The sequence below is a fragment of the Cupressus sempervirens genome, chromosome 7 (genome assembly GCF_028749045.1).
Source record: "Cupressus sempervirens isolate cs-2001-9-10 chromosome 7, ASM2874904v1, whole genome shotgun sequence".
NCBI lineage: Eukaryota > Viridiplantae > Streptophyta > Pinopsida > Cupressales > Cupressaceae > Cupressus > Cupressus sempervirens.
Window position 1 is genome coordinate 648,747,252 of NC_143124.1, and position 72,089 is coordinate 648,819,340.

The following is a 72,089-nucleotide window of genomic DNA, read 5'->3' on the forward strand; positions in this document are numbered from 1 at the left end:
GGGTTGGTGTGACGGGCACCAAATTAACGAAACCACTCGTATCTTTACATTCTTTAAGACCAAAAATAACTCTCCCTCACGTAACTAGCATGAACCACAACCACTATAGAAAGGGCCCACTCTATATCAGTGCGTTGTCATTGTATGGATAATAAGTGTCCCTCATAACCACAATAAACATACCACATTTTACACATTTCATTGATAGTAAAGAGACTAATGCATATCTAGTGGGACCTACGAAGTGAAGTCTAACACGAATTATTGTAATATATATCTTTCTAGAGGCAAACACTTTGAATGAATATCTAGTGGGACTTGTAAAACTAATTCTAACGCTATATATGAAATGAAGTCTAACACTTATTATTGTAATTGATATTTCTATAATAATAGAAACTTTGAATTGATATCTAGTAGGACTAATGAAGTGAAGTCTAATACGTACTTTTTAAATTTCATTCGACAAGTTGTTCTCCACAATACCAAACAATTGTACTTGTGAGCATCCCCTTGTTTTTCAAGGACAATTAGAAATCCATCTTTTTTATAGTTCATAGAATATCTCGTTTTGGATTCACAAATGACTTGTAATATATTGAACTAAAGCACCTAATTCTACACTATAATGAGGTGTATATATTCCACATTGTAATCAAATATCTAGTGGGGCCTGCAAAGTGAAGTCTTAACAAGTATCATTTTTTATGTTTAGTATATGAGTTGCTTTCCACCCATATAGAATAAATATGGAAATATCAAACCTATGACCATCATTCATGTTTTAAAAAATGTCAAACCTACAACAATTTTTCATGTTTACCAACAACTTGACTATTCCTACTCATCCTACTACGGCAATGACTATGTACCATTGAATAAGATTTTTAATTAAATAAAAATTAAAAATGATTTGTTGGGGCTTATGAAGTGAAGTCTACATTTATTATTGTAATTTATATTTCTTTATTAATAACACTTGAATCGGTATCTAGTGGGACCAATGAACTAAAGTCTAAGACACACTATTGTAAATTTCGTTAGACAAGTTGTTCTCCACCACGAAGATTAAATATAAAACAATTGTACTTGTGATCATTCCATTATTTTTCAAGGATAAAAATATTCCATCTTTTCTATACTTCATGGATGATCTAGTTTTGGATCTACACATAACTTGTAATATATTGAACTAACTTGTGCTTCGCAGTGAAAGCACTTTACTCTAAGCTATAATGAGGTCGATATATTCCACTTCATAATCAAATATCTTGTGGGACCTGCAAAGTGAAGTCTTGGCAAGTATCATTTTTTTTTTCATCTTGTGAGTCTTCCACCCAAGTATGAATGATGGATATATGACCATCATTCATGTTTTACAAAAATGTCAAACTTATGACCACTTTTTATATTTTGCAACAACTTGATAGCACATACTCATCCTTTTATAGTTATGAGTGATCTATTTTTAGTTCCAAATTATAAAACAAAAGAGACACCTAACTATATCACAAATCAAAAATATATATATATATATACCTTATTCAAAATTAAAACTTGCACCTAAGAAAACACAAATTATCTTATGGTTAAAATTTTTCATAAATATTTAACTCTTTATTATAAAGAGAAAAATGAGCTCAACAATTGAGATGAACACCCATTATGCCTTATTTAATATAGTGTACAATAATACCACGCCACAGTAAATAGATGCCAAACTCCCAACATAAACTACCCAAAACAGGATGAGCTGAATACCGTCTGAATATTTCTCCTACAGCGGAATATATTGACTTCCAATGATGGATTTGACTTGGTAAGACAGCGTGATGTGATTGTCACACGCTTAAAAATACTGATTTTTTTGTTTTAGTTTTTCGTCCACAAAAAAGAGGTGAAGATTTACACGTTAAGCATTGCACTCGCCTAACGCGGTTTGGCGGTGGATGAATCTGCCAGCAGTACGTTTAGCGCCCTGGTCATATGATGGCCCAACAACCCCACAAATTATAAATGCATGCCTAGCACTTTAGATCTAAGACAATTCACATCTACATGTCAACATGAACACAAATAGTTGCTTCATTTATGAAATACAATCATAGAAGCTCGATTTGACGAATAAGTTAAATTTATCTCCAAGGGTTGGCAAACATATAGGGTTGGCAAATTTATCATTTGACTAATTATAGTAAGTCTTTGTTTCTTGTTTTGTTTCTATGTTATGTCTTTTTTATTCTTTCCAAGCTTGTTGGTGGTTTTATTTTTCTTCTATTTTTTAATCTAATGAAATGTTTACCAATTGTCTCTTGGTTGTTTCATTATAATGTGTTATGGAAACCAATTCAATCTTATTTTTATTAATAAAAAAAATAGTGCATTCTTAGAGAAGCTAAGGGTGCCTAATTTATATATTATAGTTTTAAAAGGAGAGAATGCCATCAAACCTACATGTTTTTGTTGAGAGAATCAAGTCTCTATATGCAATAGCTAGAACATAACATAGCGCATAGTGGTAAAGCATGTATGATCTAAAATAATTTCTATCAATATAAGAGTTGTATTTTTATATTGAACATTGAAATGTACTACATATTAATTCATTGGCCATTGTTAATAAAAACATTAATATGGCTATTGTTTGGTATAATATGAGCATTGTGTAGTGAGACTTAGGTCTTCGCCATCACAATAAAGCTATTATTTTACTTCATTCCAATTTCATAAGATAATGTATAGATCATCTAAATGTAAAAAATGAATGCACAAGATACACTTGAAAAATACATAAATACTCTTATATAGTTCATGACTTGCATATAGGTTACTTGTTGAAGATGTTTCTAGAATGCTTGGAGAGGCCTAAATGTCGCTTTGAAAAAAGAAATAAGTAGAGAAATAAGTTTCTCTACTAGAGAGAAAAGTGCATATTTTTGTAGAATATTTTATGTAACCAATGATAAAGGATATTTGGTTGTATCAAATATATTGTCTCTTGTACCTACGATCATGCATTTGCATGATTAAGGAAGGTTGTGTAACCTTCTCCTCGGAGTTTTCATACACCAATAAAAGTGAGGACAAACAAACATAAGATGTTTTAGAGATCTCAATATAACTCATGTTGTTGTAGATGTTTATATCATTGGTTATAGTCTCATCACACCTGTAGGTTTAGTAATTTGAAGCTCAGAGAAATTAAATTGCATCTATTGTAAATATTGTTCTTGATGTTTCAGAAGTCTAATAACTGCATGTGAAGAATTATTTTTCTAAAGAGAACGTGAAACATTACATTTCTTAGGAATACCTAGCTCCATATTTTTTTAATCAAATATACTAGAAACTATGTGAGTGTTAAGATTTTAAAGACCTCACTAATGTATCAAATGAAGAATGACATGGAGTGGACCTCTAAGATTCGATAGAAATTATACAATTCATGGTTTTGAATCAAAGGAAAAACTCCATTGACGATTGCATTGGTGGAATTGAGGAAGCACTACTCCTATTTTCATTGGTTTCCTACCTAATCTTTTCAATGATTTAACTCGTAGACATGTTGTCACCGTGGTTTATGCTTGTTAAGAATTTCCCTTTCAAATTATTTTCTTTAATCTCTGGTTACTTTATCTTTGTTATTTTCTTTGCTAACACTTGGTTAATATAGGAATTTGTATAGTTGCATTGATAAATTGCATTCATCATAAAATATAAAATACCAAAAAATATATCTCTTTTGTGGTTACTTTTCAAAATAGTAGATCAAATATCTTATCTGAAATTGGTCGAACTAGCAAAGTTCTCCTCGTGAACATACACATTTATCTTCAATTGAGTGGATTCTAGTAGGTCAAAAGATCGCCCAGAACCTTGGAGTTGATCCTAGATTAGCTTTTCAAGAGAGGATTTCAAAAGGATTCATGTCGTTAAGCATCATACAAAATAACAACTCAACAGAAGTGGTGCTAGAAGGAGGGCCTCAATAACTTTCAGAGAAAGAAAAGAAAATCACTATTTTGAAAATTTGCAATTTTCAGAAGTTAAAAAAAAAATCCGTCTGAAACTATCAGAAGGTGCATAGGTGCACTACTTTGAAAGAGTGCACTTTTACATTGATCATCCCAAAAGATATCCTTCTCTATGCAAAGGTTCCCCATTTTGTTGTAAATACAATCTTCAACTTATCTTCTTCATCTACCATCACTTGGTTGTATCTAAAGTATCCATCTAGAAAAGACATCATTTTAGACCCATTCACAATTTGTAATACTTCATCAAGTGAGGGCAATGGTTAATTATCTTTTTGGGAAGCCAAGTTCAAATTGCAAAAATCCACACAAAGGTGAATTTCTCCAGTTATTTTCCTTACCGGAACTATGTTAGCAACCCATGTAGAATGTCAGATTGGGAAAATAATTTTAGCATAAGGTAACTAATTTTGTACTTCTTTCATTATCAAAGGCTCAACTATGGGATTCACTAGTCTCTATCTTTGATAAAAGGGTTTGGCATTAATTTTCAATTAAATGTTGTGAGTGATGATCTCAGGATCGTACGTCTTGAGTTCTTCATAACTCTGTGCTATGATGTCTTTGTATTCTACAAGAAATTGAAGCATACTTTCTCGTTCTTGAGGGTTACATGCCTTGCCTATTCTTACTAACTTAGGATTTGATTTTGTGCCTAGATAATATGAATCACATTCTTCAATCCCCTTTTCTTCAACATTTCTTTTACTACGTCTTGATTCCTCTCAATTGAAGATGTATTCCAACTCTACCATCCCCTTAGGAATAGTATTGGTCTTCAAATTTATAATCCCATCTTTATCCTCTAGCTCATTGTCTTTAGGTTTGTTGTCGAGAGTATCATCAATCTCTTGTCCCTTGAAAAGGCCATTGCACATAACAAACTCAAGAATATGTTGGTCATCTTGGAAGACTTGGAAGTTCATAATGATATCTAGAATAAATGAGGTAGCAACCAATTCAACTAAAAATCTCTGTAGCTTTGTTCTTTCAACGGGCTACAACGCACTTGCGAAAATGGCAAGGGCATTAGACACCATGTTCTTCTTCCTTGGAATGGACCTTATGTTCAAGGCCTCAAAATATTCCAACAAGTCCCAAACTCTTTTTTGATGTGTAAGTAGTCTCCTATCATTGCAATAATAGATTGATTTCACATGTCTAATGACCAACTTAGAGTCTCCTTCAATCACGAGAGCTTTGACATTTTTCTCTAATGCATAGAGAAGTCCTTGAATCAAGGCTTCATACTCTACAACATTGTTAGTACATCTAAATTATAAGCGATACGCTACATAAAAAGACCTACCTTTGGGATTAATTAATTCAATACTTATGCTAGCTCCTAATTTGCATTTAGAGTCATCAAACCTGAGTGTCCAAATTGGTTGTTCTTTGCGCTTTTTGGACTTGTATTTATTTGTACGTAGCTTTTCCTTCACTTGAGTTTTAAAATATTATTTCTTTGGGATCCATTGCAATGTTCTATGTGGTGGACTTGGTGAGTTGCCATAGTTTATCTTTGATATAGGGGTAATTTTTTTTTCTTATTCACTTTGAATATCCCCAATTAATTCGATAATCTTATCCATTTGTGGTTTCATACGAACAACCACGGAGGTCTAACCTTGTCCTTTTACAAAACATATTCTCCTTAGGACTTTGATCATCTAGGTGGAGGATTAGATTAAATCCACACCATCTGAAGAAGTGTCACTATATGACGCAGTAAAATGTTTTTTTCTCTTCTTCATCAATCCCCATAGATTTAGATGTGCACATAGAACTTGAACTTTCCTTTTGTACCTTATTTGGAATTTGACCATTCTTGGATTGCATTATTTGAGTGCGTACCCTAGCAATTGCTTTGTGACAATGTGAGCATTCAAATTTTGAATGACTGACTTTGTGTAACCTACAGAATCCTAAAAGAAGTAAAGTATTTGGGTATGCTTCCTCGCCTAAGCATTATAAGTTTGCAACCATACTATCTACAAATTGAGTGATGAGTTCTTCTTTTGGGGTAGGGATCCTAGATTCTTTATTCAAATGGTCGGGTCTCTAAACTGCAATTATATCAACAGACATCACTTTGTAGGAGTCTAACTCGGCTTGGAAAAATGCTACCTCGTTTGGTGCATTGTATTCTGTGATCATTGTCTTCAGCTTTGGCTCATCATCAATCTTGATTTGACTATTCAGTTCCTTCCACGGTAGTCATAATTGAGTAAAATTAGTTGAGAACCATCCTCTTAAGCACTTTGTCCATTCTCTACTTAGTAATAATCTGTATGTTTCTAGGATTTCAACCACATGTATGTCTATAATGTCTTGAATTTGAGGGTCTACAATTAACTATATTTTCACATCTTTCAATAATCTGAAAACTTTCACTTCTGTTTTGTTGAGTTCTATCACTATCCGATTTCAAGGTTAAGGAGTGACTCCCAACCTTTGTGCTATTGAAAGTAGCATGACATTGCAAGAAGCTCTTGAATCTATAAGAGAATTGTGATAAAGAGACTAATCTAAGGCCTAACCAAGAGAATGTTAAATTGTTTTATGAAATTGATATTGATTTACAAAATTAAGTACAGAATGAGATACATGTTGTGGAGCAAAGAGAAGAACCAAGGACTAAACCTAGAACAGAACTCAGAGATGATCTTGTGATACCTAATAAGAATTTGATAAAGAAGCACCCTTCTGATCAAATAATTGGAATCAAATAAAAAGGTGTTATGACAAGGAACAAGGTAGATGAAAAACTATGTTTGATTTCACAAGTTGAACCTAAAAGTGCTAGTGAAGCTAGCAAACATGACTTTTAGATTAAGCTATGAGAGAAGACCTAGATTGGATTGAAAAGAATAACACTTGGGAATTGGTTCCTAGACCTAAGGATAAGAATGTTATTGGAACTAAGTGGGCTTTTAAAAATAAGATGAATGAAAAAGGTGAGGTTGTGAGAAAAAAAGAAATGGTATGTAAAGGTTATTCACAACGAGAAAGTATTAAATATGAAGAAACTTTTACATGTTTTTCTAGAATAGAAGCAATTAGAATATTTTTGGCACATGCAACTAACAAGAAATTCAAAGTGTATCAAATGGATGGAAAATCAGCATTTCTAAATAGAGAACTTGAAGAAGAAGTTTACATTGAGCATTCTAAAGGTTTTCCTTTGATAGAAGAAGGAGATATGGTTTGTAAATTGAAGAAAACATTGTATGGATTAAAACAAGTGCCTAGAGTATGGTAAGTGAGATTGGATAAGTATTTGGTAAAATTGGGATGTTCTAAACATACCAGTGACAATAATTTATATTTGAAGGAAATTGAAAATGGCTTACTAATTGTTGAAGTGTTTTTTCAAATGATATAATCTTTGGAGGCAATGATGAAGCAAGATAAGAATTTGTAGCAAAAATGAAGAAAGAGTTTGAGATGATCATGATTGGTGAGATGAAATATTTCTTTGGATTGCAGATTATGCGAAACAATGATGGCATTTTCATATTAAAAACTAAGTATTTGAAAGATTTTTTGAAAATATTTGATTTAGAGAGTTGTAAACCTATTGGAATACCTATGGTAATTGGTCACAAGTTATCTAGAAAAGATGAAACGCCTATTGTTAAACATAAGAAGTATAGGGTTATGATTGGAGAATTGCAATATCTAACACCCCAAACTAAATATAGATAATACAGTTGATATTTTCACGAGATTTCAAGTTGATCCTAAAGAATCACATTATGGAGAAGAGAAAAGAATTTTTAGATATTTGAAGGGAACACCTAATTTTGGTTTATGGTATGACAGATCAAATGACTTTACGTTATGTGCATACACTGATGTGGATTTGGCAAATAGTGTGGATGAAAAAAAAATGTACAAGTGGTGGAACATTATTCTTAGGAGACATATTGGTTTCTTGGCTAAGAAAGAAATAAGACTATATTTCACAGAGCATGAGAGAAGAAAAGTATGCAGTAGTATCAAATAATTAAAATTAGATCATTTAGATGAAACAAATGTTGAAGGACATTGGAATTGAGTTTACAGAGCCTATTATCATACATTTTTATAACACAGATACATTGAGTATATCAAAAAAACCCATTTTATATTCAAAGACAAAACACATATCTATTAAGTATAACTTTTTGAGAGAGAAAGTTTCAGAGAAGGAGATCAAATTGGAGTATATTAGTACAAAGGAGAAGATAGAAAATATATTTACATAGGCTTTTCCTAAGGATACTTAGGAGTACTTGAGAGGTATGCTCGGGGTTATGCCCTAGTCTACTTTTGATTAGTTGATGTAGAGATTGCATTAGTCTAGTGGTAGCAGAGCACTATTCTTTATCTAGACTGGACACTTGATTCTTCCTCTATGGGGGAGTATCTGCATTTGAGTTGAGTCATGAAGGGCTCTTGCTATTGGAAATTAAAAATGTCTTTGGACACTTGATTTTATTGTATATCTTATGTATTTGTATTAACATAATGATGTCTTTGTCATTGATGTCAATGGAGGGGAGTAGCACATGAAAAACATCCTTTGCATATAAGAGATATATATATTTGAGGGAGAGTAGAAGATATCTTATGGGAGAGAATATTGATATCAATGGGGAAATAATATCTATAAGGGAGATTGATGTTCTTGAGAGATTGGTTTTATTGATTTAGAAGATTTGAAAAGATGATTATAGTATAATGAACATTCATGGACAATATGAATGGGGGAGCAGTTATAACAAAGATGTTTGTATTCATGGAACTTTGATCTTTCTTCATGTCTGTTTCCATCAATGTCAAATGGAGATTGTTAGAATGAATATTGTCAGTATTCCTATGCAGGAGTATCCTAGCATTGTTGGAGAGATGATACATTGGTCATATGTTGCATTCATGGTAGTGCTTGTCATTGATGTCAACATACATGTTATTTTATAAGATCGACAGGGCAAAAAACAAAGATTGAGGTTGTGTCATTTGAGGATTGAAGCTGATGTGATGCACACTTAACAAGATATTCTATAGAGTGTTCTGAAGACAAGGCTATGAGTGCATATTGAAATATGAAGATAGTGAATATTTGAGATTTATTTAAGACAACATTTAGACATAGTTCATGTGTAGCAGTTACTGATGTTTTTATTATTACTCCTAATAGAGATAGAATCTAGTTAAGAGAGGTTGTAGAGAGGTAGAAGACATGGTAAAGATGACATGGTTGAGTTAGCAATGTTAGAGGTTACACGTGTGAAGAGTTATAAAGACCATGAGTTGACAATTTAGTTATAATTGTGAAAAGATGTAATATTGTAATGTAACGTGTAAATGTAATATCTTAAGATGGTCCTATATTATTAGTGTAAGTTGAAAAATCCCCAATACCAACTCAATAACTTGTTCTAGGACTTGGTATAAAGGAAAGATTATTTCCTTGTGGTAGAATGGGAATGGGCATGTGTAGGATCATGGTGTACCAAACTATGGCCTTAAGTGGCCGTGAATAATCAACAAATCAAGGTTATGTCAACTTGACACATAGTTTTGAAGTGGTTATGGACTTTATATCAAAAATTTGTAAGAAAATAATATGTAGGAAATTGAATGTAGTTTCTAAACTACTAGGCCTTATCAAGAGAAAAAAAATAATTGATTGGTCAAAAGTTTGAATTTTAATGCAGTACTACAAAAATTTCAAGGCAAAAATAAAAAGTAGGTGTATGTCTGACCACCTTAATCAAAATCAAATGATAATATTTTTTTAATATAATTATAGATATGAAAAGTAGACTCATGTCTGGATGTGACGCATATTTTTTGATATTTTTATTCCAAATAAATAATTAAATATGAATTTTCTACCAAAACAATTTTGGAAAAAAAAAAAAGTCTCGTGTCTGACCACCTTAACTAATAGAAAATTTTACCAAATTTGATTTAAATTTATTTTTTCTTATACTAGGCAAAGCATAGAATGTGACACAACTTTTAGATTTAAAAAATGTTATACCGTTTGAAAGTTATAGCTATTTTTCAATCAGTATGTCAATCAGCACTTTACAATAATCTTCATTAATAATTAACTAATAAATACTTATCAAACTCAGAATTTGACAAAAATTATATTGATGGAATCTCGAGAGTGATGTTAAAAAACCCTTTTCGTTTCATTCAATTTTGATCAAAATAGCATTGTTAGACAGCTACCCGAAGTCTGAGTATCACTAAAACCCTCTTCAAACATGTTTTTTGGGTTGACCGAGTAGGCTTGGTAAATACCAAGCCTAATTGGATATCCGATTTGAAATCGGATATCTGATATGCTTCGGCAGAATTTGGGTGGGAAATTTCAAATCCCAACCCATTTTGGAGGGAAAATTGCATTTAAAAGTTATAGCTTATGATTTATAAATTATTTCACTTATATTACTATGTATATATATATAATAACGTAATGTAAAGATATAAGATATAATCTATTAATATATAATCATATATTATGTTAATCTTATTACAATCTATAAATATAATTTATAAATATATAATCATATATTATGTTAATCTTATTACAATCTATAAATATAATTTATATTATTATTATTTTTACTAAATATAATAACGTCATATATATATAATATGTATTATATATTATTATATTAATATGTATATTAATATAATATATGTATAATAACGTAATATATTATATATAAATATATAATATGTATTATACTTTATTATATTAATATCTATGTTATTAATATATATATAATAACAAAATATTTTCATTAAATATAATAACGTAATACATATATATAATAACGTAATATTTTTATTAAATATAATAACATCATATATATATATATATGTTATTAATATATACGTATATTATTAATATATATGAGTCAAAGGGGGTCATAGGTCAACCATTGACCCCCTTTGACGCATTAAATGACGACATATGTCCCTAGGGGTCCTAGGACCCCTAGCGACATATTGCAATGGTTAATATGGGTCAAAGGGAGTCATAGGATGACCCCTTTTGACCCATTAAATGATGACATATGTCGCTAGGGGTTCCAAGACCCCTAGAGACATATTAAAATCATTCATATTGGTCAAAGGGGGTCATAGGGTAACCTATAACCCCCTTTAACCCATTAAATGATGACATATGTCCCTAGGGGTCCTAGGACCCCTAGGGACATATTAGAATCATTCGTATGGGTCAAAGGGGGTTATAGGGTGACCTATGACTCCCTTTGACCCATTAAATGATGACATATGTCCCTAGAGGTCCTAGGACCCCTAGGGACATATTAGAATAGTTCATATAGATCAAAGGAGGTCATAGGGTGACCTATGAACCCCTTTGACCCATTAAATGACGACATATGTCCCTAGGAATCCTAGGACCCCTAGGGACATATTAGAATGGTTAATATGTGTCAAAGGGGGTCATAGGTCACCTTTGACCCATTAAATGATGACATATGTCCCTAGGGTCCTAGAACACTTAGAATGGTTAATATGTGTGAAATGGGGTCATAGGCCACGACCCATTAAATGACGAAATATGTCCCTAGGGGTCCTAGGACCCCTAGGGACATATTAGAATGGTTAATATGGGTCAAAGGCGGTCATAGGGTGACCTGTGACCCCCTTTGACCGATTAAATCACGAGATATGTCCCTAGGATCCCTAGGGACATATTATAATCCTTCATTTGGGTCAAAGGGGGTCATAGGGTGACCTATGAGCCCCTTTGATCCATGAAATGATGACATATGTCCCTAGGGGTCTAAAGACACTTAGGGACATATTAGAATCGTTCATATGGGTCAAAGGGGGTCATAAGGTGACCTATGACCCCTTTTGACCCATGAAATGATGGCATATGTCCCTAGGGGTCGTAAGACCCCTAGGGACATATTAGAATGGTTAATATTGATCCATTAAATGACGAGATATGTCCCTAGGGGTCCTAGGACCCCTAGGGACATATTAGAATGGTTAATATGGATCAAAGGGGGTCATAGGTTGACCTATGACCCCCTTTGACGAATTAAATGATGATATTATAATGGTTAATATGTGTGAAAGGGGGTCATAGGTTGACCTATGACCCCCCACGACCCATTAAATGATGAGATATGTCCCTAGGGGTCCTAGGACCCCTAGTGACATATTAGAATGATATATATGGGTCAAAGGGGGTCATAGGGTGACCTATGACTCCCTTTGACCCATTAAATGACGACATATGTCCCTAGGGGTCCTAGGACCCCTAGGGACATGTTAGAATCATTCATATGAGTCAAAGGGGGTCATAGGGTGACCTATGACCCCCTTTGACCCATTAAATGACAACATATTCGAATGGTTAATATGTGTGCCCCACGACCCATTAAATGATGAGATATGTCCCCAGGGGTCCTAAGACCCCTAAGGACATATTAGAATGGTTAATATGGGTCAAACCCTATGACCCGCTTTGACCCATTAAATGACAACATATGTCCCTGGGGTCCTAGGACCCCTAGGGGCATATTAGAATGGTTAACATGTGTGAAAGGGGGTCATAGGTTCACCTATGACCCCCTTTGACCAATTAAATGATGAAATATGTCCCTAGGGGTCCGAGGACCCCTAGGGACATATTAGAGTGGTTAATATGTGTGAAAGGGGGTCATAGGTTGACCTATGACCCCACACGACCCATTAAATGACAAGATATGTCCCTAGGAGTCCTAGGACCCCTAGCGACATATTAGATTGGTTAATATGGGTCAAAGGGGGTCATAGGGTGACCTATGACCCGCTTTGACCAATTAAATGATGAGCTATGTCCTTAGGGGTCCTAGGACCCCTAGGGGCATATTAGAATGCTTAATATGTGTGAAAGGGGGTCATAGGTTGACCTATGGCCCCCCACGACCCATTAAATGATTAGATATGTCCATAGGGGTCCTAGGACCCCTAGTGACATATTAGAATGGTATATATGAGTCAAAGGGGGTCATAGGGTGACCTATGACCCCCTTTGACCCATTAAATGACAACATATGTCCCTACGAGTCCTAGGACCCCTAGGGACATATTAGAATCGTTCATATGGGTCAAAGGGGGTCATAGGGTGACCTATGACCCCTTTTGACCCATGAAATGATGACATATGTCTAGGACCCCTAGGGACATATTAGAATGGTTAATATGGGTCAAAGGCTTTGATCCATTAAATGACGAGATATGTCCCTAGGGGTCCTAGGACCCCTAAGGACATATTAGAATGGTTAATATGGGTCAAAGGGGGCCCCTTGACGCATTAAATGACGACATATGTCCCTAGGGGTCCTAGGACACCTAGGGACATATTAGAATGGTTAATATGTGTGGAAGGGGGTCATAGGGTGACCTCTAACCCCTCACGACCCATTAACTAATGACATATGTCCCTAGGGGTCATAGGACCCCTAGGGACATATTAGAATGGTATATATGGGTCAAAGGGGGTCATAGGGTGACCTATGACACCCTTTGACCCATTAAATGATGACATATGTCCCTAGGGGTCCTAGGACCCCTAGAGACATATTCGAATGGTTAATATGTGTGAAAGGGGGTCATAGGTTGACCTATGAGCCCCATGACTCATTAAATGATGAGATATGTCCCTAGGGGTCCTAGGACCCCTAGGGACATATTAGAATGGTTAATGTGGGTCAAAGGGGGTCATAGGGTGACCTATGAGCCGCTTTGACCCATTAAACGACGACATATGTTCCTAGGGGTTCTAGGACCCCTAGGGACATATTAGAATGGTTAATATGTGTGAAAGGGGGTCATAGGTTGACCTATGACCCCCTTTGACCCATTAAATGATGACATATGTCCCTAGGGGTCTTAGGACCCCTAGGGACATATTAGAATGATTAATATGTATGAAAGGGGGTCATAGGTTGACCTATGACCCCCCACGACCCATTAAATGAGAAGATATGTCCCTAGGGGTCCTAGGACCCCTAGGGACATATTAGAATGGTTAATATGGGTCAAAGGAGGTTGTTGGTGTAAATAAGTACTTTACTATTTACACTTACTTAAGTTTGCTTAGGTTAATGCATTATTTAATTATATTGCATTATTTTATTATTTTTATTTGTTAGACACTTAGGAGTTTGTGCAACCTTGTGAGTTGTCATGTTAACAACACAGGAGTATGCACCTCTATTTGAGCACATGGTGTCTACAACACTGCTTTGTGTGTCCCACCCTTGTAGGCTTATCCTCTCATCACCCCACTTACTTCTGTGCTTAATGGAGGATAATCCATATCTGGTGGACATGTGCTTGGTTGTATGACACATCATGATGCTAACTTCTATGCATTCTAGAAGCTCTCCTGGGGCCTTTATATTCAGGCACTCCTAGTGTACTCTTAGCATGAAGTATTGAATACATTGTTATTTTGATCATACTCTCTTCATTTTTGGTCTACAGTTGTGCTTGTGTTTGAGTTCTTGGTTCTTGGGTGAATTTTGCCCTTAGGAAAATTCTTACATGGTTTTAGAGCTTGGAGACTTTCTCTTCACAAGCCATTCGAGACCTCTTGCATGCTTCATCACCTCAGCTTGAATCCGGAGTCCTGCAGAAATTGGGAGCGTCCAGCACCAGATCTGACCTCTCCATTGCGTCTGGAACGCTGAACTGGTGAAAATCAACTATAAGCATGCCTACTTTGGGCCATAGTCGATCGTGAGGCAAATTTTTTTTGCAAATCAGAACTCGGAAGCCCCAATTTGTAGTATGGGTATGATCTTTTGCAGATTTTATTAATTATTTTTGGATCTATCATTTTTATTTTCTTTGTTGCTATTTTCGGAAGCATTTTCAAAATTACTCTATTTGTTAGAGAAATTTTTTTTTGCAGTACAGACTGTCAAATCCCGTACTGCACATTTGGTGGATATTATTTTTTTTGTAGGATTTTAATTTTTGGCTTAATCTCAGGTCGTACCTGCAACTTTAGTGTTCGGCAAGTCAAATTCAAACACCACCAATCGACAGACCCTTAACTAGCCGCATCAATTGTCGGTTTTCAGCACAATTCAAACCAACCGGCCTAGTCAACACATAACCGGCGGATACCATCACCTACCAAATTTAGCCAGGCCGCCCAACATAACCGACAATATCTTCCAGCCTGCACAGCGAATATTTTTTATTATTTCGTAGGGTTTATTTCCCACCATTTATTACAACACAACGGTAGAGATCGTACATCTTCAAATTCGCAACGGTAGTATCAGCAAATCTGCAAAGAACACCATATCCCCAGTAGGCATCATCGTCGGCCAACCTTTCCAATATCCGGCAACAGCTTTGGGATTTATTTATCGTATGTGACTCTTTCTTCATATATAGCGCAGACTGTGCTAACCCACGCAATGTGGGATTAAACACTTATCCTGGCATCCGTGTGAAGATTTATGGCGTTTGCATTTTTTCGACCGGCGTTATTCACTATTTTTCGACAACTGAAGACATTCCTACCACCAGATCTTTCCCGCCGGCAGCTGTCCCATTTTTGGCACTATTTTTTGCATTTTCGGCAATGCTATTTTTTAAAACGTTTGCCACTTGTTCCGCCACATGGACAGTACGTAGCCAACCCGACATTACCACGTAATCCTGTGGATAGATGATGCAATTTCTTGCCATGCTAGCCTTTTTCGTACATTTCGTACAGTACATATTCGTACTGCCACATCATCTGCCACGTCATCCAGTGGGCAAAATTTTTGCTGACGTCATGAGAACATTGTATTAAATTTGACCCCCATCTGGACGTCATTATAGGGCATTTTAGAACTACTTTGATTGTCATTTGACCATCAAATTTAGCATCACAGTTTCTCCTCTAGACCCCTCTCCAGATTGCTTTTCAATTTGGCAGCCTAACTTTGCGAGCTCGTAACTTGGACATCTGAACTCCGATTTAGGTTCAATTTTTTTTGAAATCAGGTAAAATTTCTTAAATTTTCTAGTAGTGGTGTTGTTTTTTGGTTTTGGTGCACAAATTTTGCAAAAATTGCATTTTTTGGTGATTTTACCTGCATAATCCTGCCTTTTGCAACTTCAGAAGCTCCGTACAGGCACATCTGGTCACTTTTTCAGGTTCTATTTTTTTTTAAGTGCATTTTTTTTGTCTACTTTCCAAATTTGAAGTCAAATTCTAGGGTTGTGTGGACAAATTTCTCACTTTCAAAATTAGGCCTTCTTTGGCATTGTAATGCTTTGATTCTTTTCAGAATTGTTGAAAAACTAAGCTACAGTGCTTAAGTGACAGATTTCAGCCTCATAAGGTAGTTGTAAAAGCCAAATTAGAAAGTCCACTTTGTTCATTTTGACAAGTGGCTCATTGTAAAAGCACTACTTATAAAGAGCCAAAGCATCTTTTTTTTGGGGGAGTCTTTTGATTGAATGAAAAGGGGGGGGTGTGTATTGTGTTCTTGTGTCTCTATTTTGTGCTCTTTCATTTCTGCATCATGGGTTTTAAATGTCCTCCTTTAACTTCACGCACCTATTCTACATGGAAAGATATTGCATGGAGTAGATTAATGGAAAAAGGATATAGTCTTTATGTTGATGGTACAATCACTAAACCTACTGATGCTAAAGAACTCATTGATTGGACAAGTCAAGATCGACAAGCTTTAGGTGTAATTAGGAGTTGTGTACATGGGGATCTTCTCTTTCACATTATAAATTGTTCAAAATCTAAGGAAGCTTGGGATAAACTTGAACAGTTGTATGGTAAAGTGGATGAAGAAAAGGGATTTTAGATTGAAGATGATCTACTTCTCTTAGATCCTAAAAATTATGACACAATTCAGGATTATATCATCAAAGTCAATGAGTATAGGGCACTTCTAAACGATTGTGGAAATCCCATGAAGGATGATAGGTTGATACATCACATCCTGAAAAAGCTACCTACTGAGTATGCCAACTTTGTTTCGAGCTTTAATACTCACAAGTTGACCATGGGATCTACTTACTAGAAGCCTTCCTTTGATGGATTTGTAGACATGTTGATTGTTGAACAATCTCACTTGGTGGATTTTGGTCTTCTCAAGTCATCTAAGACCAAAGCCTTAGTAGCTCGTGATGATCATACATCTAGTCAAGGGAAAAAAAACAACAACAAGAAGCAGTGGAAGCAGAAAACACAATCTGAGACACAACATGATTCCTCTCAACAAGGTGGTTCTTCTTCAAACAAGAAGGGAAGTAATGAAAAGAAGGACAAACTCTTTTGTGCATATTGCAAAAAGCCAAATCATGACGAGCATCATTGTAAGACAAAAAGAATCGATGAGTTAGAAAATCTACTCAAGAAGAATAAGATTCAAGTGCCAGGTACTTCCAAGAATTCTACTCCTAACTCTTCAAAGGGTAAAGGTCAAGCACTTATGGCCAACACAAATTCTTCTTTGAAATGGATACTTGACTCAGGTGCCTCCTACCACATGGGTTCTTCAAAGCAAGACTTTTCTTCATTGAAGCAGTCAAAGGCACCACACATCTTTGTGGGAGATGATGCAAAAATGGAAGTTGAAGGGAAAGGACATGTAGAAATGGAAGATGGGGAATTCAAAGATGTTCTCTATGTTCCAAATCTAAGCTCTAATCTCCTTTCAGTTTACCAAATCACTCACCTTGGAGATGGTCATAAGGTTGAGTTCCTTCCAGATTCAATGATGGTGCGAAGTCTCAAAGATGATTCATTGGTAGCAGTTGGGAAAGTCAATGATGACAGGAGGCTTTATTCCTTCTCCCATTTTGTGCCTAAGATTTCTTCTCAAGCCTTGTTAACTCACTCTAATTCAAACATCAACTTATGGCATGAGCGGTTTGGTCACCTTGACTTCTGCTCTCTTTAGAAACTTTGCTCAAAACGCATGGTCAAAGGTCTACCCAACATCAGCTTTTCTAAGGGGGAGTGTTCATCTTGTTAAGTGGATATGCATCTCAAGGAGAAGTATGATAAAGGGAAGTCTTCTCAAGCTCCAGTTGTTCTTCAGCTAGTTCACATGGTATTAGCAGGACTATTTGCAGTGACTTCAGTCAACCAAGGCCGCTACATACTCACATTTGTTGATGACTTTTCAAGATTCACTTGGGTCTTCTTCCTTCATCATAAGAATGAAGTAGTTCATAAACTTCAAGACTTCAAGACTCATGTTGAACACAAGTCAAGGAAAGCCATCAAAGTATTAGAGTGGACAATGAGAACAGATATGTAGATAGGAGACTTAAGACATTTTGCAAAATTGAGGGGATTGATCTTCAAAACTCATCGGCATTCAATCTGAACAAGATAGATGTTGCAGCTATGAGGATTAGGACTCTCAAGACCATGGCAAGTTGCATGATAAAGGCCAAGTCTCTCGATCCTGCACTTGAAGTTGAAGCCATTAGCAGTGCTACTCACATACTTAATAGGTCTCCTCATCCAACCTTAGATGGCAAGACTCCTTTTGAGGCATGGTGTGGTAGAAAACCGGTTGTGAGTCACCTTAGAGTCTTCGGTTGTCCTGCTTGGGCAAACAGATCTTCCAGGGGTCACAAGGCATAGACACCTAGGCCTTGTACCTTTATTGGTTATGAAGACAATATTAAGGCTTATAGACTTATGGATCCAAAGACACACAAAATTTTTGTGGAGAAGGATGTTCACTTTGAGGAAAGTTTTCCGACCTTATCCTCTACTCCTCTCTATACTTCATACACAGTGGAAACTGATAGTGACACCAGCGATAGTGCTTCAACAAGTTCAAATATGTGGGGTTCTGTCGATAGTTGCAGTGAGAGGTCACATCAGTCCAGTCCATGTGCATATATTGCCACAGTGAAAGGTCCATCTAGGCATGGTACATCTCGTCCTCTAGCCCCATCTTCATTTGACTTGGGAGACAGACTTGAGGACACACATCTTCTCATTGATGATGATACTTCTACAGTTGTTGTGAGGGCTCACTCTGACCCTCATGTCCATTCTCTACATTATCAATCTGAATAGGTTGGCATGACTGTGGATCCTTATGAACATCAATTAGTGGAGGATTCTTTGTCAGTAGAGGAGACAAATGGTTCAATGGAACAGGTTCAACAGATATCTTTGACAGATCTGCATTCATTCTTTTCAGCACAGTTGGAAGGGGTGAACTTCAATGTCAGTAAGGGATACTTGAGCAGGTTTCAGGGCCACCATACATCTTCAGGACCGTACCTTGGGCATTGTTTCTTCCTAAGGGGAGGAACACCATTCTGCATTCTTGGACTAGCTTCTTCATCGGAGTGGCTTTCACTTGTTGGCATTCTTCTTTTGGGAGGGGGAGCCTATTCTGTCTCTCTTCCTTCTTTCATTCTCTTTTCTATATACTGGATGTATGTCATAATGGGAGGGTCTTGATTACTCCATCCATCAATGCATCCTCTTCTATCTCTCTTTTTGGGGGAGGGTTTTTCTCATGAGGTTTTCGCTCTTTCCCCGCTTTATGGGAGATTGCATTTTCATTATGTACATGGGTACCTAACATGGCCTCGTAGCCGAGACCCATTATGCATCTTCATCCAAGTTCGTAAGCTTAAGGGCATTCTCCTAACTCGCACTTAAGGGGGGGTGTTGGTGTAAATAAGTACTTTACTATTTACACTTACTTAAGTTTACTTAGGTTAATACATTATTTAATTATATTGCATTATTTTATTATTTTTATTTGTGAGACACTTAGGAGTTTGTGCAACCTTGTGAGTTGTCATATTGACAACACAGGAGTACGCACATCTATTCGAGAACATGGTGTCTACAACACTGTTTTGCGTGTCCCATCCTTGTAGGCTTATCCTCTCATCATCACACTTACTTCTGTGCTTAATGGAGGATAATCCAAATCTGGTGGACATGTGCTTGGTTGTATGACATATCATGATGCTAACTTCTATGCATTCTAGAAGCTCTCCTACGGCCTTTATATTCAGGCACTCTTAGTGTACTCTTAGCATAAAGTATTGAATACATTGTTATTATGATCATACTCTCTCCATTTTTGGTCTACAGTTGTGCTTGTGTTTGAGTTCTTAGTTCTTGGGTGAATTTTTTCCTTAGGCAAATTCTTTCACCCTATGACCTCCTTTGACCCATTAAATGACGAGCTATGTCCCTAGGGGTCCTACAACCCCTAGGGACATATTAGAATGGTTAATATGTGTGAAAGGGGGTCATAGGTTGACCTATGGCCCCTCACGACCCATTAAACGATGAGATATGTCCCTAGGGGTCCTAGGACCCCTAGTGACATATTAGAATGGTATATATGGGTCAAAGGGGGTCATAGGTCTCTTAGACCCATTAAATGATGACATATGCCCCTAGGGGTCCTATGAACCCTAGGGACATATTAGAATCATTCATATGGGTCAAAGGGTGTCATAGGGTGACCTATGACCCTCTTTGACTTATGAAATGACGACATATGTCCCTAGGGGTCCTAGGACCCCTAGGGAAATATTAGAAGGGTTAATATGGTTCAAAGGGGGTCATAGTTTTATCTATCACCCCCATTGATCCATTAAATGATGAAATATGTCCCTAGGGGTCCTAGGACCCCTAGAGACATATTAGAATGGTTAATATGGGTCAAAAAGGGTCATAGGCTGACCTATGACACCCTTTGACGCATTAAATAATAACATGTGTCCCTAGGGGTCTTGGGACACCAAGGGACATATTAGAATGGTTAATATGTGTGAAAGGGGGTCATAGGGTGACCTATGACCCTCCCGACCCATTAAATGATGGGTTATAGCATGACCTATGACCTCCTTTGACCCATTAAATGATGACATATGTCCCTAGGGGTCCTAGGACCCCTAGGGACATATTATAATGGTTAATATGTGTGAAAGGGGGTCATAGGTTGACATATGACCCCCCACGACCCATGAAATGACAAGATATGTCCTCAGGGGTCCTAGGACCCCTAGGGACATATTAGAATGGTATATATGGGTCAAAGGGGGTCATAGGATGACCTATGACCCACTTTCACCCATTAGATGATGGCATATGTCCCTAGGGGTCTTAGGACCCCTAAGGGCATATTAGAATGGTTAATATGTGTAAAAGGGGGTTATAGGTTGACCTATGACCCCTTTCACCAATTAAATGACGACATATGTCCCTAGGGGTCCTAGGACCCCTATAGACATATTAGAATGGTTAATATGTGTGAAAGGGGGTCATAGGTTGATCTATGACCCCCCACGACCCATTAATTGAAGAGTTATGTCCCTAGGTGTCCTAGGACCCCTAGGGACATATTAGAATGGTTAACATGGATCAAAGGGGATCATAGGGTGACCTATGACCCCCTTTGACCCATTAAATGACGAGCTATGTCCCTAGGGGTCCTAAAACCCCTAGGGACACATTAGAATGGTTAATATGTGTGAAAGGGGGTCATAGGTTGACCTATGGCCACCCACAACTCATTAAATGACGAGATATGTCCCTAGGGGTCCTAGTGACATATTAGAATGGTATATATAGGTCAAAGTGGGTCATAAGGTGACCTATGACCCCCTTTGACCCATTAAATGACGAAATATGTCCTTCAGGGTCCTAGAACCCCTAGGGACATATTAGAATTGTTCATATGAGTCAAAGGGGGTCATAGGGTGACCTATGACCCTCTTTGACCCTTGAAATGATGACATATGTCCCTAGGGGTCCTAAGACAATCAAGGACATATTAGAATGGTTAATATGGGTCAAAGGGGGTCATAGGTTGACCTATGACACCCTTTGATCCATTTAATGATGAGATATGTCCCTAGGGGTCCTAGGACCCCTAGGGACATATTAGAATAGTTAATATGAGTCAAAGAGGGTCATAGGTTGACCTATGACCCCCTTTGATGCATTAAATGATGACATATGTCCCTAGGGGTCTTAGGACAACTAGGGACATATTAGAATGGTTAATATGTGTGAAAGGGGGTCATAGGGTGACCTATGACACCCCACAACCCATTAAATGATGACATATGTCCCTAGGGGTCCTAGGACCCCTAGGGACATATTAGAATGGTATATATGGGTCAAAACCCTATGACCCCCATTCACCCATTATTATATGATGACATATGTCCCTAGAGGTCCTAGGACCCTTAGGGACATATTAGAATGGTTAATATGTGTGAAAGAGAGTCATAGGTTGACATATGACCCCCCACGACCAATGAAATGATGAGATATGTCCTTAGGGGTCCTAGGACCCTTACAGACATATTAGAATGGTTAATATGGGTCAAAGGGGGTCATAGGTCGCTTTGACCCATTAGATGACGACATATGTCCCTAGGGGTCCTAGGACCCCTAGGGGCATATTGGAATGGTTAATATGTGTGAAAGGGAGTCATAGGTTGACCTATGACCCCTTTTGACCCATTAAATGATGACGTATGTCCCTAGAGGTTTTAGGACCCCTAAGGACATATTAGAATGATTAATATGTGTGAAAGGGGGTCATAGGTTGACCTATAACCCCCCACGACCCATTAATTGACGAGACATATCCCTAGGGGTCCTAGGACCCCTAGGGACATATTAGAATGGTTAATATGGGTCAAAGATGATCATAGGGTGACCAATGACCCCCTTTGACCCATTAAATGACGAGTTATGTCCCTAGGGGTCCTAGGACCCCTAGGGACATATTAGAATGGTTAACATGTGTGAAAGAGAATCATAGGTTGACCTATGGCCACCCACGACCTACTAAATGACGAGATATGTCCCTAAGGGTCCTAGTGACATATTAGAATGGTATATATGGGTCAAAGAGGGTCATAAGGTCACTTATGACCTCCTTTGACCTATTAAATGACGAAAGATGTCCCTAGGATCCTAGGACCCCTAAGGACATACTAAAATCGTTCATATAGGTCAAAGGGGGTCATAGGGTGACCTATGACCCTCTTTGACCCTTGAAATGAGGACATATGTCCCTAGGGGTCCAGGACCTCTAGGGACATATTAGAATGGTTAATATGGGTCAAAGGGGGTCATAGGTTGACCTATGACACCCTTTGATCTATTAAATGATGAGATATGTCCTTAGTGGTCCTAGGACCCCTAGGGACATATTAGAATAGTTAATATGGGTCAAAGGAGTTCATAGGTTGACCTATGACCCCCTTTGACGGATTAAATGACGACATATGTCCCTAGGGGTCCTAGGACACCTAGGGACATATTAGAATGGTTAATATATGTGAAAGGGGGTCATAGGGTGACCTATGACACCCCACGACCCATTAAATGACAACATATTTCCTTAGGGGTCCTAGGACCCCTAGGGACATATTAGAATTGTATATAAGGGTCAAAGGGGGTCATAGGTCCTTTTGAGCCATTAAATGATGACATATGTCTCTAGGGGTCCTAGGACCCCTAGAGACATATTAGAATGGTTAATATGTGTGAAAGGGGGTCATAGGTTGACCTATGACCCTCCACGACCCATTAAATGATGATATATCTTACTAGGGGTCCTAGGACCCCTAGGGACATATTAAAATGGTTAATATGGGTCAAAGGGCATCATAGGGTGACCTATGACCCGTTTTGAGTTATTAAATGATGGCATATGTCCCTAGGGGTCCTAGGACCCCTAGGGGCTTATTAGAATGGTTAATATGTGTGAAAGGGGGTCATAGGTTGACCTATGACCCCCTTTGACCCATTAAATGATGATATATGTCTCTGGGACCCCTAGGGACATATTATAATGGTTAATATGTGTGAAAGGGAGTCATAGGTTGACCTATGACCCCCACGACCCATTAAATGATGAGAAAGACATATTAGAATGGTTAATATGGGTCAAATGGGGTCATAGGGTGACCTATGACCCGCTTTGACCCATTAAATGACAAGCTATGTCCCTAAGGGTCTTAGGACCCGTAGGGACATATTAGAATAGTTAATATGTGTGAAAAAGGGTCATAGGTTGACCTATGGCACTCCACGACCCATTAAATGATGAGATATGTCCCTAGGGGTCCTAGGACCCCTAGTGACATATTAGAATGGTATATATGGGTCAAAAGGGGTCATAGGGTGACTTATGACCCCCTTTGACCAATTAAATGATGACATATGTCCCTAGTGGTGCTAGGACCCTTAGGGACATATTAGAAAAGTTCATATGGGTCAAAGGGGGTAATAGGGTGACCTATGACCCCCTTTGACCGATGAAATGATGACATATGTTCTTAGGGGTCCTAGGACCCCTAGGGACATATTAGAATGGTTAATACAGGTCAAAAGTGGTCATAAGTTGGCCTATGACCCCCTTTGATCCATTAAATGAAGAGATAAAGGACATATTAGAATGGTTAATATGAGTCAAAGGGAGTCATAAGTTGACCTATGACCTCCTTTGATGCATTAAATGACAACATATGTCCCTAGGGGTCCTATGACACCTAGGGACATATTAAAATGGTTAATATATGTGAAAGGGGGTCATAGGGTGACCTATGACCCTCCACAACCCATTAAATGATGACATATGTCCCTAGGGGTCCTAGGACCCCTAGGGACATATTAGAGTGGTATATATGGATCAAAGGGGGTCATAGGGTGTCCTATGACCCCTTTTGACCCATTAAATGACGACATATGTCCCTATGGGTCCTAGGACCCCTAGGGACATATTAGAATGGTTAATATGTGTGAAAGGTGGTCATAGGTTGACCTATGACCCCCAACGATCCATTAAATGATGAGATATGGCCCTAGGGGTCTAGGGACATATTAGAATGGTATATATGGGTCAAAAGGGGTCAAAAGGTGACCTATGACCCCCTTTGACCCATTAAATGATGAATGGTTAATATGGGTCAAAAAGGGTCATAGGCTGACCTATGACCCCCTTTTGACCCATTAAATGATGAGATATGTCTCTAGGGGTCCTAGGACTCCTAGTGACATATTAGAATGGTATATATGGGTCATAGGGGGTCATAGGGTGACTTCTGAATCCTTTTGACCCATTAAATGATGACATATGTCCCTAGGGGTCCTAGGTCCCCTAGGGACATATTAGAATCATTCATATGAGTCAAAGGGGGTGATAGGGTGACCTATGACCCCTTTTGACCCATAAAATGATGACATATGTCCCTAGGAGTCGTAGCACCCCTAGGTACATATTAGATTGGTTAATATTGGTCAAAGGGGGTCATAAGTTGACCTATGACCCCCTTTGATCTATTAAATGACGAGATATGTCCTAGGACCCTTAGGGACATATTAGAATGGTTAATATGGGTCAAAGGGGGTCATAGGTTGACCTATTACCCCTTTTGATGCATTAAATGACAACATATGTTGTTAGGGGTCCTAGGACACCTAGGGACGTATTAGAATGGTTAATATGTGTGAAAGGGGGTCATAGGGTGACCTATGACCCCCCACAACCTATTAAATGATGACATATGTCCCTAGGGGTCCTAGGACCCCTAGGGACATATTAGAATGGTATATATGGGTCAAAATAGGTCATAGGTCAACCCATTAAATGATGACATATGTTCTTAGGTGTCCTAGGACCCCTAGGGACATATTAGAATCATTCATATGGGTCATCACCCTATGACCCCTTTGACCCATGAAATGACGACATATGTCTTTAGGGGTCTTAGGACCCCTAGGGACATATGAGAATGGTTAATATGGGTCAAAGGGGGTCATAGGTTGACCTATGACCCCCTTTGATCCATTAAATGACGAGATATGTCCCTAGGGGTCAGACCCCTAGGGACATATTAGAATGGTTAATATGGGTCAAAGGGGGTCAGAGGTTGACCTATGACCCCCTTTGACACATTAAATGATGACATATGTCCTTAGGGGTCCTAGGTCACCTAGGGACTTATTAGAATGGTTAATATATGTGAGAGGGGGTCATAGGGTGACCTATGACCCCCCACGACCCATTAAATGATGACATATCTCCCTAGGGGTCCTAGGACCCCTAGGGACATATTAGAATGGTATATATGGGTCAAAGGGTGTCATAGGTTGACCTATGACCCCGTTTGACCCATGAAATTATGACATATGTCCCTGGGGTTCCTAGGACCCCGAGGGACATATTAGAGTGGTTAATATGGGTCAAAGACGATCATAGGTTGACCTATGACCCCCTTTGATCTATTAAATAACGAGATATGTCCTAGGGACATATTAGAATGGTTAATATAGGTCAATAGGGGTCATAAGGTGACCTATGACCCCCCATAACCCATTAAATGACAAGATATGGTTTTAGGACCCCTATTGACATATTAGATTGGTATATATGGGTCAAAGGGTGTCATAGGGTGACCTATGACCCCCTTTGACCTATTAAATGATGACATATGTCCCTAGAACCCCTAGGGACATATTAGAATCGTTCATATGGGTCAAAGAGGGTCATAGGTTTTGATGTAAAAAATGACGACATATGTCCCTAGTGGTCTTAGGACCCCTAAGGACATATTAGAATGGTTAATATGGGTGAAAAGGGGTCATAGGTTGACCTATGACCCCCTTTGATCTATTAAATGATGAGATATGTCCCTAGGGGTCCCAGGATCCCTAGGGACATATTAGAATGGTTAATATGGGTCAAAGGCCTTTGACACATTAAATTACGACATATGTCCCTAGGGGTCCTAGGACACCTAGGGACATATTAGAATGGTTAATATGTGTGAAAGGGGGTCATAGGGTGACCTATGACCCCCCACGACCCATTAAATGACGACATATGTCCCGAGGGGTCCTAGGACCCATAGGGACATATTAGAATGGTATATATGGTTCAAAGGGGGTCATAGGGTGACCTATGACCCACTTTGACCCATGAAATGATGACATATGTCCCTAGGGGTCCTAGGACCCTTAAGGACATATTAGAATGGTTGATATGGGTCAAAGAGGGTCATAGGTTGACCTATGACCCCCTTTGATCCATTAAATGACGAGATATGTCCTTAGGGGTCGTTGGACCCCTAGGGACATATTAGAATGGTTAATATAGGTCAAAGGGGATCATAGGGTGACCTATGACCCCTCACGACCCATTAAATGATGAGATATTTCCCTAGGGGTCCTAGGACCGCTAGGGACATATTAGAATGGTTAATATGGGTCAAATGGGGTCATAGGTTGACCTATTAACCTATGACCCCTTTTGATGCATTAAATGATGACATATGTCCCTAGGGGTCCTAGGACACCTAGGGACATATTAGAATGGTTAATATGTGTTAATGAGGGTCATAGGGTGACCTATGACCGTCCAAGACCCATTAAATGATGACATATGTCCCTAGGGGTCCTAGGACTCTTAGGGACATATTAAAATGACATATATGGGTCAAAGGGGGTCATAGGGTGACCTATGACCCCCTTTGACTTATGAAATGATGACATATGTCCCTAGGGGTCCTAAGACCCCTAGGGACATATTAGAATGATTAATATGGGTCAAAGGGGGTCATAGGTTGACCTATGACCCCCTTTGATCCATTAGGACACACCTCTCCAACTCCAATGCTTGAGTGGGATGCGGCACCTGTAAAGGTATTCATTTAAGGGTAACAATAACTTCCTTGTTCTCACTACCTTGCGTTGCCCCCAAACAGATTATTGAACTTTCCATTGCTAGTCGGCCCCTACTTATCTATAGGCAGATTGATGGAAAGAAACTTTGGATATTGGCTAATGAAGTGTAAGCCGAATGGCTTGCCTCCTCAGAAGGATTGTTCGTTCATCCAGCTCCATCAGAGTTACCATCCCTCATACTATAGATTCCCTCCCACCCCCCTACAATTCTGTGGGCAACTAATCTAGTTGCGGAAGGCAGACATATTAGAATGGTTAATATGGGTCAAAGGGGGTCATAGGGTGACCCATGACCCCCCACTACCCATGAAATGACAAGATATATCCCTAGGGGTCTTAGGACCCCTAGGGACATATTAGAATGGTATATATGGGTCAAAGGGGGTCATAGGGTGACCTATGACCCCCTTTGACCCTTTAAATGACAACATATGTCCCTAGGGGTCTTAGGACCCCTAGGAACATATTAGAATTGTTCATATGGGTCAAATGGGGTCATAGGTCATAAGAATAGTATTATAGGTATAATAATAATATTGATACTATATATTAATACTAATAAACCAAATTTGGTTTCCCTCCAATTATTATTTTAATATTAATACTAATATAGCGAAGGCTATTTTCCCTCCAAATCTCATTGGATAAGATCGGATATCCGATCTGAAATTAGATATCCAATTTTCCCTGGCACCAATTTCCAACATATCCCTGTCCCTGCAGACTTGACAACATCACTTTCTCTATTCTTTTTTCACGGGTTTTGCAAAAAAGTGAGTGTTGGGGACAAACCAATCGAAAACAATTTGAAAATATAACCTTGGGTGTTCAAATTTTTTATCTGAATGGGCAGCAACAGTCATCGAAAGGATAAACACAAAAGGAAGACATTGCGGCATATAGGGAAAGAGACAAAATGGAACATCGAAGAAAAAAATAAGGTATGTTAAATATTAGTCAAGTTGACAATGAATTAGTCGAAGGTGAAATCATAGAGTCAGATAATGAGTATGTACAATTGGGGAATGAAAATGTACCTATTGAAAATGATAATTTCGAAATTGAAAATTTAGAGAATGAAAATTTTGAAGATGAAATGCTACCAAGTCATAATCCAAATTGTATAATTGGCCATGTCGAACATGACAATGCACAGAAACCTAGTGCACAAGAATGTTACATATCTCCTAATTATAATCGACATGAATGTTCTAAAACACCAAAATGGATAATTGAAATTGATGAAATGATTATTACTAGTTTGGAAGGGAAAAAATCAGAAAGAACCATTCAGTTATGGGCTTCAAGACTATATCAGATGTTTTTCTGCAACAAAATAGTGGTAGAGCAATGTCAACTTTTCATGCACTTATTAAAAATGCAAAAGATGAGACCTATGCTTTCCAAATTGAAGATTCGTGTCAATAAAATGTTGGAAAGAAATGCCATTATTGTGAAGAATCTTTTCACTGCTCTCAATAGCATTGGGAAAAATAATAGGGAGAAGGATAACAGAGCTGCTCGAAGGGTTATTACAACCTTTTTGGTAAGTCATCATTTGAGAAAGGGTAGATATATGAGACGAACTTGTATTGATTTGAATCTAAATCATACTACTTTGAGAATAGCACTTAGTCGACGAGAGAAAATTGATGATCCTCTTCAAAATGAAACATGGGCATTTGGTGGGAGACTTCCACATTTTGATAAGAAGCTATCCGATGATGTGAAGGAAGAAATTATACAATTTTGGCACTCTAACTCACGAGTATCACCCAATGCTAAAGATGTGTTAAAGTTCAGAATTGGCATCAGAGACTGCACACCACATCCTAAACACTATTTGGAGGTAAGTCAAACTATGTTGTTCAAATAATTTAGAGAGAGTCATCCAAGTCTTTATATATCACAAAGGGCTTTTGAATCTTTGAAGCCATTTTATTGTGTGCCACTCAAAATTCGAAATACATGTTGTTGCAAATATCATGTTGAGTTTTCTATGCACTATGAACTATTACTCTCCATCTATTCTACTTTGCATAGTAAAGAAATGTTGGAGGATTGTGGTGCTAGTGAGCTTCCAAAATCATCAAGACACTTGCTAGATCAACTTTTATGTCGTAGAGTTGATGGTTGTTTCTTTTATAGAAATGTTTGCTTAAATGAGAAGTGTTCAAAATGTGGTGGCTTATCCAAGTTTGACACATGTTTCCATGAGGGGTGCGAACAAGATCTTGGAAAGACAATAGTGAAAAAAAGGTATATGAAACCGTGAAATACACATTGAAGAGTGGAAGTGAGAGCTCTAGATGTGAATTGGTTGGAAAAGATATCAGTGTGGCTAGTTTTATTTCAGATTTCAAGGCAAATCTTTTTTACAAGTATGCAAGACATAGTCACAGGTCTAAGTGGTTGGATGAACAATTTAGAATGTGCAAGGAGACTTTTTCCATTGGCACTATTATATCAGTTGTTGATTTTGCTTAGAACTACACATTGCAACCTCAAAATGAGACACAATCTCAGTATTACAACTCTATTCAGATTGCTATTTTTGTTCACATAAAATATAGACATGCCCCTGATAGTGCGGAAGATAATCAGAAGATTATTAGAGAGTATCATTTTTATATGAGTGATGATAGATCTCACTCTCACGAGTTTGTGCAATATTGTTTCGAGAATTATTTTGATTTCCTACATGAGCATGCAATTGCTATAGATAGACATATCATTTGGTCAGATAATTGTACAGGTCAATTCAAGAATGCTCGCATGTTTTATTGGTTGTGTAGGATGCACGTAGAGAGAGGAGTGCCTCATATTTGGAGTTATTTTGAGTCCGGCCATGGAAAAGGAGAACATGATGGAGGGGGGGCATGTGTGAAGAGAGCTCTAGTCAAGGAGCAACTGAAGATTTCGGCAGCAGATCTTCTTGATGCTTGTAGCATTGTTGATTGGTGTAGTTTAGCATTATCACAAGGGGGGAATCTTGATTCAGTGGTACACAGGTTCTTTTGGTTGGTTGAGGAAGGGTCCATAGCTGATAGATTAGATTGTGCTATAGTGAGAGACTCATCAAAAATGCATTCATTCCAGAGCTTTGATTCTAGTACATAGACCATTTGGATACGATAGCTAGCTTGCTTTTGTCCTAGTTGTTTTCAGTGTGATTGAGATCACTGTGAGTCAAGTGAGTGAGTGGACACATGGGCTCCACATTATCTTACTCCATTGTCTATCATATCCTCTATCAGAAATGATGACATGGAAAGTTCACTTGAGCATAACCATCTATCAGATCTACTTCAACCAGGACATGTCTTTGCATTGGTTGCACCACAAGGGAATCATGAGAAATCTAATTATTGGTTAGCACATTGTGTAAGAGGTAAACAAAAACTTGCACAACCAATCACAGATGATGATGGATTCACATATCCTATTGGTTTAGTGGTTGTCACTGGAACATGGCTGCGGACATACATGCTTAGAAGGAACATAATTCTTGCATTTGAAGACTATCAGAAGCACAAAATAATTCTCATATATTCACATCTTATTATAGCAACAAATGTAAAGTTTTTGAAGCATCAATGAAGACCAAAAGTAAAAGAACTTTTTACGATTGCTAATGTTGATCATGAAGCCCTGTTGGAGACCCTAAAATAGAGAGAGGACCCTATTGGAACACTCGACTAGGTATATTTACTTCTTATGTTATTTTCTTCATAATGATTCAATGAACTAATGATTATCTTGTTTAAAAGTTAGTAATTTTTTTATGATATTGGAATGTAGGTACATCATGAAGAGTTGGGGGGGGGGGGGAGGGTGGTATTGGGGGGAATTCCTAAGATTTATGATGTATTATGACGTACAATGTGAACTTTTTTTGTATATAGTTTTTGTAATAATGAAAAAGACAGGTTAAATTAGTTGCACATTCTAATTTGTATTTTGGTAGGTTCTTTGTAAAGAATTATAAGAGGAAGATATTGAACAAGTTCTTGCAAATCATATTTGCATGTGATACAAGGCTATAAGGATAATTTTAAGAGCATTTATAACTATATGAAAGATACTTGCTTGCGGATATCTTATTACAAATTTGGTTTTTTCCTTATTTGATATAAAGCTGACATTATGATTATTAAAACTATTTTTATCAAACTAATCAAATAAGAAAAATCTAGAAAGTACGGATGAACAATTAGAATACTTGATTTCTTCCATTTTGCAACCAATCATGGCAGTTGAAAGCATAAAGAGTCATAATATTGTATCATGTTTTGAAAGACTTTCATATTGAAAAGTTGTAAAGGACCATGAGATTTGAACTTTAGTAATGTCTAAGTTTGCATAGGGTAAGTGAGTCATTACATAGGTCCTAATAAGGTCTCATAATAATCTCAAGTCATTTCATAAGTTGAAACATTCAATAAGTCACTTAAAATTTAGCTTATTACTTTAAAAAATTCAAATCTTGAATGTAATGGCTACATGAGTATTTTGGAAGGAAACTCTATAGTTTAAATTTTATGAAATATAGGGAACACTAGTGCAAAGCACCTAATCATTTTTCTTTTCTTGATGTAATACGGTCTAGGGATAGATCTAATGATCTCCCTGTCACCATCCACATTTGTAATGGACACAAGACCCCATGGTGCAACTATAAGCCTTGGCCATCACTTGGTCCAATAAAGTGGATTTTTGGTAAATTACATGTTTTTTAGGTAAGTCTAGATGTTTAGAACATTATTACGGTCCCTAGGAGTTTGTAGAGTCTATTTGCAATCAAATTTGCAATAAAACTTGTCTTAGCGCAAAAATTGCAAAAAGTTGCTAAGCAACTTTTGCAATTTTTTTGACAACTTTTCAAAATCTAACTCCTAACAACTAGAACTGTTTGAATCATCAGTGCCATTAGCTCTGGGTGGGTGGGTGAACCCTAGTGACACTCTTGTTCCAACCACAGAGACCCTCTATCATCCGTGGCCACCCCATATCGAGGAGTCCCCAAGGTTCTCTAAGTGCATTTTGAGTCACACCCTTGTTCCGGCCACGGAGACCATCCATCATTTGCGGCCAACCCGTACCGAGGAGTCCCCAGGGTGCTCTAAGTGCATTTCGAGGTCGATCTTTTGAGGGTCATAACTCGAAGCTCATGAGGGCTATCGATGAACTGTCAAATGCTATAGGACGGTGATGTTGAGGCCTAAAATAACCTATCTCATTTTCAAGAGATCACATTCTGTTTGGATTCGGCATAGCGATCTCGCTCGATGCCAAAACTCGCAATGTGCCTCAGTTCATAGGTGCACCACAGCGTAACTTTGAAACCGCTGATCGTGGCATCAAATGGTTAGTGCCATTAGCTCCAAATGGGCGGGTGAACCCTAGTCACACCCTTGTTTTGGCCACGGAGACCATCCATCATTTGCGGCCACCCCATACCGAGGAGTCCCCAGGGTGCTCTAAGTGCATTTCGAGGTCGATCTTTTGAGGGTCATAACTCAAAGCTCGTGAGGGCTATCAATGAACTGTCAAATGCTATAGGATGGTGATGTTGAGGCCTAAAATAAACTATCTCATATTTGAGAGATCACATTCCATTTGGATTCGACACATTGATCTGGCTCGATGCCAAAATTTGCATTGTGCCTCAGTTCATAGGTGCACCACAGCGTAACTTTGAAACCGTTGATCGTGGCATCAAATTGTTAGCGCCATTAGCTCTGGATGGGCGGGTGAACCCTAGTCACACCCTTGTTTTGGCCATGGAGACCATCCATCATTTGCGGCCACCCCATACCGAGAAGTCCCCAAGGTGCTCTAAGTGCATTTCGAGGTCGATCTTTCGAGGGTCATAACTTGAAGCTCGTGAGGGCTATCGATGAATTGTCAAATGCTCCAGGATGGTGATGTTGAGACCTAAAATAACTAGCTCATTTTTGAGAGATCACATTCCTTTTGGATTTGGCACAGCGATCTCGCTCGATGCCAAAACTCGTGGTGTGCCTCAGTTCATAGGTGCACTACAACGTAACTTTGAAACCGTTGATCGTGGCATCGAATCGTCAGCGCCATTAGCTCTGGATGGGTGGGTGAACCCTAGTCAAACCCTTGTTCTGGCCATGGAGACCATCCATCATTTGCGGCCACCCCGTACTGAGGAGTCTCCAAGGTGCTCTAAGTGCATTTCGAGGGTCATAACTCGAAGCTCGTGAGGGTTATTGATGAACTATCAAATGCTACAGGACAGTGATACTGAGGCCTAAAATAACCAATCTCATTTTTGAGAGATCACATTTCATTTGGATTCGATACAACAATCTCGCTCGATGCCAAAACTCGCAGTGTGCCTCAGTTCATAGGTGCACCACAATGTAACTTTGAAACTGCTGATCTTGGCATCGAATCGTCAGCACCATTAGCTCCGGATGGGCGGGTGAACCCTAGTCAAACCCTTGTTTCGGCCACGGAGACCATCATTTGCGGCCACCCGTATCGAGGAGTCTCTAAGGTGCTCTAAATGCATTTTGAGGTCGGTATTTTGAGGGCCATAACTCAGAGCTCATGAGGGCTATCAATGAACCGTTAGAGGAGACAAGTTTGTAAGAAGTAGCAGCTTAGTGTTTTATCTAAAATAAGTTCATGGGAAGGCTTTATTAGAGGGTCTTGGCCAAACTAGTGGGGTGTCTACCCACTCTCTAATTTTAGAGATTGTTAGGTTTTGGAGGGAGATTAGGGGAGCTCTACTACAACTATCCTTACCCTAGCTTGGACCAAGGTTGGCATCTCAAACTTGCTTCTTTTTATTTCTTTCTTTTAGCATGGTTAAGCAAATATGCAAATGTGGAGTTTATCAATGGAGTATGCTTTGCATTGCATTGTGGAGTAGCATTCATGTGAGTGCTTGAATGGTGTTCATTCCATGTAGATTAGTGTGACACCATTGTGCATCTTGTTGTATTGTGTGGAGTATTGTGAGTATGAGGTCTAGATTTCCTCTATTTCCTTATTGTATTATGGGTGTTGTATTATCCATTGTATGCCATAACCATTCATATCTTGCTGGGGGTGATAAGGAAAGTATGGTGTAGAAAGGAAGTTTGAGGAGTTACAGATGATGGTAGTGGGTTTGGAGGAGGAAATGTGGAGGCCCCGAGAGGGCATCAAATTGTTGATTTATGATAGCCCCGAGAGGGCATGAATTTTTTTGAATTATAATAGCCCCGAGAGGGCATGAAAATTGTTTATTGCAGATATGGTTTGGTATGGCAAGTCTCCATTTTAGAACACACCTTCACCCTATGTTTATGGTTCCATCTGTGAAGCCATTGTGAAATAGCCTTGGCGGAAAATTGTTCAAGTTTGAAATGTAATGTTTATGCATTGAAAGATTGTATGTGTATCCCAGTTTGAGCCTTGTTCCCTAGCGCGGGGGTGGTCTCTTTGAGGCCTATGGTTGGGTGGAAAGCACCCATGGTCCTTGTTATTTTTTTGTGTTGCATATGTAGATTTGTGTCCAAGGGAGCAATGGAAATGGCTTGGAATGATCATCTTGCAGATTGATGTTGGATGAGAAAACTTGACATTGTGCACTCATTTGTGAAGGAGGATTCACCAGCTTGTTCACGTTCTCAACAATCATGTTGGACAATGTTCATGCTACTCATTGTCCATATCTTTCAATGTTCATGTTCCTTATGATTTTGAAAAGTCCCTTATGTTGCCCCATTGTGATGGAAGGAGATTGTATCATTGTTACCTAGTGTACATGTAGAGGAAATGATTGATAAGGTTGTATATGCATGTTTCATTTGGAGTTTATATTGTTCTGAAAGCATTGGTATGAGTCGCAGATTTACTTTGACATCATTGTTATCACTTGAAAATGTGAAAGAAAGTTTTCTCCTTGTGGTATTGTAAATGACTAGTTGATAATAACAATCCATAAATGTTATGTGATACCATTGATTGTATAAATTTAAAACTTAGTAGATTGCTTACAATCTTGTTGTGCACTCAATAATTTGGAAGGAAAATTTTATGTTCATATCACATGCACTCAATAAAAGCCAAGATTGATCTTGACCGCCCTTCTAGAGTAGCCCCCAACATTTCCTAAGCCATCATAATGCAAAAAAATTTCTTCACTCCCCAAGGTGTATTGTTAAATCTGACATTTATTCTGACATGTCATGTCAAAAATTTTATCCTTGAGCTTTCCTCCTTGAAAAGGGGTTTCATCCCCATTAATATACTTGAGTGCATAGGAGAAAGGGTTTATGTCACATCCTTGTCTTATGCACTAGTCGTCCCCTCCTTGTAGCAGTGGTCACGTGTTCCCAAGCATAGGTAGTTGACTTGAAATTAAGGGGGAGTGGGATAGAAATCCCAATGGATTTGTACTTAGGAGAATGTCAAGTTGACATTTAATATGACTTGTTCACATTAGGATTTCTGATTGGAGGGATGCGAAAAAGATGTCCTAAGGCTTGGATTAGTCAAAATTCTGCACATGACCCATGTGGGACCTTATGGGGACCACGCGTAGGAAGAAATGTGGCCTTGGTAAGAGTTAGGGAATGATGAGGATTTAAGATAGATAGGAGATTCACCCTTTAGATTTGTTTTTATTTTTATCAGATAATTATTTAATCATTTCAAGTCTTGAGTAGAGGATAATGACACTTAGTGTATTTGAGCTTAGTTTAAGGGTAATGTTTATATCAATGGGCTCATTTAGAAACATGTAACAATTAAACCATATGGTAATGGAAAAGCTCAATATAGGAAAATAAATTAAATGAAATAAATAAGTTTACGAGAATGCATATATAATTGAACATGATGTTAAGTACAGAGGGTTTAATTAAATTAGTGTTAAGACTGTAAATTAGGATAGTTGGATGTAGATATAATAGGTTTAATATGAAGTAAGTTGTTGGGATGATGGGATTGGAGAATCAAGGATAAGGATGGATGGTGGATTAAAATAATAACTCAAATCTAGTTTTATCTAGTCAATAAAGCACATTGATAGATAAGAGTTACTAGATAGAATTGAATGCATGACAAAACTACGTAGATGTTGGATTTAATGTCAAGTGAATTTTATATTTGTCTTGAGGGAATGTTAGTTAGATAATGAATGTTGTGGATTCGATTGAAGATATTAGTAGAATATCAAAGTTGATAGAATATATATACCAATTTGAAAATGTAGTGTAGGAATAAAGCATTAGTTAGCTAGTATGTAATAAGCGTCAATAGGCATGTCATTAGAGGTAGCTCATCATACCCTATGTATAATTAATGATAATATGATTCATGTACACCACATTTTACTACGTTAGTTGCATGAAATGATGAATACATATCTGTCAGAATGACAAGGTATGTTATATACAAACATTACTTATACGCTTGCACCTAATCCTTGCATAAATAATTCATCTAACAAATTTAAATTGACACACTCAATACAATGATGTAGTAGGATGTGTTTAAATACTGATCGTAAATTATTATTGAGTTAAGTACTTTGAATTGGCCCTTAGACTTACTAAGAGTTTCTCATTTTATGTGCTTACTAATTCATACTATGAAACTACTTTGAATCTTAACATGCTTTGATAATAATAATATTGATAGTGAGAAAGTAAGCTTATGGTGAATAATTAGATGTAATAATGTAAAAAGTAAATGTAATAGTATAGTAATTATAGTAATTAAAATAGTAAATGTAAAAGTATGGCAATGTAGCTAGATTAGTTAGTAGTTGATGAGCTAGATAGTTAGTAATTGTCTTTTGTTAGAGTGAGTTTAATTTATGTATTGAAATAGTAATATTTGTGTTTAGGAAACTGTAGTGAGTGCTAGTTTGGTGAGGAAGCAATGTTGATAGAATGCATAAGGATGATTAAATAGAGTAAAGAGGGAGAAAATGACTCAGTATTGGTCCAATCTTCGAGAGGACCTGTAACCAGTAAGATATGGATGCAAACACATGATACACATTTGGCACATAAAACAAATTGTTTATTTCATAAGTTGTGTATAGTATGTGTTGAATGATGGATACTATCAATACTACACTTCCACACCATATAGTAATTGTCACATTAATATATATTGTAATGATTAATGAATGTGTGTACATTGGTAATGAGGATAATAAGTAATTCTGATCCCCTTTCCTTACATGCTAGAATCACGACCTAGTCCATGTATGATACAACCGACAGATCTTAATAGAATATTAGTATTAGAGGCTTGTTAGGATATGAATTACCTCACTAATTTATGAGTGTTGTATCTTGAACTTGCTCTTTTGACTCGTGATGCTAACTTGAACTAGATTGTCATCCAATCTATTTGAAAACCACCTGTGATTAAAATGTTACAACCGGATGACACTATCCACATGAGTCTTGAACTCCTATTCAATGCTAACATTGTTTTACAATATGTAATTTCTTATGTGACTTCATAAGCTACAAAAAAAAAATTGTTGTGTTTTTACTAGTAAAATTTAGGGCATGACACATGATCCACGATAAATTGAACAATACTAGATACTAAATTAATATGTATATCATTGTGCACATAAATGACAAAAATATATATCAAAATACATGTATCCATAGACACAATTTTACACAAATATATATCAAAGATCATGTATCCATAGACAAAGTACTCAAATATATATCAAAATACATAGATCCATATACAAAATGTGGCTGATCATGCCATCAGAATGTGTATAATATCAAAGTTTATGTATACAATGTGGCATATGCCATCTCAAAATGTCTCATGATGCATCCTACGAAAACTATACTATCCTAGGGGCTGTACTAGGTGGATCAGATGCCTTCTACATAAACAAAAAAGGAAAACCCAAAGTTAGACTACTAAATTTATATGATTCTACGTATCTAACATTGAATTACTCAAATGCATAATGATCTTTTTTGTAATGGAGATTAATACTATCAAAATTTCATAATAAATACCTCTCTTGTCGACCTCTTGTGCCGGTTAGGAGTCCTCTCGTATGCCCTCGGCAATGTTGGTACCTCTCTAATTGTGGGCTGTATATGTTCAAATACCTTTGTTATATGAATCTACAATTTAAACTATAACATTATAATTCATAGCATGCTAAATTTATAACATATTTAATCATGAATTCAAACTACAACTTACCATTGTAGGCTTCTCCTCAAGAGTGAGTGGCCGCGTCATCAAATCTACATAACTCTCCCGTCGGACCTCCTGTGCACTAGGAGTCTCCTATGAGATACAAAATAGTAGTTGTTACTATCATGAAAATCAGTTTTGAATTTATTTATGAAGATAAGGATAATAAAAAATAAATGATACTTATACATACAATGGGGCTCTCAGTGCGAATGGAAATCCCTGATGGTCTACGATGCGAAATCTGTACAGGATCATCACCGATAGCGATGCCCTATATAAAATAAAGAATGTAATTAAATGGGATTACCACAAACATTTTACAAGAATGCATCGATATTTAATCAAATAGAAAGCGCCTAATTACCTTTCCTTTGTTAGTGCGTGCTGGCTCGCCCTTCGCACTTTGTCCCTCCGGGACAGGTGCTACCTGCAAGATAAAAGAAAGATTAGCAACCATATATGCTACAATATCAAATAGAAAAAAAAAATGCAAACACAACATAATGTACCATAGATGTCTCAAGGCCAAATGAAATGGCCGAGAGTGTGGCATCATCAATCTGTCTGAGCTCCTCCTCGGTCATCAACTAAACGTGAATGAAGATCACATACATATAAAAGTCAATATGGTTTAAAAATTAAAATTACTCTATTATAAAAATTAAGTTTAAATCACATAAAAATTATATATATACACATACCTACACCGAAGGAGTCCATGCCTTTGCATTCCCCTCCTCTCTCGCATCAGGGTCTGTAGTCTCTGCGTGTGTGTCTGGTGTATCCTCGTCTAATACAAAATGATACTTAGGAAGATCACCTATGGGACCCAAGCAAATATTCTTGCATGTAATGCAAGTGTGAGGCACACAAACATGTGATGAGCTAGCCGATGATGAACTGACACTAGCATCATCAACAAGAGGAGGTAGGATTGACCTAGCCTGAGATATCATTAGGCTGCTCAGCCTATGAATGGCTTTGATAGTTTGAGAGCTAGCCTCTATCATAATATCTGGATGTTGCACTCGAGGAGGAGGGGAGATATCAGTGGGGGGGACAAAAGTGCCATCTTTCTTCTGCTCGGAATAGGGTCTATCCTAAGGATCTCCTAGTCCTAAGCCCATGTTGGGCTTCATGCTCTAATAGTTCACTTTAAGTTTCAACACAAATTCAGCATATATTTTTCTAAGGAAATAAAATGGTATGTCTAAATTTCCATGTGGAGGGATATCAAAGACCATCCACCAACGATCCCAAAAGTTTGCACGTATAGCGTCATTTGTGCACCATTTAATCAATAGTTTGGATTTTTTTAGGTCAATTGGTAAACCTGTTTTCGGGTTCGCAAAAAGGCTGGCCAAATTGTCTTTGCTTATGTTGAGAGTCACAACCTCATCATAATCCAAACCATCATAAAACATCTCGTGCATTTGATCACGCCAACGAAGAGCGACATTTTGTTGGTTTGTAAGGGTTTCAATGTTATCCACTATGGTGTTTAACGTGGATAACATAGGAGCCAATGCGGGTACATTATTATATGTTCTATGCAAACCTCTCAACTCAGTAATATTTTCATTTATCAAATCCTCGATTCGAGGAGGGTTTTGAGGGGGTAGAGGATCATTTGGTGGACGATTTTGTGGGGGTATTGGATTGTTTGGTGGGGGGTTATGAGGAATATTATTCCCTGCCTCAGTGTCATCATTCTGATAAGACATTCCTATTGAATTGCAAAACGTAATATATATTTTAAAAAAATCTTAATTTTAACATTTTTTTTCAAAAAAACCCTAGATTCAACTAAAACAAACAAAATCATGCTAAAATCTATGGAATTTAGATTAAAAATTAATTAAAAAAAAAAAAACCATACCTCAATATCCGATTGCTCGTTCTATTTTATATATAAGATATATAACATATAGCTTTGAAATATTATATTTTATATATATTATATTACATTAATATATATTATAATATAAAATATTATATTATATTATTATATTATTACAATATAATATTATTATTATATTATATTATTATAATATAATAATATTATTATATTATATTATTATAATGTATTATATTATATTATATTGTTATAGTTTATAATATATTATACTTTTATTATTATTATATTATATTATATATATATATATATATATATATATATATATATATATATATATATATATATATATATATATAATATTACATTACAATATATTATAATATTAAATATTATATTATTATAATATAATACATTATAATATAATATTATTATTATAGTATAATATTATATGATTATAATATTATAATAATAATATTATTATATTATAGTATAATTATTATAATAATATTATTATTATATTATATATTTAATAACAATATTATATTATAATATTATAATAATATTATATTTAATAATATTATATTATAATATTATAATAATATTATATTATAATACTATTATATTATAATGTATTATACTGTTATAATATAATGTTTTTATATTATTATAATATTATTATAATAATGTCATGAATATCGGATATCTGATGTTAAATCGGATATCCGATATTAGATCGGATATCCGATAAGGCTCGGCCTTTCCTTCCAGGCTTGGTACCTGAATAGGTGAAAAAAAGTTAGAGTGGATTTTGAAGCACTTTTAGACGTGTTCAAACTCTATTTTTTTCACATCACCATGATCCTGCACATACCCGAATTGAGAAATGAGATTGTGTAATGCAAGTATGTGAACTTGTATGTGAGATCCAATGAACCTAATATTGAATATCTTTTTATCAAAGAAGTATTTGGTGTAGTTGAGGCACAATGAGTTGCAAAGAGAATGTATTTGGCAAAGCAAACCATCTCAAATTAGACTTTGAAATCTTTTTTAATCATCCAATATTGTTATATTCTGATTGTGGGTCAGAGATATCGGTTTGATCAGTTATTCATCACAATTCTCGAATTGATCACTTTGGCTGAATTGAAGATTTACTATCAGCATTTCAAATTTGTACTTTTCTGATTATGGATTACATAGTGTAGTTTGATACAAAATTTTGACACAATCAAAATCTAGAAATTGTGATGATTGAATTGTCCAGTTGAAAAAATAGCAATTCAAATTGAATTATCCGAAAAGTGAGATTTTTAACTTCTCTGAAACAATTTCAATTGCAGGGTGGATAAGAATGCGGATGGATAGATAAACGAGGAGGAAGTGAAAGAGGTGCAATATCTTTGAACCACATTTTGTGTTTTTTCTATGTGCACGATTCTCTAAATTGACCATGGCTTAGATTTTTCTTGTGTAGATCATCACGCCGAGCGCCTCGGCCAATAAACTATCCAAATTGAAGGAGAAAGTGGAGGAATATGCTGCCTTGATCATGGAGGAGTTGGACCTGGAGAAATTCGAATACGTTGAGGTAATCAACTAACAATAAATTCTTCCATTAATGACTCTTAACATTTAATTCAAGCCCTTCAATGCATCAATACTAAATCCCAAGCTATTTCTTGGGTGTTTACAGTTATGACAGCTTCAGTCGCTCTTGCTGCAAAGAGACACATACATGAACTACAGTCAAGCACTGAGCTACACAAGTCAAGCTCTGAGTCAGAATTTAGGCTTAAGGAACAGAAACCCAATTCAAAGATTCAGGAACAAGATAAAGTATTTCATGGACGAGAATTGGCAAAGGGTGTTGATCATTGCGTTGTGGATAGTGTTAGTTTAGTTAGCTTTGGACAGCTGTTCTTCCATTTGTTATTATTTAGCAAGTAATTGTTTTGCTAACTAATTGGTTAGGTTAGAGACAAATATTTGTTAAATAATTGACCACTTTTGGAAACAATTAGAAACCGACTTAGTTAGGGTTGTTAAGTTGTTTCAATCTCGATAGTCGATTGTAAATTGATCTTGGCCATTGGTTTACCAACAGGAGTAGTATAAAAGGAGGTCAGGGGGCATTTGGAAAACACGAAGTTTGGAGAAACATTTGCAGTGCTAGCAAATGAGTTTGTAAGTTTGCAATGTTAGCAAACAATCTTGCAGTGTTAGCAAGGGCACAATGTTAGCATGGGATTAGCAGTGGGGAATATCAACAGAAGAAATTAAGAGGTTGTTGGAGTTCTGCCAGTGAGAGACAAGGAATTTTGTATTTCTTGATTTGCTGAAGTTTAATAAAATTTCTCATCAGTAGAACTGATTTTTTCTTAAAAAAATTTCCGAGGACAATTTGTCCAAAAATATTGTGTTCATTGTGTTGCGCATTTCTTTCCATATTTTATAAATGAAGTTGCAGTTGTGTTATTTTTAGATATTAGTTGAGAATTTGTCTTCAGCAGTTTAATAATCTTTTAAGATAGGAGATTAATAATTAATGAGTGCAATAGTTGATTTTTCACAGATAGCAGCCATGGCAGGGCTGTTTACATGGAAGTTCATCCAGTACAAGAACAAGGCAGCTTATCATGTAATGGGCTACTGCTTATTGACTGCCAAAGGAGCTGCAAAGACTCTTAAGCTCAACATGGCTCCAATTCTCTTTCCAGTTTGTAGAAATACAATCACAAGGCTCCGTTCTACTAGGCTGGGACAGTTTGTTCCTTTCGATGACAACATAAACTTTCACAAGGTCTGATATTTTTCAATCAATTTTTTAGGTTAGCATTTTACGATCTATGATGAGAATGTGTGAGAATTAAATTCATAATTTTTCTACAATCCATTCCATTCGTACGTAATTTTGAGCTTCTGGATTCCATTGTGTTTATCTTTTTTATGAATTGAGAATCCAAGAAAAAGAAAATGTAAAATTGAAAGTTTGAATTATGAAGATTCACAAACTCCATAGTATCTCACGAATCATTTCTGCTGAATTTGCAGACCATTGCAGCGGCAATTGTGGTGGTAGTTCTTCTACACGTGGGGAATCACCTGGCATGTGATTTTCCTCGGCTGATCAATGCCTCGGATGAAAAATTCCGTCCACTTGTACATGATTTTGATGGAAAGCAACCATCTTATTGGGATTTGGTAAAAGGTGTGGAGGGAGTAACAGGGGTCATCATGGTGATCCTCATGATCATTGCCTTCACTTTGGCAATACACTGGTTCAGGAAGAATGTTCTCAATCTTCCTCGCCCCTTCAACAGATTGACAGGCTTCAATGCCTTCTGGTACTCTCACCATCTTCTGGTCGTTGTTTACATCTTGCTCATCGTCCATGGCATTTTCCTCTACCTTGTGCACAAATGGTACCTCAAAACGGTAAGAAAAAGTTTTCATTCCCAATTCAATCAACACAAGTCTGGTTTGACTTGCCGCCATTAATGGCTGATTCAATTGTTTTTTCAATGTGGGAGCAGACATGGATGTATATAGCAGTACCCGTTTGCCTATATGCTGGAGAGAGGATTCTCAGGGCCTTCAGGTCTGGCTTTTACAATGTGCGGATATTAAAGGTGAGATTGTTGAATTGTGATGTTGTGATTCTTGTGATATGAATATCAGGATTTAATTGTGTGAATTGTGATGTTGTGATTCTTGTGATATGAATTCTGATATTCATATCACAATTTGACTAGCTGTGGAAATTATCTCCTACTTATCAGTTGTGATTCTTGTCAAGAACATTTAAAAACCATCATTGAATTCTGTTATAATCTAAATGGATTTTAATGCTGGGAGAATTTATCATTGTACATGGCAGGTTGCAATCTACCCAGGAAACGTTATGTCCCTTCATACGTCGAAACCTCGTGGATTTCGGTACAAAAGTGGGCAATACGTATTCGTTCAGTGCCCTGATGTCTCTCCATTCGAGTGGTAAGCATCAGATTTTGTAATTTGACAAAAAAATAAGTCATCTTGAATGTCATTCCAACTTTTACATTACATATGCTTTGTTTTGACAGGCATCCTTTCTCGATCACTTCAGCCCCTGGTGATGATTATGTTAGTGTTCATATCCGCACACTCGGAGATTGGACCAGAGAATTGATAAGGGTTTTCTCAGAGGTAATTAAAAACACCCATTTCAAACTCCAAACTAAAATAAATCCTCAAATACGTAGCTCCTTAGAGCCCGTTTGGTTGCAAGCGTAGGAATTGAGAATTAGAATAGAAAATTTGAATGAGAATGGAGAATGAAGAATAGGAATGGAAAAATGCAATCCAATCTTGTTTATCACTTGTTTGGTTATGCAAGCTTAAATTGGAATAGGGTTAACTTGCAATTGGCGCCATTTGAAAATGTTTCCGAAAATGCAATCGGCGCCATTGGAAAATCGTTGAAATATTTGAAAATATTGAAAACAAAGTTCCAGCGCTCACCCCAGGTCAAAGCGGATTTGAAAATTTAATCAAATTTGAAAAAGTTAAAATGAATGCAAGAATAGCAATTCCAATTACAAGTATTTTTTGGAATGGACAAAAGCTCATTTTGGGGCTAAAATAAGAATACGTATTCCTATTCCCTATTCCTATTCCACGCACCAAACAAAAAATACAAATCATATTCTAATTTCCTATTCCTATTCCGGTTGTATTCCAACAACCAAACGGGCCCTTAATGTGTATAAAAATACTTAGTTTTTGTGAGCAACCGGCCGGGGACAAAAGTGGGCTTCTGAGAGCAGACGAGACGACTAAGAAGAGGTAAAACTACGCTGAAATTGAAGTGCATATATAATTTGGTCACTTTTAAGCATTAAACATTACATATTAAGGAAAATTAAGTTTGAAATTCTTAGCTCTTTCATTCTAATGTGGATCATTGAATATGATTCGAAATGGTAATGCTAATGAACTCATGCACAATCTCACCCACAAGCATGCATATAAAATAAGTCATATATAATACTTTTAGCATAGGAATCAAGCCTTAGTGTATGATGTTTAAGCCCCCAATATAATTCTTCTAGCTATAAAAATCGTTATCTTGAAGTTGCTGCATATAATTATATGATGATGAAACTATTGTTGTAACAGCCTTCTGGAGCTTCTCATCGATGGGCCTTATGGTGCTTCTACACAAGATTACAAAAAATATGACATATTACTTATGGTGGGATTGGGTATCGGGGCAACTCCTTTTATCAGCATATTGAAGGACATGCTCCACAGCATAAGACAAAGAGAAGAGTTTAATGTAAGTAGAAATATAGAAGCATGATTGTTATTATTATCAGTATAGGACACAAAATTGATGATGGGTTTGTTGTGGGTGAATGGAGTAGGATTCGAACACTGATTTCAGTCATTCGACCACTTATCTAGACATCAACAACCCAGCAAGCACAAGCACTCAAGATTCTTCGACTTCCTACAATAGACCGACGGTACTGGGGACTTCCAAGAAAAAGAAGCCATTTCACACCTGTCAAGCCTATTTTTATTGGGTTACAAGAGAGCAAGGTTCCTTCAACTGGTTCAAAGGTGTCATGAATGAAGTGGCTGAGATTGACAAAAAGGTACTATTTGTATTTGTATATCCTTTATGTATATATGTCTCGTATGATCAATATTTGGCTCTTGAAATTCAAAGATATCATATTAGGGGAAAGGTATCAATAGTGATTTAGGGTCTAATAAGTGTTTATCTATTGTCATAGCGATTCTCTAATAATTGATTACTATTCTCTAATAATTGCACATATACCAATAATTGATCATTATATTTTAGTAGTTGATAAAAAAATTATCTCTTAGTTTTTTTTTTTCACGAATGGCCTATTTGTGCACCACCACTAGAGATTTGTGAGCCACTACTAAGACAATTGTCCACAAGTATTGGTGATTTTGAGCAAATATTTATTGGTGCAATAGGGGTCATGTATTGGTTGACACTTTGAAATGACTGCTTTTTGATCTATTGGCACATAATGACTACTACAATGCAAAGTGTTAATACCTAGAAGTTGAAACCTTATCTTTTAGAAGTCAAGTTATATACAAAGGCAATTGAAAATAATAATTGAAATATGATATACTATTTAGGAAACATAGCCACTACTAGTACCTTTCCCCTGGATTGTTGAAAAATGGTAGATCAATCTAAAGGTAGTATTTGTGTTTGAATTTAAAAATAAAATAAATTAGATTCCTAAAAAATAGTTCATCAAGTCAAAGATAATATTTGTATTTATAAAATTGTTTGTATATCGTTTGTATATGACAAACTAGGTTTTTTGAACTTAAACATATTAAATTAGATTGTTGACAAATGCTAAGTCGGTCTAAAGGTGGTATTTGTATTTGTCATCTTTGTCTCTTATAATCAAGATTTGGTTTTGGGAAGTCGCAATATATTGAATATTAGATTGTTAAGAAACAATAGATTGATAAAAGGTAGAATTTGTATTTGTATGTCTTGTATGATGTAGATTCCACCTCTATATTTTGAATCAAATTATTAATACATGATAGATCATCCATTTGCATCCATACATGTCTATCATATAAATAACTTACCTTTTAAAACTCAAACATGAGAGGTTAGATTGACTGAAAAATAGTTCAACCACAATGTAGTATTTGTATTTGCCTTATATGATGAAGGCTTTGCTTTTGGGACTCCTAATTAGAATGTTAAGAGATGGTAGTTCAACCAAGAGATAGCGTATATGTATGTATTTATGTATCCCTTGTATATGTATGTATTTATGTATCCCATTTTTAAGATTTGGTTTTGAGAATTCAATGTCTTGTTAAAGATTTGGCTTTTAGAATTCAAATATATCGGCTTAGAATTTTAGATTGTTGACAAAAAGATCATACATGTACCTATGTGTATTGCATGATGAAGATTTGTCCTTTGGAATGATTATTAAAGAAAAGGGTTTAATGGGTGTTGCAGGATGTGATTCAAATGCACAACTACTTGACGAACGTGTATGAGGAAGGAGCCATGGTCCAAGCTCTCAATCACGCCGAGCACGGTGTCGATATTGTCTCTGGCACAAGGATACTTTCCTTACTTATCCCCAACCATTATACATTCTTGTGTTTATCTTCCCTTTCTTCACTCAAAGATCAAATGGGTTTGCTCTCAATCGTATCAAAATCTCATAAAAGTCCAATCTTGAATTCAGGTTCGTACACATTTCGCCAGGCCCAACTGGAAAAAGGTCTTCTCAAGGATTTGTACAAAACACCCCAATGCAAAAGTCGGTGAGTTTTTTCAACCACGTTTTACAATCTCCTACTCTTTTCCCACTTCAGAAAGATCTCCAAACTAGAAACTTTTCTTAATGGAGCAAATTTCGACTTTTTGTAACAATAGTTTTGCCTAAAATTGCATATTGGGTGGTCCCATTTTCCATTTATTCTCACACTATAATAATAACAATGCATTATTATTATTGTTCATGGGACAGGAGTGTTTTATTGTGGACTTCCAAAACTGCTACAAGAGTTGGGCGAGCTCTCATACGAATTCACCAAATTCGAGTTTCACAAGGAACACTTCTAAGCGAATGTTATTTTGGATACCTTGATTATATTATAATTAACCTCATAAATTTTGCATGAGTAATCCACAATTGATGACATAGATAGAAAGAAAGAATGTACATACGAAGGGAAGATGAAGAAAGTAAGAAGATGATGTATATGTGTATCACTGCGAATAAAAAAGATTCTTTTGCAGCTGTCGGCCTTCCGACCAAGTCGCGGTCTGCCAAAGCTGTAGAATTCTTATTATTATTATTATTATTATTTTATTAACTAATGTTGCTGACATAACAATCGATTATATTCAACGTTGCCTCTCTCATCTGAAATCATTGTTTACTCTTGCTCTCTCTCCTAACTAATTCGACTTACAAAGAATGGAATTGGTCATTGAATTATTATTAATCAGTTTCTATATTTCCATGAATCGACGATGGAACAACCGCAATTCTTTTTCAACCGGGTTGGTGTGACGGGCACCAAATTAACGAAACCACAACCACTATAGAAAGGGCCCACTCTATATCAGTGTGTTGTCATTGTATGGATAATAAGCGTCCCTCTCATAACCACAATAAACATAGCACATTTTACACATTTCATTGATAGTAAAGATACACATGCATATCTAGTGGGACCTATCAAGTGAAGTCTAACACGAATTATTGTAATATATATTTTTCTAGACGCAAATACTTTGAATGAATATCTAATGGGGCTAATAAAACTAATTCTAACGCTATATATGAAATGAAGTCTAGCACTAATTATTATAATTTATATTTCTTTACTAATAAACACTTTGAATTGATATCTAGTAGGACCAATGAAGTGAAGTCTAACACGTACTTTTAAAATTTCATTTGACAAGTTGTTCTCCACAATACCAAACATTTGTACTTGTGAGCATCCCCTTGTTTTTCAAGGACAATTAGAAACCCATCTTTTCTATAGTTCATAGAATATCTCATTTTCGATCTACAAATGACTTTTAATATATTGAGCTAAAGCACCTAATTCTACGCTATAATGACGTGTATATATTCCACATCGTAATCAAATATCTAATGGGGCCTGCAAAGTGAAATCTTAACAAGTATCATTTTTTATGTTCAGTATATAAATTGTCTTCCAGCCATATAGAATAAATATGGAAATATCAAACCTATGACTATCATTCATGTTTTTAAAAATGTCAAACCTATGACCATTTTTCATGTTTACCAACAACTTGACTATTCATACTCATCCTACTATGGCAATGACTATGTACCGTTGAATAAGATTTTTAATTAAATAATAATTAAAAATGTTTTGTTGGGGCTTATGAAGTGAAGTCTACATTTATTATTGTAATTTATATTTCTTTATTAATAAACACTTGAATTGGTATCTAGTGGGACCAATGAAGTGAAGTCTAAGACGTACTATTGTAAATTTTTCTCAACAAGTTGTTTGAGCCACCATGAAGATTAAATATAAAACAATTGTACTTGTGATCATTCCCTTGTTTTTCAAGGACAAAAATATTCCATCTTTTCGATAGTTCATGGATGATCTAGTTTTGGATCTACAAAAACTTTTAATATATTGAACTAACTTGTGCTCCACGATGAAAGTGTATATGAGAAATATGTTAGCAAGAAACACTAATTTATTAAAAGACCAAAGCATTAACTAGCATAAAAATCATAACATATGAGATAGACAAAGTGAAAACCCTCAAATGAGAATATGAGCCATGGAATGGCTCTGCCAATGAGGATGGTCACTTGATTTAGGGATGAGTCTATTATGTGGATGTGGGATGTATGCTCAAGATACTCAAACTATGCTTCAATGGAGATGGAAAATGGCAAATTGGTAGCTTTGTGAGCTCTCAATTTGGCATTATAAGGGTATGGTTAAAGGCTTTGTTTCTTAAACTAGCATTATAATTTTAGCTTAAAGGTTGTGATTGAAATGGCTTGGGAGGGGATCTAATTTATAGGCTAAGGGCTTGAGGGTTTGAGGGCTAAGATGCAAGGATGGGGAAAAGCTCATGGAGGGCTCAGATTGCATGAGAGGAGAGCACATGGATTGTGCTTCCTTACAACCAATCAAGGAGTGACACATGTCACAGGGTGAGTGGATGGAGAAAAGGGCAAGGATGAGTCAACAAAGGAGGTTCAAGGCCTTAAAGACCCTCATAAATGGCTTATAAGAGCAATGAATGGGTTTGTAAGAGTCTTTATGGCCTTGTAAGAGCATTCATGGTTGGGTGGTTAGGATATTTTGGAGGGAGTTGAGATTGTTGACTTTGCTTGGCTTAGGAAAGTCTTAAGCTTGCTTAGGGAATGTGACAAGGTTGGGGGGGGATTAGAGGTGATTTAGGATTTAGATTAGGGATGTTAGAGATATGCAAGTGGATGGCATTCAATGAGGGTGGGTGAGTTAGTAGCTAAGCTTGGTTAGTATGGGTGGATGGGGTGGATTAAGCTAAAAAGGGGGTTTAGAGATAGGCTTAGGAAGAGGATAAAGTCCTTCTAGAAGAGTCTAGAACTTCATAAGGTTTTGAAGATAAATAAAGTTTATTTATCTCAAGGGTTTGGGTTGAGAAAATATTTATTAAAACATTTTTAATAAACATGAGGATTTAATATTTAACCTTAATTAAATATTTTGAGTTGGGATTAAGGGTAGAAAATGATGGGATTAGCCTTTAATCGAAATTAAAGAAGGATTAAAAGATTTTTGAAGAGGTTAGTGGTCTTAAGGAAATTGGCCAAGTTTTGGGCAAAAAATAAATTAAATATTTATTTTGGGATTTTTGGTCAATTTATTAATTAAATAATTAATAAAAAAAGAAAATAATATTTAAATAAGATTTAAACATTTTTGGGAGGGATTCTTTAATTAAATATTTTTAATTAAGACAAAGGGATTTAATGGCATAAAAATAAATAAATTAATTAAATAATTAATTAATTAATTAATGATGATGTCATCAGGGACTTTTTCAGAAAATAAAAATACTTTATTTTCTAAAAGATTTTAGGTGTCTACATTTTGCCCCTCTTTGATGTGATGTCGCAAGTGGCATGGCATCAAAGATAAAAAAATAAGATGCCCAAGGCTAGAGTAGAAGAGGAGAGAATGGATTGCGAGATGTCTCCTCAAGAAGGCGGCGGGGAGAGAAAATGAAGCTCGATGGCTTCTTGAAAAATACAAGAATCTGGGATGAGCAAGGAGACTCAAATTGGCAAAGAGAAGGGGCTAAATTAGCTCAAACTCTCACTACGGGAGAATGATAAAGGGAGAATCAGAGGTACAAGAGGAAGCAAGCTTAAGACTTTAGGGAAGGTGAAGAATGAAGGAGCAGAGCGCTATAAAAAGGAATCCAGGATAGGGAGATGGATGATGGGATGATAAAGCTAATGCAACAGGATTTTAAAGAGTTAGATTGGCGGAAGATGGGTTTTAGAGATCCCTAGGACTAGGATTATGGATCTCGAAAGATGAGGCTTGGTGGATTGATTTGATTGGTGGATCCCTAAGACTAGGACTGTGGATCCCTAAAGCTAAGAGTGATGATTGATTCTGAGAGATATAGTTGCACAAGCTGGGGTAGGAGAGACAGATGCTGGATATGGATGGGGGATAATGGAGATGAAGGGAATCCATTGAAGCTTTTTGAGCAGGGGGATACTTCAAAGAGAAATACCACCATGTAGTTGAGCACTAGATTTGCTATAGGACTGTTGGTTAATTGCCAAGGTTACCAAGAACATCAAGGCCGTGTCACCAACCGTCCAGAGGACTGACGAAATGACTTGAAACAAACACACAAGGATTGGCCCAGCATCACACATGAATCTCGGAAGAATCAGAGTGGAACCGACACTGGGTAACCCACAAGTAGAAAAGAAAAACAAACAAAAGACTTGATCAAGACCTTATGTCCAGATTGCCCCATTTGCAGTATACCATGATATGGAAGATCGTGGCAACCTTGAGGAGGGAACAAAAAGATTGTTTGGAAAAGATACTGCAAGACCCAAAAGGGAAGATTCCAAATCAAAAGAAAGCGAAAATCCAAAAGAGAACCGTTTGCCAATGAGATGGGTAGGATGAGGTACTAACGGACCAAGATCAGACATGAGGAAAGCTATATCCTGCAAGGATCTATCGAAGAGCACCTAAGCTGGTGGATTTTGATGAGTGATGGACTTGGCAAGCCGAACTGAGAAGGATAACACTTTGGTGACAGGAGATCTAGCTAAAGGATGCATTTGGAATAGCTAACCAAGGGTTGTGCGATGTGTGCAAGATGTTGATCAAGAATGAATTGACATGAAAGCTGGATAGATACAATGGTACTAAGCTAAAGAGGATGTACAAGATGACAGACCAAGATATGGTACAAATGTACAAGTTTTTTTTGGACAAGATTGGATATACAAGATTATTTACAAGCTGTACAGGAGCTTCGAATGATAAGATAGTGGGATGGCTCAAGTTGGTGCAACATGCAGAAGCTAAGGATGAGGTGATAGTGGAAGGTATGGATTTGGCAAGACGCATCCAATGATGATGATAGATGTGTGACCAAGGATGGGGACAATGCTAAGGTTGGTGGTAGCTGAGCTGATAGATGGCGCTAGACTGAATGGCTAATGAGAGGATGACATTGGATTTGCATGAGGATAGCCTAGAGCGAGATACCAATGACAAGGGAGGATGGACAAGACAAGATCTCCAAGGAATACAGTGCCCCCAATTAGAAGATGACATGCGGAAGGAGGTCTTACGATGGATGTGATAGGATTGAAGCTAGGATGGAAAAGCTGAAGGCGCTAGGGAGATGGATGATAGCTGGGATGATGGGGTGAGGTTGCAGAAGATAAATGGATAGTGATAGATAAAAGCTGGAGGATGAAAAAATAGGTGGGTAAATTGGAAGATGGAGCTAGATGGCAAGACGTGACCAAAAGCATGAGGATGATAGGCTAAGCTGGGGATGGCTGGATTACGCATGACGCTTGTTTGCCAAGTTTTCATCATGGCACTTGTCCAAGGTGCTTGAATTGCCAAGTTTTCACCAGTGGACGCTTTATTTTTCTTTATTTTTTTGACTTTTTGACTTTGGACTTAGCTGGAATGATTTTGGCTTTCTTCAGCTGTTTTTGGCTTTTTTGGAAAATTTTCACTGGTTGTTGGAATGTTCAATTTTGTTGCTAGCTGTTGGTACACCGGATGTGTGATTTATGCAATAGATCAGATTAGATGGGATTGATGGTAGAAGATGGAGGGATGAAAAAGGCTGGAAAGGAGCATGAGATGGGGATACTTGCAGGATCAACATTGGCACATGTTGGGACGGGTGTGAAAAAAGCATATGGGGGATAGATGGTAGATGCGGGCTTGATGGAGGATTTGTGGAAGTGCACTTGGGGATATAGGCACCCAAGATGGAGTTAGGAGATGGGGGACACGAGTCACTGGATGGGGGATTAGCAATGGTGGATGCCATTATGCATTGGGTTTCAACTTTTTTCTTTGGGATCCACATGGTTTTGGATTTTCTTTTCATAGGCTTTTGCATTGTTTTGCATTCTTTGATTGGATTTTGCCTTTTTGGAGTATGTCTTTTAGAATAGACATATGATTGCCTAGGATGTGGAAAATAATGAATAAATAAAGAAAATAATGTTTAAATAAGATTTAAACATTTTTGGGAGGGATTCCTTAATTAAATATTTTTAATTAAGACAAAGGGATTTGATGGCATTGAAATAAATTAATTAATTAATAAATGATGATGTCATCAGGGACTTTTTCAGAAAATAAAAATACTTTATTTTCTAAAAGATTTTGGGTGTCTACAGAAAGCACTTTACTCTAGGCTATAATGAGGCCTAGTGCTTTACTCTACACTATAATGAGGCCTATATATTCCACTTCATAATCAAATATCTTGTGGGACCTTGCAAAGTGAAGTCTTGGCAAGTATCATTTTTTTTCCCATCTCGTGAGTCTTCCACCCATATAGAATAAATATGGATATATGACCAACATTCATGTTTTACAAAAATGTCAAACCTATGACCACTTTTTATATTGTGCAACAACTTGATGGCACATACTCATCCTTTTATAGTCATGAGTGATCTATTTTTAGTTCCAAATATTGCTCATAATAAATATATGAAGCTGTTCAAATTATAAAACAAAAGAGACACCTAACTGTTGTCAGAATTATGCTAGTAAGAGGCAAGGAATTTTGTATCTCTTGATTTGCTAAAGTTTAATATAATTTCTCATCTGTAGAACTGGTTTTCCCTTAGGGGTTTTTCCAGGGACAATTTATCCAAAAATATTGTGTTCATTGTGTTGTTCATTTCTTTCCGTATTTTATAAGTGAAGTTGCAGTTGTGTTATTTTTTGATATTAGTTGGGAATTTATTTTTAGCAGTTTAATAATCATTTATGATAGGAGATTAATAATCAATGACTGCAATAGTTAAATTTTTCATATGGTATTAGAGCATTGTTAAGGGTAGAAGAGTTTTTCCCTAGGAAAGAAATTTTGATCTCTTTAGATTTATTATTGCTTTAAACCCTTGAGATGGCTTCAGCTGGTTTGAGAGATCAGGATAGATTGGATGGTGCCTCAAATTTTGGTGTCTGGAAGGCCATAATTTCTTTATTGTTGGAAGAGAATGGTATCAAGGATTATGCTCCCAGTGTTGTACCTGTACCAACAGATGCAACATAGCTTGCAACATATAGGAAGGACCATGCCAAAGCGAGGAGGATTATCTTTGATGGTGTCAAGGATCATATTGTTCCACATATCGTAGAGCTAGATACAACGAAGAAGATGTGGGACGCCATTATGAATCTATACTAGAATGCTACCACCAACAGGAAGTTGATTCTCAGAGAGAAGTTAAAGAATACCCGAATGAATCAGGGAGAAGATGTCACAAGTTACCTCACCAGACTCAAACTTGTCAAGGATGAGTTAGCAGCTATTGGAGATAGCCCTAGTGATGACGAGCTAGTGAGAATAGCCCTAAATGGGTTTATTAAACAATGGAGTGTCTTTGTTCAAGTTGTCAGTGGACAAGATACTTTACCGAGTTGGGATCGACTATGGACTGATTTCACTCAGGAGGAGTTTAGACTAAGTCTCGTCAATGGGGCCAACAAGAGTCAGAAAAATGAGGTGGAACAAGAGAACATTTCCCTAGTGGGTAAAGGGAAAGAAAAGAAGGCATCTAGCAAAGGATCAAATTCAAAAAGTGAGAAGAAGAAGAAGGACCTTTCTAAGGTCAAGTGCTTTGGATGTCACAAGTTTGGCCACTATGTCAGTGATTGCCCAGAGAGGAAGAAGGGTAAGAAGCAGGTGGCAGCTTCAGCAAGTGCGAAAGAACTCTCCAGTAGAATGGAAGATGAGTTTGCACTCATAGCTTGTATGGTTAGCTCAACCTCACAGTGTGTTTGGTATATAGATAGTGGGGCGTCATTTCATATGACAGGAGTTAGAGAGTACTTCTCAAGTTATAAGGAGGAGGTTACCAACATCCAGATTTCTATGGGAAACTTGTCCAAACTCAACCCTGTTGGGAAAGGGACTGTTTAGTTTCAGAGGGAGAATGGAAAGATAATCCCACTTCATGATGTGTTATATGTGCTAGGCTTAGGTATGAATTTGATTTCTATATTTGTTCTTCAGGATAGGGGGTATAATGTACTCTTTAGAGGGACAAATGTTTTGATTAAGCACAAGGATTGGAAATCACCCATAACTATTGGAGTTAGGAGTGGTCACCTTTATAGATTGCAGTTTGATACTCCTAAGGCACTTATGAGCAATAGTAATCCTAGAGATCTTGGAGAGCTATGGCATAGGAGGATGGGCCATATTCATCATGGAGCACTTAGATTGCTTCGTGAGGTGGTGACAGGTGTTCCAGAGGTGAGCACAGAGCATGACGATATATGTAAGGGATGTGTGTTGGGGAAGTTTGCGAAAGCATCTTTTCCAAGGAGTGACACCAGATCTAAGGGTGTTCTTGATCTAGTACATTTAGATATTTGTGGACCAATGTCGACGAAATCTTTCAGAGGATATGAGTACTATGTTACTTTTATTGATGATTTCTCTAGAAAGACCTGGATATACTTCTTGAAGACTAAGGATGAGGTTTTCAGTCGATTCCAAGAGTTTAAGGCTCTTGTGGAGAACTCGACAGGAAAGAAGATAGAGGTTCTTCGGTCAGACAATGGAGGCGAGTACAAAGGAAATGTCTTCCAAGAGTTCTGTACCAGAGAAGGAATCAAGAGAGAATGGACTATTCCTTACAACCCACAACAGAATGGAGTTGCTGAGAGGAAGAACCGTTCTATATCGGAGGCAGCAAAAGCTATGCTACATGACCAGGACATGCCTCGTTACTTATGGGCAGAGGCGTGTAATACAACAGTCTACATTCAGAATAGAGTTCCACACAAGGTGCTAGGGAAGATGAAACCAGAGGAGGCTTTCATAGGGAAGAAGCTAGATATTAGTCACTTCAGGGTATTTGGGAGTTTGGCATATTGCCATATTCCTGGAGATACACGTACAAAGTTAGATCAGACTGCAGAGAGGGGGTACTTTGTTGGGTATAGTGAGACCTCAAAGGCATACAAGATTTTCATTCCGAGGACTAAAAGAATTATTGTCAGATGGGATGTCAAGTCCATGGAGGACAAGCCATTCAGGAGATCCAGAGATTTGCTAGCAGATGATCAGAGTGAGCAGCTAATAGAAGCTCCAAGACCAAGTCAAGAGCAACAAAGCTCAAGTACAGTTACCAGTATGAGTGTAGACTTACTTAGTGAAGATTCACAGAGTATGGAGCAACAGGGGCAATAGGAAATGCATCTAGAAGACTTAGAGGTTGACATTTCATCCTCTACAGTTGGCAACAGGAACCATGTGGTTCTAGATACACAAAGGGATACTTAGGAGTTTGTGGGAGCTCCTAGGAAGAGTACTAGACAACGAAGACAACCAGCCAAGTTTAATGACTATATGGCATTAATTAGTCAGTTGGTAGATAGTGAGCCTTCTTGCTATCAGGAAGCTGCAAAACATCAGGTATGGCAAGATGCTATGGTTGAGGAATATTCTTCAATAATGCAGAATGATGTGTCGGAGGTAGTACCTAGACCAATAGATAGGGCTATAGTTGGATCACGCTGAATCTATAAGATAAAGCACGGTGCAGATGGTAGCATCGAGAAACACAAGGCGAGGTTCATGGCAAAGGGATTCTCTCAGAAGGAGGGAATAGTCTATGAGGAGACATTTGCTCCTATTGCCAGGTATACTTCTATACGAGCTATAATCTCACTTGCAGCACAGATGGGATGGCAAATCCATCAAATGGATGTCAAGACAACATTCCTTAATGGTGAATTGAAGGAGGAGGTATACATAGAACAACCAGAAGGCTTTATAGCACACAACAAAGAGACCCACGTGTGCAGATTGAAGAAAGCATTGTACGGACTCAAGCAGGCTCCTAGAGCGTGGTATGAGCGCATTGATACATACTTGCAGAAAATGGGCTTTGTGAAGAGTGAAGCAGATGCTAACCTCTACTACTTGGTGGTTGGGGGTGAGATTCTCATTCTTGTTCTTTATGTGGATGACCTATTTCTTACAGGTTCACTAGGGCTCATAGTGGATTGCAAGAGGAACCTTGCAGAAGAGTTCGAGATGAAGGATTTAGGACTTATGCACTACTTTCTAGGCATGGAAGTGTGGCAAACAAATGAGGAGATTTTTCTTGGTCAAGGGAAATATTGCATTGAAATCTTGAAGAAATTCGGGATGGAGGATTGCAAAGCCATGTCTACACCCATGATTATGAATTGGAGGAAGGTAGATACATCTAAGAAGAAGGATGTAGATCCCACTTTATATAGACAGTTGATTGGTTCGCTTATGTATTTGGTCAACACTAGACCAGATATAACATTTGCAGTTAACTCTCTTAGTTAGTTCATGGTTGAAACGAAGAGAATGCATTAGATAGCGGCTAAGCATGTGCTACGTTACTTGCGTGGTATAGTCGAGTATGGGATCAGATATGTTCGAGGTGAAGGTATCAGTGATAGGCTATACTGATGCAGATTGGGCAGGAAGTACAATAGACAAAAGGAGCACTTCAGGGTGTTGTTTTAGCTTGGGATCAGGAGTTGTATCTTGGTTCAGTAGGAAGCAGAAGTCTGTGACTCTAAGCTCAGCAGAAGCATAATACATAGCAGCTAGCATGGCAACATGTGAAGCTATATGGCTTTAGAAGTTGTTAGTAGCTTTGTTTCGTCAGAAGGTTGAGACTACTGTGATACATTGTGACAATCAGAGTTGCATCAAGTTGTCTAAGAATCCAGTGTTTCATGATAGGTCTAAACATATAGATATCAGATATCACTTCATCAAAGATTGTGTACAAAGGGGAGTTGTTCAACTACAGTACATACCTATAGAGGAGCAGGTAGCAGACATTCTGACTAAGGCATTGGGGAAGGCAAAATTTATCTTCTTCAGAGAAAAGTTAGGTGTCCTGCAGAACAACTTCCTCGCTAAGAGGGAGTGTTAGTTTTGTTAGCTTTGGACAACTATTTGTCCATTTGCTATTATTTAGCAAGTAATTGTTTTGCTAACTAATTGGTTAGATTAGAAACAAATATTTGTTAATTAATTGACCACTTTTGGAAACAACTAGAAACCGACTTGGTTAGGGTTGTTAAGTTGTTTTAATCTCGACCGTCGATTGTAAATCAATCTCGGCCATTGATTAACCAACAGGAGTAGTATAAAAGGAGGTCAGGGGGGCATTTGGAAAACATGAAGTTTGGAAAAACGTTTGCAGTATTAGCAAACAGTCTTGCAGTGTTAGCAAGGGCGCAGTGTTAGCATGGGAATAACAGTGGGGAATATCAGTGGGATAAATTAGGAGGTTGTCAGAATTCTGCCAGTAAGAGGCAAGGAATTTTGTATCTCTTGATTTGCTGAAGTTTAATATAATCTCTCATTTGTAGAACTGGTTTTCCCTTAGGGGTTTTTCTAGGGACAATTTATCCAAAAATATTGTGTTCATTGTGTTGTTCATTTCTTTCTGTATTTTATAAGTGAAGTTGCAGTTGTGTTATTTTTCGATATTAGCTGGGAATTTATTTTCAGCAGTTTAATAATCGTTTATGATAAGAGATTAATAATCAGTGACTGCAATAATTAAATTTTTCACACTAACTATATCACAAATCAAAAATATATATATACCCTATTCAAAATTGGAACTTGCAACTAAGAAAACACAAATTCTCTTATGGTTAAAATTTTTCATAAATATTTAACTCTTCATTATAAAAAGAAAAATGAGCTCAACAATTGAGATGAACACCCATTCTGCCTTATATAATATAGTGTACAATAATACCACACCACAGAAAATAGATGCCAAACTCCCAACATAAACTACCCAAAGTGAAGGTCGAAACAGGATGAATATTTCTAAACATACGGATAAACTGACGTCCTTTGGAAGACTTGGAATATTCTCCTACAGCGGAATGTATTTACTTCCAATGATGGATTTGACTTGGTAAGACAGCGTGATGTGATTGTCACACGCTTAAAAATACTGATTTTTATGTTTTAGTTTTTCGTCCACAAAAAAGAGGTGAAGATTTACACGTTAAGCATTGCACTCGCCTAACGCGGTTTGGCGGTAGATGAATCTGCCAGCAATACGTTTACCACCCTGGTCATATGATGGCCCAACAACCCCACAATTTATAAATGCATGCCTAGCACTTTAGATCTAAGACAATTCACAAATTGCAAGTTTGCTTTATTTATGTTATGTCTTTTTAATTCCTTTCCAAGCTTGTTGGTGGTTTTATTTTTTTTCTATTTTTTAATCTCATGAAATGTTTACCAATTGTCTCTTGGTTGTTTCATTATAATGTGTTGTGGAAACCAGTTCAATCTTATTTTTATTAATAAAAAATAAGTGCATTTTTAGAGAAGCTAAGGGCGTCTAATTCATATATTATAGTTTTAAAAGAAGAGAATGGCATCAAACCCACATGTCTTTGTTGAGAGAATCGAGTCTCTATATGCAAGAGCTAGAACATAACATAGAGCATAGCGCATAGTGGTAAAGCGTGCATGATCCAAAATAATGTTATCAATCTAAGAGTTGTATTTTTGTATTGAATATTGAAATGTACTACATATTAATTCATTGGGCATTGTTAATAGAAACATTAAATGACTATTGTTTGGTATAATATGAGCATTGTGTAGTGAGACTTAGGTCTTCGCCATCACAATAAAGCTATTCTTTTACTTCATTCCAATTTCATAAGATAATGTATAGATCATCTAAATGTAGAATGTTACTATGAATGCACAAGATACACTTGAAAAATACATAAATATTCTTGTATAGTTCATGACTTGCATATAGATTACTTGTTGAAGATGTTTCTAGAATGCTTGGAGAGGCTCAAATATTGCTTTCAAAAAAGTAATAAGTAGAGAAATAAGTTTGTCTACTAGAGAGAAAAGTGCATATTTTTGTAGAATAATTTATGTAACCAAGGATAAAGGATATTTGGTTGTATGAAATATATTATCTCTTGTACCTACGATTATGCATTTGCATGATTTTGGAAGGTTGTGTAACCTTCTCCTCAGAGTTTTCATACACCAATAAAAGTGGGGACAAGAAAACATGAGATGTTTTAGAGATCTCAATATAACTCATGTTGTTGCAGATGCTTATATCATTGGTTATAGTCTCATCACCACCTGTAGGTTTAGTAATTTGAAGCTCAAAGAAATTGAATTGCATTTATTGTAAATATGGTTCTTGATGTTTCAAAAGTCTAATCACTGCATGTGAAGAATTATTTTTCTAAAGAGAACACAAAACATTACATTTCTTAGGAATACCAAGCTCCATATTTTTTATTATCAAATATACTAGAAACTATGTGAGTGTTAAGATTTTAAAGACCTCACTAATGTATCAAATGAAGAATGACATGGAGTGGGCCTCTATGATTTGATAGAAATTATGTAATTCATGGTTTTGAATCAAAGGAAAAATTCCATTGACGATTGCATTAGTGGAATTGAGGAAGCACTGCTCCTATTTTCATCGGTTTCCTACCTAATCTTTTCAATGATTTAACTCGTACACATGTTGTCACTATGGTTTATGCTCATTAAGAATTTCCCTTTCAAGTTATTTTCTTTAATCTTTGGTTACTTTTTTTTTTTTAATTTGCTTTGCTAACACTTGGTTAAAATATGAATTTGTATAGTTGCATTGATAAATTGCATTCATCATAAAATAGAAAATACCAAAAAACATATATCTTTTGTGGTTACTTTTCAAAATAGCAGATCAAATATCTTATCCAAAATCGGTCAAACTAGAAAAGTTCTCCTTGTGAACATGCACATTTATCTTCAAGTGAGTAGATTCTAGTAGGTTGAAAGATTGCCCAGAACCTTGGAGTTGATCCTAGATTAGTTTTTCAAGAGAGGAGTTTGAAAGGATTCATGTCCTTAAGCATCGTATAAAATGACAACTCAACAAAAGTGGTGCTAGAAGGAGGGCCTCAATAACTTTCAGAGAAAGAAAAGAAACTCACTATTTTGAAAATTTGCAATTTTCAAAAGTTAAAAAAAATTCCATCCAAAACTATCAGAAGGTGCATAGGTGCGATACTTTGAGAGAGTGCACTTCTGCATTGATCAATCCAAAAGACATCCTTCGGTATGCGAAGGTTCCCCATTTTGTTGTAAATGTCGTCTTCAACCTGTCTTCTTCATCTACCATCACTTAGTTGTATCCAAAATATCCACCTAGAAAAGACATCATTTTAGACCCATTCACAATTTGTAATACGCTATCAAGTGAGGGCAATGGGTAATTATCTTTTTGGGAAGCCAAGTTCAAATTGCGAAAATCCACACAAAGGTGAATTTCTCCAATCGTTTTCCTTACTGGAACCAAGTTAGCAACCCATGTAGAATGTCAGATTGGAAAAATAATTTTAGCATAAAGTAACTTTTGTACTTCTTTCATTATCAAAGGCTAAATTACGGGATTCACTAGTCTCTATCTTTGACAAAAGGATTTGGCATCAATTTCCAATTAAATGTTGTGAGTGATGATCTCAAGATTATATGTCTTGAGTTCTTCATAACTTCGTGCTATGACATCTTTGTATTCTATAAGCAATTGAAGCATACTTTCTCGTTCTTGAGGGTTACAAGCCTTGCATATTCTTACTAACTTAGGATTTTCTTCCATGCCTAAATAATATGAATCACATTCTTCAATCCCCTTTTCTTCAACATTTCTTTTACTACATGTTGATTCCTCTCGATTGAAGATGCGTTCCAACTCTACCATCCCCTTATGAATAGTATTGGTCTTCAAATTTATAATCCCATCTTCATCCTCTAGCTCATCATCTTCAGGTTTGTTGTCAGGAATATCATCAATCTCTTGTCCCTTGAAAAGGCCATTGCACATAACAAACTCGAGAATATGTTGGTCATCTTGGAAGACTTGGAAGTTTGTAATGATATCTAGAATAAACAGGGCAGCAACCAATTCAACTAAAAATATCTTTAGCTTTATTCTTTCAACAGGCTACAACACACTTACGGAAATGTCAAGGACATCGGACACGATGTTCTTCTTCCTTGGAATGGACCTTATGTCCGAGGCCTCAAAATATTCCAACAAGTCCCAAACTCTTTTTCGGTGCGTAAGTAGTCTCTTATCATTGCTAGAATAATTGATTTCACATGTCTAATGACCAACTAAGAGTCTCCTTCAATCACGAGAGCTTTAACATTTTTATGTAATGCAAAGAGAAGTCCTTGAATGTAGGTTTCATACTCTACAACATTGTTAGTACACTAAACTATAAGCGATATGCTACATAAAAAGACCTACCTTTGGGATTAATTAATTCAATACTTGTGCTAGCTCGTAATTTGCATTTAGAGTCATCAAACCTGAGTGTCCAAATTGGTTGTTCTTTGGGCTTTCTAGACTTGTATTTATTTGTATGTAGCTTTTCCTTCACTTGAGTTTTAAAAGATTGTTTCTTTTGGATCCATTGTAATGTTTTATGTGGTGGAATTGGTGAGTTGCCATAGTTTATCTTTGATACATGGGTAATTTGTTTTTCTTGTTCACTTTGAATATCCCCAATTAATTTGATAATCTTATCAATTTGTGGTTTCATATGAACAACCACCAAGGTCTAACCTTGTCCTTTACAAAACATATTCTCCTTAAGACTTTGATCATCCCAGGTGGAGGATTAGATTAAACCCACACCATCTGAAGAAGTGTCACTATATGACACATTAGAATCTTTTGTCTCTTCTTCATCAATCCCCATAGATTCAAATGTGCACATAGAACTTGAACTTTCCTTTTGTACCTTATTTGGAATTTGACCATTCTTGGATTGCATTATTTGAGTGTGTACCCTAGCAATTGCTTTGTGACAATGTGAGCATTCAAATTTTGAATGACTGACTTTGTATAACTTGCAAAATCCCAGAAGAAGTAAATTATTTGGGTATGTTTCCTCGCCTAAGCATTGTAAGTTTGCAACCATGCTATCTACAAATTGAGTAACAAATTTTTCTTTTGGGGTAGGGATCCTAAATTCTTTATTCAAATGGTCTGGTTTCTTGGCTACAATTATATCAAGATACATCACTTTGTAGGAGTCTAATTTAGATTGGAAAAATGCTACCTCATTTGGTGCATTGTATTCTATGATCATTGTCTTCATCTTTGGCTCATCATCAATCTTAATTTGATTATTCAATTCCTTCCAAGGTAGCCATAATTGAGTAAAATTAGTTGAGAACCATCCTCTTAAGCACTTTTTCCATTCTCTACTTAGCAATAATCTGTATATTTCTAGGATTTCAACCACGTGTATGTCTATAATGTCTTGAATTTGAGGGTCTACAATTAATTGTATTTTCACATCTTTCAATAATTTGAGAACTTTCACTTCTATTTTGTCAAGTTCCATCACTATCCAATTTTAGGGTTGAGGAGTGACTCCCAACCTTTGAGCTATTGAAAGCGGCTTGACGTTGCAAGAAGCTCTTGAATCTATATGAGAATTGTGATAAAGAGACTAATCTAAGGCCTAACCAAGAGAATGTTAAATTGTTTTATGAAATTGACATTGATTTACAAAATTAAGTACAGAATGAGATACAGGTTGTGGAGGAAAGAGAAGAACCAAGGACTAAACCTAGAACATAAGTCAAAGATGATCTTGTGATACCTAATAAGAATTTGATAAAGAAGCACCCTTTTGATTAGATTATTGGAATAAAAAAAAAAGGTGTTATGACAAGGAACAAAGTACACAAAGAACTATGTTTGATTTCACAAGTTGAACCTAAAAGTGCTAGTGAAGCTAGTAAACATGACTTTTAGATTAAGCTATGAGAGAAGAACTAGATTGGATTGAAAAGAATAACACTTGGGAATTGGTTCCTAGACCTAAGGATAAAAATGTTATTACAACTAAGTGGGTTTTCTAGAAATAAGATGAATGAAAAAGGTGAGGTTGTGAGAAAAAGGAAATGGTATGCAAAGGTTTTTCACAATGAGAAGGTATCAAATATGAAGAAAATTTTGCACTTTTTTCTAGAATAGAAGCAATTAGAATATTTTTGGCATATACAACTAACAAGAGATTCAAAGTGTACCAGATGGATGGAAAATTAGTATTTCTAAATAGAGAACTTGAAGAAGAAGTTTACATTAAGCATTCTGAAGGTTTTCCTTTCATAGAAGAAGGAGATATGGTTTGTAAATTGAAGAAAACATTGTATGGATTGAAACAAGTGCCTAGAGTATGGTATGTGAGATTGATAAGTATTTGGTGAAATTGGGATGTGCTAAAGGTACCGGTGACAGTAATTTGTATTTGAAGGAAATTGAAAATGGCTTACTAATTGTTGAAGTGTTTTTTCAAATAATATAATCTTTGGAGGCAATGATGAAGCAAGTTAAGAATTTTTAGCAGAAATGAAGAAAGAGTTTGAGATGATCATGATTGGTGAGATGAAATATTTCTTTGGATTGCAGATTATGCAAAACAATGATGGTATTTTCATATTAAAAACTAAGTATTTGAAAGATTTTTTGAAAATATTTGATTTAGAGAGTTGTAAACCTATTGGAATACCTATGGTAATTGGTCACAAGTTATCTAGAAAAGATGAAATGCCTATTAATAAAAATAAGAAGTATAGGGTTATGATTGGAGGGTTGCAATATCTAGCACACACCAAACCAAACATAGCTAATACAATTGATATTGTCAAGAGATTTCAAGTGGATCCTAAAGAATCACATTATTGAGAAGAGGAAATAATTTTTAGATATTTGAAGGAACACCTAATTTTGGTTTATGGTATGACAGATCAAATGACTTTACGTTATGTGCATACACTGATGTGGATTGGGTAGACAATGTAGATGGAAAAAAAAATGTAAAAGTGGTGCAACATTCTTCTTAGGATACATATTGGTTTCTTGGCTAAGAAAGAAATAAAACTGTATTTCAAAAAGCATGACAGAAGCAAAGTATGTAGTAGTATCAAATAATTGTAATCAGATCATTTGGATGAAACAAATGTTGAAGGACATTGGAATTAAGTTTATAGAGCCTGTTATCATATATTTTTATAACATAGGTACATTGAGTATATCAAAAAACCCATTTTATATTCAAAGAAAAAACACATATCTATTAAGTATAACTTTTTGAGAGAGAAAGTTTCAGAGAAGGAGATCAAATTGGAGTATATTAGTACAAAGGAGAAGATAGAAAATATATTTACAAAGCCTTTTCCTAAGGATACTTATGATAGCACTATTCTTTATCTAGATTGGATGCTTGATTCTTCCTCTATGGGGGAGTATCTGCATTTGAGTTTAGTCATGAAGGGCTCTTGGTATTGGAAATAAAAAATATCTTTGGACTCTTGATTTTGTTACATATCTTATGTATTTGTATTGAAATAATGATGTCTTTGTCATTGATGTTAATGGAGGGGAGTTGCACATGAAAAACATCCTTTGCATATAACAGATATATATGTTTGAGGGAGAGTAGAAGATATCTTATGGGAGAGAATATTGATGTCAATGGGGAAAGAATATCTATAGGGGATCGATGTTCTTGAGAGATTGGTTTTATTGATTTAGAAGATTTGAAAAGATGACTATAGTATAATGGACATTCATAGACAACGTGAATGGGGAAGTGATTGTAATAGAGATGTTCGAAATTCATGGAGCTTAGATCTTTCTTCATCTATGATTCCATCAATGTCAATGGGAGATTTTTAGAATGAATATTGTTGGTATTTCTATGCAGGAGTATCCTAGCATTGTTGGAGAGATGATCCATTGGTCATATGTTTCTTTCATGGTAGTGTTTTTCATTGATGTCAACATACATGTTATTTTATAAGATTGGCAGGGCATAAGACAAAGATTGAGGTCATGTCATTTGAGGATTGAAGCTGAGGTGATGCACACTTAACAAGATATTCTATAGAGTATCCTAAAGACAAGGTTACGAGCGCGTATTGAAATATGAAGATAGTGAATATTTGAGATTTACAGAAGACAACATTCAGACATAGTTCATGTGTAGCAGTTATTGATGTTTTTATTATTACTGCTAATAGAGATAGAGTCTAGTTAAGCGAGATTGTAGAGAGGTAGAAGACAAGCTAAAGATGACATGGTTGAGTTAGTAATGTCAGAGGTTACATGTGTGAAGAGTTATAAAGACCGTGAGTAATTTGGTTATAATTGTGAAAAGATGTAATATTGTAATGTAACGTGTAAATGTAATATCTTAAGATGGTCCTATATTATTAGTGTAAATTGAAAAGCCCCAATGTCAACTCAATAACTTGTTCTAGGACTTGGTATAAAGGAAAGATTATTTCCTTGTGGTAGAATGGGAATTGAGAAATGAGATTGTGTAATGCAAGTATGTGAACTTGTATGTGAGATCCAATGAACCTAATATTGAATATTTTTTGATCCAAGAAGTATTTGGTGTAGTTGAGGCACAATGAGTTGTAGAGAGAATGTGTTTGGAAAAGAAGTTTTGTGGATAGTTGTTTATTTGTTTTATTCTAAAAAGGATAGTACTAAGGCCAATTGGAGACTGAGTTTGGTGGTCTTGTCCCAAAATTTGTTTGAACAATGAGTCCTTCTGCCTTCAAAAAATCCTAACAAGGTCCTAACATGGACTGATATGTATTGAATGTATTTCATTGACTGCTAACAAGGTCCATCCTCTTACACGGAACTTATTTATTAGTACATCAGTTTGACCAAGGTTTTTTCTCTGACCAAGGGTTTCCCTAGTTAACAAAATTTGGTGTTATTGTGTATGTTTATCTTTCTATGGTTGTTGCATCTTACAATTTACATATTTTAGATTTAATAAGAATATTGAGAGTTGTTTTAATATGATAAATGATTCAACCCCTACAGTTATCTTGGTGGACTTTACTTTCTAACATCATTTTCTCCAAAATTCTGCTAATGATTAGCAACCAAAAAATTACTCAATCATATCCTTAAATAGTAATCTCTTTGCCTCTAGATTTTTTCACTTGAACTCATTTGTAGATCTTAAATTTATTGCATTTAGTCACTTAAAAAATAGAACTTTTCCCTCATTTTTATCCTTCTTAAATCTCCAACATCATATCTTTATTCTATTTTTCTTGTTGTAGATCTTGTAATAAACTTTGACTTTAGCCTTCAAACTTCTTGAACATTCTTTATTTTCACCAAAATTTAGCCTTAGATTCCATCTTTCTTTACTTGTTCTTCTAGATCATACTCGGTGAATATTACATTTCACTTGGGTAATACATCACTTGGTTAACACTAAACTATTGTGGTTTCACAACGCATGCTCCATTTCTCCTAGAAATGGGGACCCACTAGTATTTTTTTAAGGTTTCTAGATCCATAGTCTATGGTTTGAGTCTTTTTTTAGGGTTCTACTTGGTGTCTAAGTCTAGTTTGAACCTCTATCAAAAAAACCTAGTTCCCAAAAATTGGAGATTTTGAGAGAAAAGTGAGTTTTGGTAGTTAAGGTTACAGACTAGCACACCATTCAAGGTGTGCTAAGTGCACTAAGTTCACTAGTGGGAAGCACTTCCCTTTGGAAGTGCACACCTGCGCATATGCACAAGTGCGCACCTCCAAAGGTGCACTTCATCCTGGGACTATAAAAGCTTGAGACACCACTCCTTCCTTATTTCATTCTTCTTCCTTGGTCTTCCAATGAGCACGCCTCTGCACATTCAATGGTGCACCTCATTCTCGTAACTTGTACAAATAAACACATTAAAGCACTAAGTTAGAAGGTGCATACCTTACACACCTATCAAAGTTGCACAAGGTGCATACCTTAATTCACAAAAGTTTAACAAAACTTAATAAAACTTTCAAACCTAAACAAAACTTCATCTAAAGTGAAAGGTGCACACATGCACACTTCTCATACATTAAATTTTCAAATAAACATTCTTAGGATGTGCACATAGTGCACCCCACAAGGTGCACTATGTGTGCACCCTTGGTGCTAAAGACATGTTTAAGGATAAGATGCACCTAGCACACTTTCAAGGTGCGCCAAAATTTGCAAAACAGGGTGTTAAATAGGTTTTTAGTTGTTTTAATAGGAATTAACATTTTTGCGTTTATTTTTTATTGTAACTAGGGTTTGTTTAAATTAATTTTTTCAACCTTCTAAACTAATAGATATTTAGTTTGGGTAGATTAAATGGCTTCCTCCTCATCCTCCCTTGCTGCAAAGATGACACGAAAACTGGTAGTCTTCAAATTTCAAGGTGTTCCATCAAAGTCACACTTCCAGGATGCTCATCAGAGATCCAAGACACTGAGTTAGGCCATATTGACTACAATGCATTCTTGGCCCTATGCAACAAACCAAATGAGAGGCCCCCTATGATGTCTACACTTATAAGATCACAGTTAGTCAATGCAAATTCACACCCAGTGTGGGTAAAATCTTCTGAGTCAGTTATGGCATTGTAGACACCCAAAAATTGGCAAAGACCTAAACTACACAATTTTGATCAATCAATGCAAATTAAGGAGGAAATCAGAGGAACACAATAGAATTTCAAATCAAGGATCGCATTAGGTCATTAATTATTTATCGAATTAACAAGACCTAAATCAACTCTAAAAAGAGGAGAAAAACAATTCAAAATCATAAAATAAAATTCAAAAAGGGAGAAAGGAAAAGACAAACTTTTGAAAATAAATAGAACATTTATTAAATCAATAAAGTCATTTATCCTCACAAAAGTGAAAATCCCCATTTTACATTTAAAATAATTGGAAAAATCCTCATTTATCCTCAAAACCAAGTCTGTTGGACTCTTCCTCCTGGTCTCTTATAAGATATTTTCAATTTCACCTCCATCCACCAGTCAAAGGTGAAAATCCTAATTCTTACCCCAACCCCTTCCAAAATCCTATAAATAGGAGGGAAATTCAAGAGCCAAAGGACCCAAGTTTTAGGCATCTACACTATAAGTAGATTTTGAGTTATCATCTTTTAGCATTGTAATTATAGCAAGTTCATAGCATTTTAACATTGTTTTCGTGTTATTAAGTGTCATTTATTACATGTTTGGCTCATTGCATGTTCATTTTGATAGCATTCTAAGAGTTGTTACCCGCATATAATCTGTATTATAGTCATAGATCTTGCATGCATTCTTGTAGATTTTCATTTTAAGCATACTCCCATTCTAGAACCATCACTGAGATGCTGGTCTAAGAGCTTTCTTAGTGGTTGTAGTTACAGAAACATGAGATGCTTGTAGAGTTTACATTTTGACAATGATTTCTTGGGTTTAGTCTAGTTCATTGTCATTTTATTTGCACTCCACATTAAATTCTTATGAATACATGAATATACTGTGTACAAATTGGCGCCCACCGTGGGGATTGAACTCAAAGCCTTTCTATTTTTCAATGTTTCAGTCTAATATTTTATTTATATTATAGATCTATGTTTCTTGTTGGTTTCTTGTGCAGATTTGATTGGTTATAGGTTCCACAACACTCTGGAGGCTTCATAACAATGACAAAAAACTCTCAAAGGCTTCTCCAAGTGCATAAAGGTCAGATTTGCAATCTTCTGATTCTACAACACTTTTGAACTCAGGTTTAATGCTTTTGAGCAATCTTTTAATGCATTTAAAGGTTTCTATAACACTTTTAAAGATTACTGTAGTGCATTTAAACATTTTTGTAGTGCATTTAAATTTTTCTATAGCACATTTTCCATTTCCAGTAGTGCATTTACTAGTTTAAATAGCGCATATGATACATTCTATAATGCAAATGCTTATTCTTGTAGCGCATATGATAAAATTTATAATTGTTGAATCTGACTTCCAAATTTGATTTGTCAGTTACTTACAGGTCTCTTCTAAGCTAATGGGAATGCCCAAACTATAGAAAACATATGATAGGAATGAAGACCCTCAGAAATGCACCTAGCCTTTGCTAGCACCGAATCAGGTAAGTGGACCTTGACACTTTTTAATTCAAAATATAGCATTTCTAAGTTCCAAACCTAGTTTAATAGAAGCATTTGAGATCACTAATCTAAATGAGAGTAGGCCTATGTTCTAAATTCTTTTGAGTTGACTAGAATGCCTGACCTTTTGTAAATATTGGTTACAATCAAATAGAAAGAACCCACACATAGTCTAACTAGGAGCCCCTTTATCTTTAGTAGTATAAGGGTTGGTGATTGAACATTTGTGTCTATTGTGTTTGGCAAGTTAGGACAATAGGGATATGCTCTCACTCTTCTCGAGTGATCAAATTCCCAAACCTATTTGTGATTCCCATTTTCCTGCTTTCCACTAGGTAGGATTATCTAGCCATAGAAAGGCTACCTCCTGAGTTGCCTACTAGGGCTAGTGAGAGGGAAAACCTCCCAATCTTGTATTCCTAATCTAGTGCAAGCAACCCATGTTCAGAATATAGCCTTCCTCTAGTAGTCCCATGAGGGATTGCACCAAACCTCCTTAGCATTGGTGGGAAGCTCTTTGTCACGAGTGAGGTAAATCTGAACATTGTTGGTTAAAAACTAAAACCCACTAGTCACTAGCTCTAGATAAACTTGTTAGGAAGCCCTTTTCTTCCACTTTCTAGGTGCGTGTAGTTTATATTTTATTCTGGTTTCTACTATTATTGTGCTTGGATGTGTTTTAAAACTTAATAACAAACACCAGTGCAAATCACAGTCCTTCCAAAAGACACAACTATAAACTAATATGAGAAACCAAGTTCAAAATGAGAACACTATTGAGGGACCCTAAAAAAGTGCATCTAATACTTAAAACAACACATTTGGCTTATCC

At 36.4% G+C, this 72,089-nt stretch overlaps 1 pseudogene; it reads left to right on the forward strand.

Annotated features, from left to right (window-relative positions):
- The first annotated feature begins 15,867 nt into the window (after positions 1–15,867).
- LOC149548340 (respiratory burst oxidase homolog protein F-like) lies at positions 15,868–48,819 on the forward strand (annotated as a pseudogene).
- The last annotated feature ends 23,270 nt before the right edge of the window (positions 48,820–72,089 follow it).